The sequence below is a fragment of the Halichoerus grypus genome, chromosome 7 (assembly GCF_964656455.1).
Source record: "Halichoerus grypus chromosome 7, mHalGry1.hap1.1, whole genome shotgun sequence".
NCBI classification, from domain to species: Eukaryota; Metazoa; Chordata; class Mammalia; order Carnivora; family Phocidae; genus Halichoerus; species Halichoerus grypus.
This window is the reverse complement of record NC_135718.1, coordinates 156,022,567-156,090,334: the sequence shown is the minus strand read 5'-3', so window position 1 is coordinate 156,090,334 and position 67,768 is coordinate 156,022,567. Positions and strand designations below refer to the sequence as shown.

General features: G+C 50.2%; 6 protein-coding genes across 11 annotated transcripts; all 6 read right to left on the bottom strand.

Annotated features, from left to right (window-relative positions):
• Nucleotides 1-3,077: 3,077 nt before the first annotated feature.
• On the bottom strand, nt 3,078-7,768 carry LOC118519419 (protein S100-A15A). Its single transcript, XM_036066858.2, has 3 exons — nt 6,819-7,768; nt 5,430-5,636; nt 3,078-3,392 (listed from the first exon to the last, which is right to left on the bottom strand). Exons 2-3 carry the CDS (start codon nt 5,577-5,579, stop codon nt 3,216-3,218), a joined length of 327 nt encoding a protein of 108 aa, XP_035922751.1. The 5' UTR covers nt 5,580-5,636; nt 6,819-7,768; the 3' UTR covers nt 3,078-3,215.
• A 27,941-nt stretch (nt 7,769-35,709) lies between these two features.
• On the bottom strand, nt 35,710-36,894 carry S100A6 (S100 calcium binding protein A6). 2 transcript variants are annotated; one of them, XM_036066870.2, is made up of 3 exons: nt 36,781-36,894; nt 36,286-36,444; nt 35,710-35,946 (listed from the first exon to the last, which is right to left on the bottom strand). In XM_036066870.2, the coding sequence occupies exons 2-3, from the start codon at nt 36,421-36,423 to the stop codon at nt 35,812-35,814; spliced, it is 273 nt and encodes a 90-aa protein (XP_035922763.1). In that variant the 5' UTR covers nt 36,424-36,444; nt 36,781-36,894; the 3' UTR covers nt 35,710-35,811. The 2 variants fall into 2 exon arrangements, with proteins under 2 accessions (XP_035922763.1, XP_035922764.1); XM_036066871.2 differs by lacking the exon at nt 36,781-36,894 and adding an exon at nt 36,584-36,715.
• Nucleotides 36,895-37,885: 991 nt separating this feature from the next.
• On the bottom strand, nt 37,886-43,280 carry S100A5 (S100 calcium binding protein A5). Of its 2 annotated transcripts, XM_078078656.1 has the most exons (4): nt 42,645-43,280; nt 41,668-41,700; nt 39,860-40,009; nt 37,886-38,168 (listed from the first exon to the last, which is right to left on the bottom strand). In XM_078078656.1, exons 2-4 carry the CDS (start codon nt 41,683-41,685, stop codon nt 38,025-38,027), a joined length of 312 nt encoding a protein of 103 aa, XP_077934782.1. In that variant the 5' UTR covers nt 41,686-41,700; nt 42,645-43,280; the 3' UTR covers nt 37,886-38,024. The 2 variants fall into 2 exon arrangements, with proteins under 2 accessions (XP_077934782.1, XP_035922754.2); XM_036066861.2 differs by lacking the exons at nt 41,668-41,700; nt 42,645-43,280 and adding an exon at nt 41,217-41,309.
• Nucleotides 43,281-43,456: 176 nt separating this feature from the next.
• S100A4 (S100 calcium binding protein A4) lies at nt 43,457-45,613 on the bottom strand. 2 transcript variants are annotated; one of them, XM_036066867.2, is made up of 3 exons: nt 45,558-45,613; nt 44,512-44,667; nt 43,457-43,740 (listed from the first exon to the last, which is right to left on the bottom strand). In XM_036066867.2, the coding sequence occupies exons 2-3, from the start codon at nt 44,650-44,652 to the stop codon at nt 43,576-43,578; spliced, it is 306 nt and encodes a 101-aa protein (XP_035922760.1). In that variant the 5' UTR covers nt 44,653-44,667; nt 45,558-45,613; the 3' UTR covers nt 43,457-43,575. The 2 variants fall into 2 exon arrangements, with proteins under 2 accessions (XP_035922760.1, XP_035922761.1); XM_036066868.2 differs by lacking the exon at nt 45,558-45,613 and adding an exon at nt 44,775-44,904.
• Nucleotides 45,614-47,044: 1,431 nt separating this feature from the next.
• Nucleotides 47,045-53,838, bottom strand: S100A3 (S100 calcium binding protein A3). Of its 2 annotated transcripts, none has more exons than XM_078076894.1 (3): nt 53,606-53,838; nt 47,845-47,990; nt 47,045-47,432 (listed from the first exon to the last, which is right to left on the bottom strand). In XM_078076894.1, exons 2-3 carry the CDS (start codon nt 47,983-47,985, stop codon nt 47,268-47,270), a joined length of 306 nt encoding a protein of 101 aa, XP_077933020.1. In that variant the 5' UTR covers nt 47,986-47,990; nt 53,606-53,838; the 3' UTR covers nt 47,045-47,267. The 2 variants fall into 2 exon arrangements, with proteins under 2 accessions (XP_077933020.1, XP_035922797.1); XM_036066904.2 differs by lacking the exon at nt 53,606-53,838 and adding an exon at nt 48,722-48,971.
• A 4,681-nt stretch (nt 53,839-58,519) lies between these two features.
• On the bottom strand, nt 58,520-63,035 carry S100A2 (S100 calcium binding protein A2). Of its 2 annotated transcripts, none has more exons than XM_078078655.1 (3): nt 62,940-63,035; nt 59,588-59,735; nt 58,520-58,760 (listed from the first exon to the last, which is right to left on the bottom strand). In XM_078078655.1, exons 2-3 carry the CDS (start codon nt 59,726-59,728, stop codon nt 58,608-58,610), a joined length of 294 nt encoding a protein of 97 aa, XP_077934781.1. In that variant the 5' UTR covers nt 59,729-59,735; nt 62,940-63,035; the 3' UTR covers nt 58,520-58,607. The 2 variants fall into 2 exon arrangements, with proteins under 2 accessions (XP_077934781.1, XP_035922765.1); XM_036066872.2 differs by lacking the exon at nt 62,940-63,035 and adding an exon at nt 60,725-60,881.
• Between the last annotated feature and the right edge of the window lie 4,733 nt (nt 63,036-67,768).

Sequence of the window (67,768 nt, the reverse complement as noted above, 5' to 3'; positions counted from 1 at the left end):
TGTGAAATAGACCAGTCACAAAAAGACAAATATTATTTGATTCTATGTACATGAGGTCCCTAAGGTAGTCAAATTCGTAGGGACTGGAAGTAGAATGGTGGGTGTCAAGGTCTGGGGGAGGGATAATGGAGAGTTACTGTTTATTGGGTATAGGGTTTCAGTTACAAGGTGAAAAGAGTTCTGGAGATTAGTTGCACAACAATGTGAATGTACTTAACACAACTGAACACTTAGTAAATTTTATGTTATATGTATTTTGCCACAATTAAAAATTTAAAACTTTTTAAGTGCTTCCACCCAAAAAAATAAATAGAATCTACCTTGTATGTTATTGTAAGGATTAATAATAGATGAAAAATATTTACGATTTGTGAACTTTTCTTAATATGCATTATACTTTAATAAAAAGTTTACACAAGGACTATGTGAAGTACTAGGGCAGTGCAGAGTGAGTGAGCGAGTGAGCGTGCACCCTGACAACTGCCCTGCCTGTGCCTGACCTTCCAGCCGGACTGAGCCCTCGAGCACCCAGACTGGACCTTCCATCTCTGCCTCCCCAGGACCCGGCACAGTGCCTGGTAGACACAGTAACAGCACCAACAATCAATAATAAGAACAAGTAATAACAAAATAACATTGATTGGGCTTCCACCATGTGCCAGGAACTGGTGCAAGTGCTGTACCTACGTCAATCTTACTTAATACTCACTATAGCCTATGAGGTAGGTACAATTATCATCCCCATTTTACAGATGAGGAACTGAGGCCCACAGAGAGACACAACAAAGTGGCTTTTCTGAGACTTTTCTGGGGTCTGGGATGGGGCTCATGCTGACCTGTCTCAATGGGGGTGAGGATGAGGTCGATGCAGATGATGTCATCCCAGACCCCTGACCCTTCAAGAGATGCCTCCCTTGGGACGCCTGAGTCACTCAGTCGGTTAAGCGTCTGCCTTTGGCTCAGGTCATGATCCCGGGGTCCTGGGATGGAGTCCCACATCAGGCTCCTTGCTCAGCGGGGAGCCTGCTTCTCCCTCTGCCTGCAGCTCCCCCTGATTGTTCTCTCTCTCTCTGACAAATAAATAAAATCTTTAAAAAAGAGAGAGAGAGAGAGAAAGAGATGCCTCCCTTGAAGTCAGTACCCTGAGAACAGTCCCAGTGGAGGCAGCTTTCTTTATCCAGAAATTAAGAAAACCAGGCCCCAGGTCCAGTGGGAAAGATCCAAGGTAGACATAAGCCATGAGCTCCTCCCAGCGTCATGTACTTATCAGTGGAACTTGCTGACCAGGGAGACCCTGAAAGTTGCCCCAGAGACGCTCCCCATGGACCAACAGCCTGGGGGCTTCAGGGAGAGCAGGAGCCAGGCTGAGTGACCTAGCAGAAGAAGGTGTCAAGAATTGGGTAAACACATCAGGGGAAAAGGCAGAGCCTGTAATCAGACCAACGGACATGGCACAACCCAGGGGAAGAGGAACCTGTTCCTACTTACAGGAAAGAGTTTAGTCCTGGGTATGTGTCCCAATAGCCCAACCAAGCCTGTGCCCAAGGCTGAGGAAATGAAGACACAGCGGCAGAGTCGGTGTAGAAACCCCTGGCCCCACCCCGGGAAAGGGCAGGAGATCTAGGCTGAACCGTCTCCTTAGCACTCAAAGGTCTGTAGAACCCAGCAGTCAGGTGAGAAAAGCAGGAAGAATCTTCCCCTGGGCCTGGCGGAAGTAAGTAGCCTGGCTCACCTGGCCATCCACGCCTCTGGTCGTGACTAAGAGGCCCACAGAAGGCAGCCCAGACTCGGGAATCGGATTCCTATATACAGGGCGCAATCCACAGGTGCAGCAGGACATGCACCTCCGAAGGGCAGTGCAGACCCCAGGGAGCACGCAGGAAGGTCCAGAGGGAGACAGCTGGGGCCCAGCTGAGTCCTGAGCGTCAGCACTGGTAGATTGGCAAATGCGCAAGGGGTGCCAGTGGGAGGCCAGGCCCAGGGAGCACTGGGGGCAACACCGAGCTACAGAGCTTGACTGGTCAGAAACAAAGGCCCTGGTTCAGCCCACAGGGCACCGCCCCTCCTGTGGCACACAGATCTAGCTGGGGGAGAGAACAAAACCAAGTCCCGTGAATGACCCCCCCACCAGTCATCGGCATAGGGACAATGATGACTGCCCATAGTTCTTGGAAAACTCCTCATTGCTATCACAATACGCTCAGGACATGGATTCCCAGACCATTCTCTGAGAAGGAACCCACCAAGATAGACCCTACCAGGGTCTGAAGGCAGAGAAGACTGCCCCAGAGAGATTCTGCATCAGATTCCTGGGCTCCCAGGGAGAGAGAGAGAAATAAACACAGAGATGGGCAGGGGCAGGTCCCTGATGGGAGGGGTCAGAGACCACAGGAGGACTTCGATGGTGAGTCACAATAGCTCCAAGCGGAGTAATGCCCACATCAGCCTTTATTAGTAAAACCCAGACCCAACCCTTCTCTCCTCCAGGAAGCCTTCCCTGATTGACAGTAGCCTAGGTTCCACTCATCCCTCTTCACCATACAGGCTGGAGTGTTGCCCTTTGCCCTAAGTCCCTGTCTCTGACTCAGCATGTGCGAAATCCACCTCACGATCTTTGCTCTCAGACTGGCCCTGATGCCAGCCACCCCATGCCAATTACCCACATCATCCTCCCGGTCCTGCCCTGACACCTTCTCAGGCCCAAGCCACTTCTCCTTTGTACACTTTGTACGCTGATTCCTTGGCTCTCCCCCAGAGCAAGGAGACCCTCAAAGTGGGTCCTTGTCCAGTGTGCATTTGCCCTCCTGCCTCTTGTCCCCTGTCCCATCATGTATGTGCAGAGCATGAGTGCTCAGAGCATCACCGGTGAGGGCTGTCTTCCGTGTCAGAGAGCCAGTTCCCCGAGAGAAGAGACTCCCCCCTCAGACTGGGGCTCCTGGAGGCCGGGGGCTGTGTCTCCCCCCTCAGACAGGGGCTGGAATGGATGATCCCCAAGGGAGCAGCAAACCTCCTCTGTGGACCCACAGCAGATACCCAGAAGCACGAACAAGGAATTCCCAGCACATTTGTGGGATTGCTTTATTCTCTTCCCTCTCAGCTGTGCCTTGCACACACATGTGCACAGGTGCGTGCACATGCTGGCACAGGCCGACAGGCGGGGCAGAGCCCTGCGCCCGGGCGGGCACCTGCAGCCGGGGGCTGCCCGCGCGTCCCCATCAGTGCAGGCTGTGCCGGCTGCAGCAGCAGGTGCACAGCCGCCGGTGATAGAGCTGGTGGTAGTCCCTCAGCAGCCGGCCCAGGACGAGCAGGAACTCGTCGAAGCAGATCTGGTTGTCCTGGTTCTTGTCTGCAGCCCTGAACAGCTCCGACAGGTAGTAGGGCTCCTTCCGACCCTGAGGAGGGGCAGGGGGTCAATCGCCTGCCCAGGCCCCAGCCCCACAGCCCCTCAGCCGATGGCCGTGCCTCCACCACCTTGCAGGACACAGCCGCTCCCTCAGGCAGAGGCCAGGACACCGTACGGGGCAGAATCGGCTCCGAGGGGGAGATGGGGCAGGCGCCTCTGCCAGCCAGACCTGGGGCTGTGTGGGCAGCCTGTGCAGCCTGGGCACCACTGGCCCGCTGCTCGGCCAGTCGCTGAGCAGTGCGGAGTGGCCTGGTGCCTCCTGACGCATCTGTCCACCATTGGTGGCTGCTTAAGCCTGTCTTCCCAGCTGCCCTGGGAGCTGCCCAGCAGCGACAGCCCGGCCCAGCGGCTTCGGGATGGAAGGCTGTGCCCCCGCCTTCACACGGGGAGCTCCCCAGGGCACAGCCCACCTGCCCCTAATGTCTGCATCTCCAGTACTATTGCAGGGCCACCAAGGCATGGGATCAGGTGTCTGCATGCCGTGGCATCTGCCCAGGAATTGTTTATGACACCGAGCCTGTGTCACCTGCAGAAAGTGCAGAATGAGGGAAAAGACAAAGTCGTGGGCCTGGGCTGTCCAGTACGTCCCAGATCAGGTGGCCTGGAGGGCTGAAGATCGAGGATGCTATAGGGGAGGAACAAAAGCACTTGAGGAGGAAGGGACAGCCAGAAGGCAGGCAAGGGTCAGCATGCAGCCCAGGGAGGAGAAGGCGCAGGTGGGGTCATGGCAGGAGCCCCAGACAGGGCCTCAGAGCTGGTTTCGGCAGAATTTGGCTGGTGGGTGTGGGGACCCAGAGCAGAGTCCTCGGAAAGCCTCCAGGGAAGGAAGTTGCTGCATCCGTCAGCAGCTGGGGGCCTGGAGGGTGGCCCCCGTCCCCGTGGGCAGGTTTGCACCATCTGTTTCCCCACACCGCCCACCACCATCTAATTCACCTAATCTTATCTCCTCCGCAAAAACTGGTTGATCTGAGACCCTGGGGCTTCCTGCGTGGGCAGGCTCTCTCTGGCTCACCTCAGCTCAGCCCCCCTGACCCAGGCTGCTATCTGTCTGTCCCTGAGGGCCCTGTTCCCCAGGCAGGGCTATAAGCCCCAAGTGGCATGGTCTGGCCGTCCTTGCCCAGCCCCACGGTATAGGTAGTTGGCCCCGGAAAGAAAGTCACCCCAGTCCCCTCTGTGACCCTCACAACGACACTCCACTAAACTGAGGGCAAGACTCTCCTCTGATGTTTCCCAAAGATAAGTAAGGGAACATACAAAGTGAAGGAGGCGGTGCTCCTTCTGGAAGGCGGTGGCCTCCAGTCAGGGCACGGGCCTGAAGTCTTCTGGAGATGACAGTGCAGAGACCCCTCAGGCATGGCACTGAGGGCAGAGGGCAGCACCCCAGACATTCCTGCCAGCCTCGCAGTCCCCAAGGCGCCTGGGAATTATAGGGCCTGATAATGGAGAAGATGCGAGGCCTGAGAGGTTTTCTGAGCTCCCAGGCCAGTCCAAGAGCCTCTGTTAGCCCTTCAGACAGCAGCTAGAAGGGGACACTACATCTCCTACCACCACCACCACCCCCCACCCCCGGCTTCTGCCCAAACTGTCCTCACCCAGGCACAGTGACACCGAGGTTTGTACTAGTCCCTGGGAGAAGGGGCCTGGGGCTGAAAGGGCAGGTTTGGGGCAGGATCGCTGACTGAATGGGGCTGCGGGCAGAGGGAAGACTTAGGACCTATTCTCTCAGGAAACAGGATGAGCAGAGGAATAAACAGGTTGGAGTCAAGACTAAGTCTCCAGATTAGCTACGTTTGGGCTGCAGTGGGGCCCAGCAGGGAGTTTCAGGAGAAGGAAGAAGGAGAAATAAAGCTGGGCCAGATCCACCCTCCCTCTGCCACACACCCTGCCCTCCCAACTCCCTCACCCTCCTCACCTAAGTAGGAATTCTCTTGGGAGATAGCTCCCCATACCTACACCCTCACCACTTGCTTCCAACCCCACAACCCACCCTATACTTCATCCCCACCTGACCCCAGACCCCACACACCAGGCTCTCCATGAAGCAGGGTACGTTATCCATAAGCAGAGCCTTCAACTCCTCCAGGGACAGGGTCTCCACATCCCCCTCCCGGGCGGCGTACTGATGGTAGCAGTAGATGATTTGGAAGAGGGATTCCTCCACTGGCGTGTGTGTCATGGCGGCTGGGCTCTGGCCAGGACAGGAAGCAACTCTGGAGATGTATCACTGGAGTACCTGGGGACAGTGGTGAAGCTGAGGGGAGAGCAGCACCTTGGCTAGGCCTGCGCACAGCAGATGGGTGCTTCCTCCGAGAATCTTCTGCCGTCTCGTTCTGCCCACCTTCCTGCACCTTGTCTCAGGTCCCCTCCCTGCATTCCCTCTGACCCCTTGCAAACATGGCTCAGAGTCCCCACCCTGCAAGAAGCTTTACTGTGAGCCCTCAGGACAAGGCTCTGTCCCTTCCCTGAGACCATGGGCTTCCTGAGGACAGGAGCTGTGCTCTCTGCCCCTAGACCCTACTCCCAACTTAAGAGTCACCAGAAACCAAGAATGAGAAGAATCCAGACTCCTTGGTGCAAGACGGCGCTTTCCAGTGGAAATATGTTTAAACCCTTGAGAAGTCAAGATCCCTACTACTAGACTACTTCATACCACAAATGAAATATTAAAATAATTGCACCACCCAGAAACCCCAACCCTGCTCAAGTGTTGTTATTTTCCTTCCTCAGCTGAATGTACAGACAACACCAGGCTGCCCAGCTTTGTTCTGACCACTGCCTTGCTGCATGACCCTCGAAAGCAGTCTACTTGCCATTCCCAGAGTCCTTTCAGCCCTGAGCTGCGCTGGCCGGCACTGGGGTAAGCAGTGGTACCTCCAGGCTCTTGTGGTAACCCCAGAGCACCAAGCCTGGTGCTGTGCACACAGAAGAAGTACTGATGCGCCCACCTCCTCCTGCCCACACCCTGCGGAGATGAGATCCCTGTCTTCGGGAGGCAGGGTTACCCTGTCAGCTCAGCAGTCCCCTCCAGATTCTGTGTGGGTAAGGATCATAGCAACTGCTGGTTCTGACCCTTAGGGAGCCAGCCAAGCACTGGCTTCATAGTGACCTTATGAGGTAGGCGTCATTACTCCCATTTTCCTGAGGAAGAAATGAAATCCAGAAAGGTTAAGTAAATTTCCTAAAATCACACAACTGATCCACCTGGAGCTAGATTCAAACAATTGGGGGACCACAGGTACCATATTGGGACATCCATGCACTGCACACATTCTCCAAAACAGGTAAGCTGCCCATCTTTGCTTTCTCGGACCTGCACAGACTCAGCACTGTCCACCCACCTCCACCCACCCACCCACCTCAGCCCATCTCAGCCCCTCCCCTGGGAGAGGCCGCACCACTCAGAAGAAGTGCTGACCTGTGCTGTTGGGACAAGGTTGCTCCGAATCCACAGTGCTGGCCTGTGGTTTGTCCTAGAGACTCCCCAGCGCGCAGGCAGGAGGCCTTGGTGCAAGCAGGGGCCCAACCACCAGGTCCTACATCCTGCCCATCCTTGGTGCTTCTAATTATGGCGGCCAGTGTCGTGACTCTTCACAGGTTCTCCAGCCGCACGACCGAGGCTTAATTGCATTCCTGAGATGATGTCACATGACACTTGCTTCCTACAATTAACTCAACCGGTTTCAGGGACCCACCTTCCCTCAGAGCCTGATCTGAAGCATCTCAGAACCACAGGAGGTCACACTGTCCGTCTCCCTACCTCAGAGTTCATCCTCCCAGCTCCAGGGCCTGGGTGGGGTCAGACACACAAAGTGAATACATCATCCTCCAATGTCCTCCCTCAATGACTGAGTCCCCGGACTCTATAGTCACGAAGCACATTTATTCATCCAACAAATATTTCTGGAGTCCCCACACTGTGCCAGGACCTCGTTAGGGAATGTGAGTACAACATGGGGCCAGCTCACAGGGTGGGGATGAGTGGAGGGGACGGCGTCACGCACTGGCATGATCCACTGTGAACACTCCTAGCTTGGTGGCATGAACAAGGTACACTGGTGCCCAGGAAGGAACATTTTCTCCCTGCAGAAGAGTTGAAGATTTCCTTAGGGGGATGATATTTGAGTTGGGACTTGAAGAAAAGGTTTAATTGCAGGGAGAAGCATGGAGAAGGCTGGAGAGGCAGGACGGAGACAGAGCATGAAGGAGCCTGTGTGCCAAGCCAGGTTTGCACTTTATCCTGTGAGCACAAAGAAGCTGATAGAGGATTTTTAATGGACTGGGTGAAGGCTGGGAGGTGAGAAAGAAGTGGTAGGAACAGCTTTGTTGTAAGAAAATAACCGACATTAATATGGAAGAGACCCTACCCTAAGGGCGCCCCTTCTCTCAGCCCATCTCAGCCCCTCCCCTGGGAGGGGCCACACCAGCTAGTGAGTACATCTCCCAGACGGGGACGCCAAAGGACAGGCAATTGAATCCATGAAGGCCTGAGAGCGGTTAGGGAAAGACCTTAAGCCAAAATCTTTTTCAGTTTGCAGGGTGAGCTTTCATCTACCCAACATAATGATTTCTCCAGCAAATAAGTGGCTCACCAATACACATTTATGTTTCCAAAATAAAAACAGGGCTCAAATTTCTAAAATGTAAAACAATTTGGCAATGCCAACCTACAGAGTTGGCAGAGTCACAGAGATTTTTTTTTAAAGATTTTATTTATTTATTTGACAGAGAGATAGAGAGAGAGCACGAGTAGGCAGAGTGGCAGGCAGAGGCAGAGGGAGAAGCGGGGATCAATCCCAGGACCCTGGGATCATGACCTTAGCCGAAGGCAGACGCTTAACGACTGAGCCAGCCAGGTGCCCCAGTCACAGAGATTTTTACTGAATACCTTTAATTTAGCCATCACTGTCCTGGGAATTTATCCCAAGAAAGAAATTAAACAGATATTAAAAAGCAATAGGTAGTAAAATGTTCACCACTGCATTTTCTGTAGCCAAAAAACAAAAATAAAAATAAAAACCTTGAAACTACTTAATTAACAAATTTGGACCATCACTGGATAATGATCTGTCACTCAAAAGGAACTCCATTTTTAACCCATAGCTTGTTTGGGGGGAGGAGGTCATATTGTACCCCTCTTCACCCTGACTTTTGCTCAACCTGGACAAAACGACTCCTACACCATCCCAATGCACAGTGATGACCTCCTTCCACAGCTCTGCTATAACCACTCTTTTCACTTAACGCTAGACTGTGGGCATCTTCCCACCCACTTAATCAAGGCTAGCCTGATTTTTAATGAATGCCTAGTGATTATTTGTTTGCATGTATCAAAATATGTTTGACTAATCCATTATTGGTAGACATTTAAATTACTTTAGATTTATACATTTCAACCAACTCTTCCCTTAATATTGATATTTCTTAAGAATTTTGCCATGTGGGGCACCTGGGTGGCTCAGTGGTTGAGCGTCTGCCTTCGGCTCAGGTCATGATCCCAGCTCCTGGGATCCAGCCCCACATCGGGCTCCCTGCTCCATGGGAGGCCTGCTTCTCCCTCTCCCACTCCCCCTGCTTGTGTTCCTGCTCTCACTGTGTCTCTCTCTGTCAAATAAATAAATAAAATCTTTAAAAAAAAAAAAAAAAGATTTTTGCCATGTGTGTTAGGTGCTGGAGAGAAGGGGGACAGAAGCAGATTTACACCTCCTTCCCTGGCCAGAGCTGCCCCTGGTATGCACTGAATCCCAACCCCAGACCAGAGCTGCCACCCACCTCCCAAATGCAAGCCCTGAAACCCCAGATCCAGAGCTGCCCCCCACACAACCACGTCTAGACATAGGTATCACCACTGCACCAAGTACGGCCGTATGCAGAGCCCTGAGAGGTCCTCTTAGCCATGACTTCCTTCTGGGGGGGGGAACAGGAGAACCCCAACAGCTTTCCCCACCCTAATATAAAAGTCAGTAGATACCTTTACAGTGTTACTTTAATCTGTGTATGTCCATATATCTATCTTTACCTGTGAGATTTATACTTTCCCGTGCTTTCACATTGCTGTTTAGTGAGTTTTCATTTCAATTTTAAGAACTGTCTTAAGCATTTCTTGTAATTCTAGTGATGAGCTCCCTGTTTTGTCTGGAAAACAAAAGAGAAAAACCCAGGACCTATGGCTTCATGGGTGAGTTCTAACAACATTCAAAGAAGAATTAATTAATGCCAATGCTTCTTAAACTCTTCTTAAAAAATGGAAGAAGGAACACTTCCAAACTCATTTAATGAGGCTAACATCACCAGATACCAAAACTAGGCAAAGGCACTACAAGAAATAACTACAGGCCAATATCCCTGATGAACATACATGCAAAAATACTTAATAAAATCCTAGCAAAATGAATTCAGCCGCACATTAAAAGGATGTGACTAATTGGGATTTATCTCAGGGATTCAAGGATAGTTCAACATATGCAAATTGAAGTTATAACATGTTAACATAATGAAAGAAAAAATACATAATTATCTGAATAGATGCAGAAAAGGCAGTTGACAAAGTTCAACACCCCTTCACAATTAAAACTCAACAAAATAGGTACAGAAGGACGTTAACACCATATATGAAAAATTTATAGGTAACTTCATAATCAATGGGGGAAATAAACTGAAAGCTTTCCTTCCAGGATCTAGCACATGGCAAAGAAGCCTGCTCTTGCCACTTCTTTTAAACTTGATACTGAAAGTCCTAGTAGAGAAATTAAATAAGAAAAAGAAACAAAATGCATCCATATAGGAGAAGAAGAAATAAAATTATCTCTATTTGCAGATGACATGATCATACATAGAAAACTCTAAAGGCTAAACAACAATAAACCTGTTATAGATAATAAATAAATTCAATAAGTTTGCAGGATACAAAATAAGCATACAAAATCTATGTATTTTACACAAACAACAAACTATCCAAAAGAGAAATTTTAAAAAACCAATCTCATTCACAATAGCAAGAAAAAGAACAAAATGCATAGGAAATAACTTACTCAAAGAGTTGAAAGACCTTCACACTGAAAATTATGAAAATATTGATGAAGAGAATTTAAAAAGACACAGATAAATGGAAAAACATCCAATGTCCATAGATTGAAAGAATTAATATTGCTAAAGTGTCCATACTACCCAAAGTGATCTACAGATTCAATGCAGTCCCTATCAAAATCCCAATGGCATTTCTTATGGAAATAGAAAACGATCCTAAAATTCATATGGAACCACAAAAGACCCTGAATAGCCAAAGCAATCTTGGGCAAAAAGAACAAAGTTAGGGGTATCACACTTGCTGATTTCACAATTCATTACAAAACTACGGTAATCAAAACAGTATGGTATTGGCATAAAAACAGACATGACCAATGGAACAGAATAGAGAACCCAGAAACAAGTTCACACGTAGGTCAACTGATCTTTGACAAGAGTACTGAAATGAGGAAGAGGTAGTTTCTTCAGTAAATTGTGTTGGGAAAACTGGATGCAGAAGAATGAAGCTGGACCCTGATCTCACATCATACACAAAAATCAACTCAAAATGGAGTAAAGACTTGAATATAAGAACTGAAACCATAAAACTACTAGAGAAGAACATAGGAAAAAAGCTTCTTGACATTGGTCTGGGCAATAATGTTTTTTGGATGTGGAGACCAAAATCACAGCCAACAAAAGCAAAAATAGACAAATGGGATTACATTAAATTAGAAGCTCTGCACAAAAAAGGAAACAATCCACAAAGTGAAAAGGCAACCAACAGAATGTGAGAAAATATTTGCAAACCATGTATTTGATATCCAAAATATATAAGGAAGTCATACAACTCAATAACAAAAAATATTTTTTAAATCTAATTTTATTTATTTTTTTTAATCTAACAAAAAATATTTTTAATGGGCAAAAAATTTGAGCAGACATTTCTCAAAAGAAGACATACAATGGGACCCCTGGGTGGCTCAGTCGGTTAAGCATCTCCCTTCAGCTTGGGTCATGATCCCAGGGTTGGGATGTCAGGCTCCCTGCTCAGCCGGCAGTCTGCTTCTCCCTCTGCCTCCGCCCCTCCCCCCACTCATGTGCATGCTCTCTCTCTCTCTCTCTCTCTCAAATAAATAAATGAATAAAATCTTTAAAGAAGAATAGGGGTGCCTGGGTGTCTCAGTCGTTAAGCGTCTGCCTTCGGCTTAGGTCATGATCCCAGGGTCCTGTGATCGAGCCCTGCATCGGGCTCCCTGCTCGGTGGGAAGCCTGTTTCTCCCTCTCCCACTCCCCCTGCTTGTGTTCCCTCTCACGCTGTCTCTCCCTCTGTCAAATAAATAGATAAAATCTTTAAAAATAATAATAATAATGAAGAAGAAGAGGAAGGAGAAGGAGACATACAAATAGCCAACAAGTATATGAAAATGTGTTCAACTTCACTTACCACCAGGGAAATATAAATCAAAACCACAAGGATATATCATCTCATACCTGTTAGAGTGGCTATATTCAGAAAGACAATAAGTAACAAATGTTGGCAAGGATATGGAGAAAAGTGAATACTTGTATACTGTTGGTGGGAATGTAAATTGGTAAAGCATTATGGAAAATAGTATGGAAGTTCCTCAAAAAATTAAAAATAGAACTACCTGATGATCCCGCAATCCCACTTCTGGATATACACCCAAAAGAAATAAAATCAGGATCTCAAAAAATAATCACCCCTATGTTCATTTCAACATTATTTAATCATAGCCAAGAGATGGAAACAACCTAAACGCCCATTGAAGAATGAATGGATAAAGAAAATGTGGCATGTATATACAATGGAATATTACTACCCAAAAAAGAAGGAAATCCTGCCATTTTCAACATGGGTGAACCTAGAGGACGTTATGCTAAGTGAAATAAGGCAGACACAGAAAGAAAAATACTGTATGATCTCACTATATGTGGAATCTAAAGAAGTTAAAAATAGTAGAAAAGCGGTTACCAGGGGCTGGAGGGAGGGGAAAATAGGGAAATGTTGGTCAAGGGATACAAAGTTTCAGCTATGCAAAATGAATAAATTCTGAAGATCTAATGTAAAATAATGTGATTATAGTTAATACTTTATTGTATACTTGAAATTTGTTAAGGGAGTAGATCATAAGTGTTCTCACCACCTAAAAAATGTAATTATATAGGGTGACTAATATGTTAGTTAGCTTGATTGTGGTCATTATTTCACAATGTATTATGTATATCAAATCATCAAACTGTACACCTTAAATATATACAGTTATTAACTGTCAAATATTTCTCAACTTAAAAGAAGAACAACACCCTATCTTCTAGAAGATTATAGTCTGGAGGTGGAAGCAGACACCTAGACAAAACTCTAGGTCGTGTGCTTAGAGAAGAACCCAGGCTTAGTGCCAAACAGACATCCCCACAGTCGCCAGGGCTCAGTCCTAGCCTTCACCGCTGTCCAGTTGTGAAGACCAGTCCTTGAAAGCAACACCTGGCAGTGGCCACAAGCCACTATGGCAAAGGGCTCGCTCTCTAGTTAGCTTGAGAAAGACTCACTCAAAATTGGCCCTGAAGCCCAAGACCTCAAGAGAATATTAGGTTGGGATGGTAGGGTATGGATTTCAGACAAAAAGTAAAGAAATATGGCCACTTTGACACCGAAGATAATGAATCAGGTTATAATGGTTAAATACTGAGGCTCCATTTGGGATTTTTACCAGTTCTCCTCAGTGTTTATCTACTTTTTATTTTATAGACCCATTTTATCTTTACAGTTAGAACCAACCGATATTGTAGTCAATGACCTCACTGGTATCTGGAACTACCAAGTGATGATCTATGCTTGAGAGGGGTTACTAGATGCTTCAGAATCCTTAGGGAGGATGTTTGAGATGAAAGGGAAAGAGTGACATTATTGCATTTTCTGAGTAACCTAATTTCCTTGCCATGTAGAAAATTAGAAGAGTATTGGGGTATGGAGAGTGCCTGGGCTGCTTCTGTAGGATCGGGAGGCTTCTGGAAACTGAAAAGATTACTAAATATATAGAAATAACTAAAGGAGCACTTCCTCTGTGTGGAGCATGGACTTCACACCTGCCCGTTCATCTCACCTGTGTAAGGATTGCCGATAAAGAGCTCAAGGGACGACGTAAGGAACATGCTCAAGGCAACATAGCTTGGTGCAGAGGCACGATTCATACCTAGTCTGGCTCCACGACACCTGTTTCTTTTCTCTTTTTTTAACAGCTTTATTGAGATATCATTGATATATAAAAATTATATATATTTAAGGTGTACAACTTGAAGGTTTGATACATGTGTACATTGTGAAATGATCACCACAGTCAAGCCAATTAACATATCCATCACTTCACATCATTACCATTGTGTGTGTGTTTGTGTTGGGAGGATTTAAGATTTATCCTTTTAGCAGATGACAGGTATACAATACAGTTTTGTTAACTATCATCACCATGTTGTACATTAACCGTGTTATCTTGCCTCTGAATAACAGAGGATCCGGCTGGGGTAGGAGTCCTGCGGTTTGAAAAAATTGCTGATACAAGGGCATACTCAGGTGGGAGTCAGCCTGATATGTTCAAGAGATGGAAGGAAGACAGCCAGAATAATGTAAATTAAGGGCACAGAGCGAGAGAGGTAGGAGGTGAGGTTACTTCTGTGAGGGAAGCAGAGGCCAGACCAAGAAAGACTGCAAATTTGGAGTTTACTCTAAATGGGATGGGAAGCTAATAAAAGATACACCATGTTCATGGACCAGAAGACTCTGGTATTGCAAAGCTGTCATTTTTCCCAAAAGCTACCCATGGATTCAGTACACTCCCTATCAAAATCGTAGTCAAGATTTTTGCAGAAATTGACAAGCTAATTCTAAAAAGTATATGGAACTCAAGAGGCTAAGAATAGCATAGACAATTATGAAGAAGAGTTAGAGGAGTCACAGTAGTAGATGTTAGGGTTTATTACAAGCTACCACAGGGGCTGAGGGGAGGCCGCAGAGAAAGAGCAACACACCCCAGAGCCAGAACCTGCCAATCATTACGCAGCTGGGCATCCCACCACCCACTAAACGAGGTGCTCAAATCTCTGGTCTGCAGTGGATGGCCCAAGTTCTAGTCAGAACAGAACTAGAGTCCTGGGAGACCTCACCTCTGCATTCAGGGGCTAATATCAAGGGTGCAGTGGTGTCCAAGGCTCCCTAATGAACGGGACATAATGTCAGGGACCTGCTCTGCCCAGACCTCCATATGAAAAGGTCACTGGACTGCACTGGTTTTAACAGAAAGCAAACAGGCAGCAGCACCCTCCTCTCACTCCAATCCCTGGATACAAAATTTCAAGATGGAAGAGAGAGAGAGAGAAGAATGACTGGTTGGAGAACAGAGGCTCTGGCAGCAGATGATATTTGGATTCTCTCAGTAGATGAGCTGAAAGCAAAGGGGCTTTGGCACAGGATGTTATTATCAGCCTGAGCAAAAGCACTTGAAGGACAGGATAGCTGGCCTTCGGTTTGGGAACTTAAATCAAAACACAGAATAAAAAAGGCAACCTATGGAATAGAAGATATTTGCAAATGACATATCTGATAAAGGGTTATTATCCAAAATATATAAAGAATTTACACTACTCAACACCCAAAAAACAATCCAATTTAAAAATAGGCAGAAGAAATAAACAGACATTTCTCTAAAGAAGACATGCAGATGGCCAACAGACACATGAAAACATGCTCAGCATCACTCATCGTCAGGGAAATGCAAATCAAAACTACAATGAGCGATCACCTCACACCTGTCAGAATGGCTAAAATCAAAAACACAAGAAATAACAAGTGTTGGCAAGGATGTGGAGAGAAAGGAACCCTCATGCACTGTTGGTGGGGTGCAGCCACTCTGTAAAACAGTATGGAGTTTCCTCAAAAAGTTAAAAATAGAACTACCCTACAATCTAGTAATCACACTATTGGGTATTTACCCAAAGAATACGAAGACACTAATTCAAAAGGATACGTGCACCTCAATGTTTATAGCAGCATTATCTACAATAGCCAAATAATGGAAGCAGCCCAAATGTCCATCAACTGATAAAAAGATAAAGAAGGTGTGGTATATATACACAATGGAATATTACTCAGCCATCAAAAAGAAGGAGATCTTGCCATTTGCAATGACATGGATGGAGCTAGAGGATATTATGCTAAATGAAATAAGTATGTCAGAGAAAGACAAATACCATATGATTTCACTCATATGTGGAATTTAAGAAACAAAACAAATGGGCAAAGGGGGAAAAAAGAGAGAGAGGGGCAAACCAAGAAACAGACTCTTAACTACAGAGAACACAGTCATGGTTACCAGAGGGGAGGAGGGTGGGGAGATGGGGGGAAATAGGTGAAGGGGACTAAGGGGAACACTTGGCATGATGAGCACATGGTGATGTATGGAAGTGCTGAATCACTATATTGTACACTTGAAACTAATACAACACTGTATGTTAACTATACTGGAACTAAAATTAAATTAAATTAAATTAAAATCTCAAAAAACAGAATAAAGAAAACACACCAAAAAACAGAACCAATCGGATTTTACTCTATCCCATGCCACACCACACCCATCGACCAGAGTGAATGATTCAGAGGTCTCTGTTCCTTGGAGCTGGGAGATAACAGAAACTATATCATTGGTTTCTGTTCCCAGTGCTTGATCTTAAAACCCTTATAATTTCCTGGGTGATGAGAGCACTAGGAACATCTTTTGTTCTAATATTTGGTCTTTGACCCAGTCCCTGACACGGTGCTCTTGAAACCCTTGTAATTTCCTGGGTGACAGGAGTGCCTTTTGTTCTAATGAGACAAATCTGGGCGGGCATTTGGATGGCTCCCAGCTGGGGGCTGGTCACCAGTAAGACCAAGTGTTGATTAGAAGCTTGAAACTTTCACTCTCCATCCCCATCCTCCAGACAGGGGAGAGGGGCTGGAAATGGAGTTAATGATCCATCAAGCCTATGTGAAGAAGCCCCCGTAAAATCAAAAAAATATGGGGTGCAGGAGCTTCCAGCTTGGTGGACAGTTAGAGGTATTGGGAGAGGGGTGTGCCTGGACAGAGCATGGAAACACCACGCCCCTTCCCACATACTTCACCCTACACATCTCTTCCATCTGGATATTCATCTGTATCTTTATCATTCCCTTTAATAAAGGGCAAATGTAAGGGTTTCCCTGAGTTTTGTCAGCTGCTCTAGCGAATTAATCAAATCCAAAGGTGTAAGAGTTCAGGGGAAACTCCAATTTGTAGCCAAGTCAGACAGAAATTGTGAGTAACCCAGGGGCCTACTGCTTGTGATTGGCATCCAAAGTGGAGGTGGGAGCAGTCTGGTGGGACTGAACCTTTAACCTGTGGGATCTGATTCTGTCTCCAAGTCAGTAGTGTCAGAATTGAGTTAAATTATAAGACACCCAGCTGGTGTCATGGAGAACTGCTTGGTGTGGAGTAAAACCCCACACACTTGGTGACCAGAAGTGTCAGAAGTGCAGTGTTCTGTGTGAGTGTGGTAGTCATGAGAGAGTAAAGAAGGTGAGCAGAAAAGGAACCCACAGTAGGGAAGAACTGGGGTTTCCAACTCAGGAGGCAGGATTGTGGATTTTACCAATTTAGCTCACCTGAGAAGGAATGTCAGAAGAATCAAAAACTATAGTTTTAGGGGTGCATTTCACTTGGCATTATGATTTCTATTGTGTTATTTCTACTCTTAGGGGTGCATGAAGAGAAGCTACCAGAAGCAGCAGCTGAACCCAAAGAGGTGAGTCTAAAGGGGAAAATTTGGGGGCACCTGGGTGGCTCCGTCAGTTAGGCGTCTGCCTTCGGCTCAGGTCATGATCTCCAGGTCCTGGGATGGAGCCCCACGTCGGGCTCCTTGCTCAGCAGGGAGTTTGCTTCTCCTTCTCCCTCTGCCCCTCCCCCTGCTTGTGCTCTCTCTGTCTCTCTCTCTCTCAAATGAATAAAATCTTTTTTAAAAGATAAAAATAAAAATAAATAAAGGGGAAAATTTTTGTTGCAGACAGAAAAGACACGTTAAGCCAACAGACCTTTCCCTGACCCACAAATCACCATGGATTACTGACTAATAATGATTGTTAACATCTCTACCCATCCTTCCGTTTTACAGAGCAGGCTCACATACATCACCTCACTTAATGCTCATAACGACCCTGGGAAATAAGAACTATTGTCCCTATTTTACATCTAAGGTAACTGGAGCTTAAGGGGTAGGTGAGGGGTGCCTGGGTGGCTCAGTTGGTTGGGTGACTGCCTTCGGCTCAGGTCATGGTCCCGGAGTCCTGGGATCCAGCCCTGCATTGGGCTCCCGGCTCAGCGGGGAGCCTGCTTCTCCCTCTGGCCCTCTCCCCTTTCATGCTGTTTCTCTCTCGCTCGCTCTCTAATAAATAAATAAATAAAATCTTTAAAATAAAAAGGGGGGGTAGGTGATGTGAGCGTATTTGTAACAAGGTACAAACCTTTATCTGTGGTTTCACTTTCCCTAGTTTTAGTTACCCACTGTCAACCACATTCACATAACTTTTATTACAGCATATTGTCATAATTGCTCTATTTCATTGTTAGTTATTCTTGTTAATGTCTTACTAATTTCTAAATTAGTATAAATTCATGACTAATTTATAGATTAAGCTTTACCATATTATAGTGTATATAGGGTATTATAGTGCATCTGTGGTTTCAGGCATCCACTGTGGGTCTTGCGCCATATCCCCCATGAATAAGTGGGGGCTACTCAGTAATAAGTAAATGCCATTGCTTTGCCAGAAACTGGTCATCTGACCCCTATCCTGGATGCAGTCTAACACCTGTTGGAGTTGAGGAGTAGGCCCTGCTGGATGCTGGGGGAGGTGGGAAATGCTTAGCAGCCTGACTGTGTTGGTGAGCTGGGGTCCTCAAGCAAACAGGGTCATGGGTCCTGCCCACTCCTGCCCTCCTGCTGGCCATGCCCCGTTAGACTCCTCCTTACACCGGTCGATGGGAAGGGGCTGGGGTGCGGGGGAGAATCCTCCTTCACCATCTTCTCCAAGCCAGATTTGTCCATGACATCTGAATCTCGGGGGTTTATGAAGTAGGCTGAATGGCCCTCAACATCTTCTCACTTCACTGTTTCTCTTCTTTGTTTTCCAATAAAGCTGCAGAAAGGAAGATGATCACCCAGCTTTACCTTCCCATCTGTGAGACTGGGGAACTGGCCCAGGCTGGGATGGTGTGAGGGCAGAGCCACGGAGAGAGGGGCAGTGGGCAGGGCTGAATGGCCCTGAGTGGATTGGGGATTCCTTGGGTCCAGGTAAAGTTCAGGGAAGGGAATAAAGTTTTAAGGAGAGGGTGGGGAAATTCTGGAGATTCCAAGGGCTGGGAGGAGATGTGTGGGCAGAAGTGGGTGGGCTGTGCAGGGTAGTGTGAAGTCATAGAGTTTGATGAACCTTGATTTAAGGTGCAGGGAAAGACAGCAGTCAGACCTTATGTCTGTTAGTACTGAGAGCAGGGTTAACACTCCCCATCAGAAACACTGCCAAAAGGAAAGGCACAGAGCCCTGTGTCCCTGAGTATGACAGAAAGAAGAGAGCAGAGCCCCGTCAGTGTGGAGCTGCCACGGGCCAACAGTCACCTCCCAAGGGGAAGCCTTCACCCACCACATTCTGTGTGACCTCCCAGGTCTCTGGGCTCAGGCCTGCCGTGGGCTCCCAGAAAGGCACCAAAGAGCTCAGTCAATCCTGCATGTTTATAATATTCCCTGGCCCCCAGCCTCGGGCCCCCCATTATTTTGGACACCTTCTGAGGCCCAGCCAGAGGAGCCCTCCAGAGCCCGTTGAAGTTGAGGCTAGTTGCTGTCAGGGTCATGGGATGCAAGGGAAGCCAGAGGATAATGAAGCATTTGCTCTTGGGATTTGTAGGCTGGACTGTCCTTTTCCAGACCTAGACAGGGTAAGACCCAGAATAGTGATGAATAGGGGTCCCAGGGCTGGGACAAAGGGAATATTACTAACATGCAGGGATTGGCTGTGAGCCCCCAAGGTGTCTCTCTGAGCATCTTGAAGAGATCAGAGCCCAGAAAGCCAGGGGATGCCACAAACCAAGGATTAACTAGGATTAAGGACTGAAAAGATAGAGAAGGCTCTGGAAATCCTACACTTGGATCTGTCCTCAGTTGCCTATAAAGACATTCTCCCCAGTAGTTCTGTGAATCTCTCTGGATGTCACAGAGCCATCAAAAGTTGGGACAGAAATGACATGAGAGATTATCTAGTCCAGCCCCTCAGAAGATGCTGAGGCCTGGAGGAAGAAAAGAAATGACTCCTTCCTGACTCCTGGCCCGGGGTGCTCCCCTGGGAAGAGCAGAGGGCAAAGCTGGGGCACCACGCCTTTAATCTGGAAGAAGCAAAGCAGCCAATGGGGAACCACCAGACCCTGAGGAAGAGGCAGGGAGGAGGGGACACATAAGAGGTGCGCATGGGGTGAAGAACAGTCCTTTTTATGGTTCTCACATCTAGGCCTGTCCCATCGACTGCCCATGTGACACTGCTCTGGGTGGGGACTCACACCCAGGGCTCTGCCCGACCCAGGCCCCACTGGGAGCTCTGTGGGGCTGGACTAGCAGATGGTGACAGAGGGAAGGTACAAGGCTGCTGTGCCCCAGGAAATAGAGCATTTGGGGATTTGCAGGTGGAACCAGAGTCTCTGATTACATATCCAGTGAGTCATTTGACTAACTTTCATTAATTGTCAATAGTGTAAGAGTCGTCTAAAACTAATGATGTAATGTATGGGGATTAACATAACAATAAAAAAATTAAAAAAAAAAAAAATAGTGTAAGAGTCGCTGCCTATATGCCAGGTGGTATGCTAAAAGCTTTGAATGCATTATCTCATTTAATCCTCAGGAAAAAACCTGTGTGGTAGGTATCATTATCCCAGTTCACAGATGGGGAGCCAAGGGCTTGGATAAATTTCCCAAGAGTACCCTCCTGATAAATGGCAAAGCCAGGATTCTAACCCAAGTCCGGCTGACTTTGAAGGCTGGCTCCCAGCACTCTGCAGGACACTCAAGTCTGTCCATCACGAAGCTGAGCGAGCGGGGTCACCCCCAGGCCTGCCCCCACAGGGGCCCACCATCAAGGCAGATGCTATGCACACAGCTGTGTGGCCAAGAGGGTGACAGCAAAGCAACCAGGGCTGTGACAAGGGCATGGCCCAGGGACCTCAGTCCTTGCTGCTCTGTAGACTCCACGGCCCAAGCAGCGGGGTGGGGCTCCCGTGGTCTCTGAAGCCGTGGCCCTCACACTCCTGTCAGTCACAGGCTGCGCCACAGGAGGCAGCTATGAAGGAAGCACTTGTGCGTTCTGAGGAAAACCACTTTGACCGGAAGCATTTTGCCAGATCCTCCCTAGAGGCCCAGAAAGGCAACTGGTGTATCTACCTCACTCTGTAACTAAAGAAACAGAGTCCAAGAGTCAGGTTGGCTTGGCCAAAGTCACAGAGCTAGGGAGCAGCCGACTCAGGGTCCGGCCCAGGAGTCCCAACTCTCAATGAGCATCCTTATTGCTTGGGCACACAGCCCCACAGGGTTCTGGATCATGACAGGAGAACGAGTCTCCCGGTCGCCAATGGGAACTGCAGAATCACTGGGTTCATTCTACCTGCTCTGTGCTACAAATCATCCCCATGAGTAAGGGGAGCCCGGATTATTCAGTGAGCACCCACCCAAGCACCCTGGAGCTCCTCAGAATTGCTTCTCATGCATCCCTGGGGACCTTTCTATTCCCCCTAAACTGCTCTTCCCGGCTCTCAGGGTCTAACATGAGCACTGGGGGAATCTGTGATATCAAGACTTCCTGGCTCTACTCTTCTTCCAACTGCCCCCCAACACACACGTGCACGCACACACACACACACTCTGTCTCACGTACATGTACACATGCACACAAACACACCCTGAATGCATCTGCACTTTGTTCTTCAGAAATATCTCTGCATCCTATGCACGGCCTCCTATCTACCCTCCTCCAGTCAGACCCTCCTTCTATGGGGTTTCCAAATGACTTTATTCCAAGGTATTTTCTGGAAATGAAATTGTATGCAGGAGCCAGAGATATTGTTAACCTTAAAAATAAAAGTAAAAATAAAAAATATTTCACCAGCAAAGGATGGGCTTATCTGGGATTAGCTGAGGTGGCCATCATGGAAAAGCAAGCTACAGCAAAACCCAAGGCAGGTCTGCAGAATTAAGAAGAGAGCTGCCCTTTTATACAAGAAATGGGGGAGTTGGGAGGGACCCTTGTAAAAAGTACACGTAAAATAGTGGCTTCTCATTGGCAGGGCTGTGGCAGCCTCTCGGTGGCTGGGCTGTGGCAGCCTCTCACTGGCTGGGCTGTGGCAGCCTCTCACTGGCTGGGCTGTGGCAGCTTCTCACTGGCTGGGCTGTGGCAGCCTCTCACTGGCTGGGCTGTGGCAGCTTCTCACTGGCTGGGCTGTGGCAGCCTCTCACTGGCTGGGCTGTGGCAGCTTCTCACTGGCTGGGCTGTGACAGTCTCTTTCCCTGCTCCCACAGGCCCTGAGCACTCCTTCTAGAAAAAGCAAAGAAGCAGGTACAGACTTACCAGAGTTGAGAAGGCATCCCTGAGGAGAAGGATGAGTGAGATGTGTGCACCCGGGCAAAGACTGATCCCTTTATGGGGCTCAGCCTGGCTCTTCCCAGGGGCTGGGAGCCGTGAGGCCATATTTGCTATCTGCATCCTGGAGCATTGCCCCACTCAGATGGGTGGGACATACCTAGGAGGGTGTGTTCAGCATTTTGCAGAATCCCAGGCCTCCAGGTCTTGCGCCTCCCAAGGGACCTCCCCTGAGCCTCTCCTGTCCCCAAATTGATCTGGGGCTGGGAGGCCAGTGGGACATGTCACAGCAGGACAGAAAATAGGTTAGAGAAAACTGGGTTTCTGGACCTAAGGAAGGTGGAATTTCAGACTCTGGAGGCAGCATGGTTTGTATTTGCTCGTCACCCATCCTTCTACAGATTTGCTCTGACAACTAACACTAACGACCACCACTACTTACTGAGTTCTTAAATGTGTCAGGCATTACGGTGCCCACTGTACCTACTGTCCTCCTTAACCCTTACCACCCTATAAGGTAGGTCTGTCAAATTCACAAAATACACAGAAAAGAGGGCAAGGAAAGAATCCCGAAAGCATCAAGGGAAAAAAAGTCCTTAACCTAAAAGAGAAGACAGATCAGGTTCACAGCAGATCTGTCCACAGAAACTTGACAGGCAAGAAGAAAGTGGCAGGATATATCAATGTGCTGAATGGGAAAAATATGCAGCCAAGAATACTTGATCCAGCAAGCTGTCATTCAAAATAGAAGAAGAGATAAAGAGTTCCCCAGACAAACAAAAACTACAGGAGTTCATGACCACTAAACCAGCCCTGCAAGAAATATTAAAGGGGACTCTTTGACTGGGGGGATAAAGACCAAAAGCAACAAAGATAAGAAAGGAACAAAGAAAATCACCAGAAACACCAACTTTACAGGTAATACAATAGCACTAAATTCCTATCTAGCAATAATCACTCTGAATGTAAATGGACTAAATGCTCCAATCAAAAGACATAAGGTATCAGAATGGATTAAAAAAAAAAAAAAAAAAACAAGACCCATCTATATGCTGCCTACAAGAGACTCATTTTAGACCTACAGACACCTGCAGATTGAAAGTGAGGGGATGGAGAACCATCTATCATGCTAAAGGACAACCAAAAGAAAGCCAGAGTAGCCATACTTCTAGACAAACTAGACTTAAACCGAAGACTGTAACAAGAGATGAAGAAGGGCATTATATCAAAATTAAGAGATCTATCTATCAAGAATATCTAACAATTGTAAATATTTATGCCCCCAATTTGGGAGCACCCAAATATATAAATCAATTAATAGCAAACACAAAGAAACTCATTGATAACAATACAATAATAGTAAGGGACTTTAATACCCCACTTACAACAATGGACAGATCATCTAAGCAGAAATTCAACAAGGAAACGATGGCTTTGAATGACATACTGGACCAGATAGACTTAACAGATATATTCAGAACATTTTCTCCTAAAACAGCAGAATACATATTATTTTTAAGTGCACATGGAACATGCTCCAGAATAGATCATATATTGGATCACAAATCAGCCCCCAACAAGTACAAAAAGATTGAGATCATACGATGCATATTTTCAGACCAGAATGCTATGAAACTTGAAGTCAAACACAAGAAGAATTTTGGAAAGATCACAAATGCATGGAAATTAAAGAACATCCTACTAAAGAATGAATGAGTTAACCAGGAAATTAAGGAAGAAATTTTTAAAAATACATGGAAGCAAATGAAAATGAAAACATGACAGTCCAAAACCTTTGGGATGCATCAAAGGCAGTCTTAAGAGGAAAGTATAGAGCAATACAGGCCTACCTCAAGAAACAAGAAAAGTCTCAAATACACAGCCTAAACTTACACCTAAAGGAACTAGAAAAAGAACAGCAAACAATGCCTAAAGCCAGCAAGAAGGGAAATAATAAAGATTAGAGCAAAAATAAACAATATAGAAACAAACAAACAAGCAAAAACAAACAGGAAAAAAAAAAACAGTAGAACAGATCAATGAAACTAAGAGCTGGTTCTTTGAAAGAATTAATAAAATTGATAAACCCCTAGCCAGATTGGGATACCTGAGTGGCTCAGTTGGTTAATCATCTGCCTTCAGCTCAGGTCATGATTCCAGGGTCTTGGGATTGAGTCCCACATTGGGCTCCCTGGGAGCCTGTTTCTCCCTCTGCCTGCCTCTCCGCCTGCTTGCATTCTCTCTCTCTGACAAATAAAAATAAAATCTTAAAAAAAAAAAAAAAACCTAGTCAGACTTATCAAAAAGAAAAGAGAAAGGACCCAAATAAATAAAATCATGAATGAAAGAGATCACAACCAACACCACAGAAATACAAACAATTATAAGAAAATATTATGAAAAATTATATGCCAGGGTGCCTGGGTGGCTCAGTCAATTAAGCATCTGCCTTCAGCTCAGGTCATGATCCCAGGGTCCTGGAATCAAACCCCAAATCAATCAGGGTCCCTGATCAGTGGGGAGCCTACTTCTCCCTCTCCCTCTGCCTGCCGCTCCACTTGCTTGTTCTCTCTCTCTCTGATAAATAAAATCTTAAAAAAAATTATGTGCCAACCAACTGGGCAATCTTGAAGAAATGGACAAATTCCTAGAAGCCTACAAACTACCAAAACTGATATAGGAAGAAATAGAAAATTTGAACAAACCGATAACCAGCAAAGAAATTGAATCATTAATCAAAAAAATGTCCCAACAAACAAAAGTCCAGGGCCAGATGGCTTCCCAGGGGAATTCTACCAGATATTTAAAGAAGAGTTAATACCTATTCTCAAACTGTTCCAAAAACTTGAAATGGAAGAAAAACTTCCAAACTCATTCTACAAGGCCAGCATTACCTTGTTTCCAAAACCAGACAAAGACCCCACTAAAAAGGAGAATTACAAGCCAATATCCCTGATGAACATGGATGCAAAAGTTTTCAACAACATACTAGCAATTTAATTCCAACAGTGCATTAAAAAGACATTCACCACGATTTATTCCTGGGCTACAGGGGGTGGTTCAACATTCACAAATCAATCAACGTGATATACTACATTAATAAAAGAAAGAACTGGGGCACCTGGGTGGCTCAGTCAGTTAAGCATCTGCCTTCAGCTCAGGTCATGAGCCCAGGGTCCTGGGATGGAGCCCCACATCAGGCTCCCTGCTCAGAGGGGAGTCTGCTTCTCCCTCTGCCCCTCCCCACTGCTTGTGTTCTCTCTCTCTCTCTCAAATAAATAAATAAAATCTTTAAAAAAGAAAAAAGAAAAGAAAGGATAAGAACCATATGATCCTCTCAACAGATGTAGAAAAAGCATTGGACAAAATACAAGATCCATTCTTGATAAAACCCTCAAGAAAGTAGGTATAGAGGGAACATATCTCAACATCATAAAAGCCATATACAAAAGACCCACAGCTAACATCATCCTCAATGGGGAAAAACTGAGAGCGTTTCCTCTATGGTCAGGAACAAGACAGGGATGTCCACTCTCACCATTACTATTTAACATAGTACTGGAAGTCTTAGCCTCAGCAATCAACAATAAAAAGAAATAAAAGGCACCCAAATGAACAAGGAAGAAGTCAAACTTTCATCGTTTGCAGATGACATGATACTCTATGTAGAAAACCCAGAAGACTCCACTAAAAAATTGCTACAACTAATACATGAATTCAGAAAAATCGCAGGATATAAAATCAATGTGCATAAATCTATTGCTTTTCTATACACCAATAATGAAGCAACAGAAAAAAGAAATCAAGGAATTGATCCCATTTACAATTGCACCAAAAACAATATGATACCGAGGAATAAACCTAACCAAAGAGGTAAAAGAAATATACTGAAAACTACAGAACACTTATGAAAGAAATTGAAGAGGATACAAAGAAATGGGGAAAAAATTCCATGTTCATGGAAACAAAGAACAAAAACTGTTAATATGTCTATACTGCCCAAAGCAATTACACATTTAATGCAATCCCTATCAAAATACCACCAGCATTTTTCACAGAGCTAGAACAAACAATCCTAAAATTTGTATGGAACCACAGAAACCCTGAAAAACCAAAGCAATCCTGAAAAAGAAAAGCAAAGCTGGAGGCTTCATGACCCCAGACTTCAAGCTATATTACAAAGCTGTAGTCATAGAGGCGCCTGGGTGGCTCAGTCGGTTAAGCATCTGCTTTCGGGTCAGGTCATGATCCTGGGGTCCTGGGATCGAGCACCACGTCGGGCTCCCTGCTCAGCCAGGAGTCTGCTTCTGCCTCCCCTCCCCTGCCCCCTCCTGCTCTCTCACTCACTCTCTCTCTCTCTCTCTTTCTCTCTCCAGTAAATAAATAAATTATTTAAAAACAGTAACAAAAAGCTGTAGTCATCAAGACAGTATGGTATTGGCACAAAAACAGACACATAGATCAATGGAAAGAGTAGAAAACCCAGAAATGGACTCACAACTATATGGTCAACTAATCTTCAACAAAGCAGGAAAGAATATCCAATGGAAAAAAGACAGTCCTTTCAACAAGTGGTGTTGAGAAAACTGGACAGCAACATGCAGAAGAAAATAACTGGACCACTTTGTTATACCATACATAAAAATAAATTCAAAATGGATGAAAGACCTAAATGTGAGACATGAAACCATCAGAATCCTAGAGGAGAACACAGACAGCACAGGCAGCAACCTCTTTGACCTTGACTGTAGCAACTTCTTACTAGACATGTTGCCAGAGGCAAGGGAATCAAAAGCAAAAATGAACTATTGGGGGCGCCTGGGTGGCTCAGTTGGTTAAGCAACTGCCTTCGGCTCAGGTCATGATCCTGGAGTCCCTGGATCGAGTCCCACATCGGGCTCCCTGCTCGGCAGGGAGTCTGCTTCTCCCTCTGGCCCTCCCCCCTCTCATGTGCTCTCTCTCATTCTCTCTCTCTCAAATAAATAAATAAAAATCTTTAAAAAAAAAAAATGAACTATTGGGACTTCATCAAGATAAAATCTTCTGCACAGGGAAGAAAACAATCAACAAAACTAAAAGGCAGCCAACAGAATGGGAGAAGATATTTGCAAATGACATAGTTGATAAAGGGTTAGTATCCAAAATCTATAAAGAAACTTATCAAACTCAACACCCAAAAAACAAATAATCCAGTTAAGAAATGGGCAGAAGATATGAATAGATATTTTTCCAAAGAAGACATCCAGATGACTAACAGACATGAAAAGATGCTCAACATCACTCATCATCAGAGAAACACAAATCAAAATCACAATGAGATACCACCTCACACCTGTCAGAATGACTAAAATTAACAACAGGGAACAACAGATATTGGCAAGGATTTGGAGAAAGGGGAATCCTCTTACACTGTTGGTGGGAATGCAAGCTGGTACAGCCACTCTGGAAAGCAGTATGGAGGTTCTTCACAAAAAAAAAAAATAGAATTACCATATGATCCAGCAATTGACTACTAGGCATTTACCCAAAGGATACAAAAATACTGATTTAAAGGGGTACATGCACCCCAATGTTTATAGCAGCATTATCAACAACAGCCAAACTGTGGAAAGAGCCCAAATGTCCATCGATTGATGAATGGATAAAGAAGATGTGGTATATATATACAATGGAATATTACTCAACCATCAAAAAGATGAAATCTTAACATTTGCAAAGACATGGAGTAGGAGGACCCTGGGTTCACCTCTTGCAGCACGGTCACCGAGAGAACGCCCACGTCAGCACAAATAACCCAGAAAGTGACCGGAAGACTGGCAGAACAGACTCTCCACAGCCAGATATAGACAAGAGGCCACAACAAAGCAGATCCACCCACTCTGATATGCTCTTGGCAAGATCCCATCAGAGCAGTGCCACAAGCCTGGCAGTGCACAAGCAGCCCAGACAAGGGCCAACACCACTCCAAAGTAAGTCCTGCTCCAGGGAGAGGGGAAGATAACCACACACCAGGGGCGCCTGGGTGGCTCAGTCGGTTGAGTGTCTGCTTTTGGCTCAGGTCATGATTCCGGCGTCCTGGGATCGAGCCCCGCATCGGGCTCCATTCTCAGCAGGGAGCCTGCTTCTCCCTCTCCCTCTGCCTCCCTGTCTGCCTACTTGTGATCTCTCTCTCTGTGTCAAATAAATGAATAAAATCTTAAAAAAAAAAAAAAGATAACCACACACCAGTCTGACTGTAACCCCAGCAGTGGGCTGGGGGCAGGCAGCTAGTCTGACAGCAGGCCCCACTCACCAGCAAAAGCTTCTCAGGGGACAACACAGGGAAAGTGCCTGCAGTTTGGTGCTACTGCATCTCTGGCAAATGCCTGGTCTGACTCAACTTAAGCCCAAGGCAGCCCCAGACTGGCCCACTAACACCATGGGCACCAGACTCTGCCCACAACAGGCAGAGAGCCATCACAGGCTGGACTGAAAGCAAACACAGCTCCACCACAACAATAAGGCACCCCTGTAGCAACACACATAGGAGACATGACTGAAGCACCATTTTCTGGTGAAAAGGAGACATTGCACTGTGGGGCACTACAGGACCTCTTCTTCATAAAGCCACTACTTTCAAGTGCAGGAGACATAGCTGACTTTCCTAACACAGAGAAACAGACACAGCAATAGATAGAATGAGGAGGCAGAGGAATATGTCCCAAATGAAAGAACCAGAACAAAATCAGAGCAGGAGACCTAAGCAAAACAGAGATAAGTAATATGTCTGATAGAGAATTTAAAGTAATGCTCATAAAGATATTCACTAGAATTGAGAAAGGAGTGCAGGACCTCCATGAGACCCTCCACCAAGAGATAGGAGACCTAAAAAAAAAACCATTTAGAGCTATTGGACTCACTAAATGAAAATAAAAATAGACCACCTGGAATAAATAGCAAACAAGAGGAAGTAGAAGAACGGATCAGCCACCTGGAGGACAGAGTCATGGAAAGTAATCAAGTTGAGCAGATGAGAGGGAAAAAAAATACGCAAAATGAGAATAGACCCAGGAAAAAAAATATGCAAAATGAGAATAGACTCAGTGACACTGTCAAGAATAACAGTTGCACGATAGGGATCCCAGAAGAGAGAGAAAAGCAGGCAGAAGATTTGTCTGAATAAATAATAGCTAAAAACTTCCTGAATTTGGGGAAGGAAAGAGAAATCCAGATCAAGGAGGCAGAGAGCCCCCAACAAAACCAACCCAAAGAGGTCTGCACCAAGATACAAAGTAAATAAGATGGCCAAAAGCAGTGATAAAGAGAGAATTTTAAAAGCAGCAAAAGAAAGGAAAGCAGTGATGTACAAGGGAAACCCCACAAGGCTATCAGTGGATTTTTCAGCAGAAACTTTGCAGGCCAGAAGAGAGCGTCATGATAAATTCAAACACTACAAAGGAAAAAATCTACAGCCAAGAATACTCTATCCAGCAAGGCTTTCATTCAGAATAGAAGGAGAGATTGAGTTTCCCAGAAAAACAAAAGTTAAAAGCAAAACCAGCCACATCCCTGTCACACATGATGCCATCGGCCTGTGGGTCCCAAATTCACAGTCCCACTGCCCTCCTGCCCAAGTCAGCATGTACTGCCTGCCACCTGCTCAATTTCAAGTCAACATGCCTTCACCTCAGATTGCCAATGGCTCCAACTGGCACTCTTCCCCTCAAATTCCAGCCCCTGTGCTCAAGTTTGTGCACAAAAGTGCTCATAATTTTAACAGCAGAATGAAGCAACCCAAATAGTGACATTAATTCTGTGGAATATATAATGGATAAAAGGAGTGTGCTAGGCTGAGAACATCTCAAACAAGCACATCAAAGAACAATACATACAGCATGATTCTGGTTACATTCTGGTTACAAAGGAAACAAACTCAGGAATAATAAAACAAGACAAAAGCAGAGAAGGTGACAAACCATAAGAGACTCTTAATCATAGAAAACAAACAGAGGGTTGCTGGAGGGGAGGACAGTGGGGGGGCAGGGTAACTGGGTGATGGGCATTAAAGAGGGCATGTGATGTAATGAGCACTGGGTGTTATATAAGACTGATGAATCACTGAACTCTATCTCTGAAACGAATAATACACTATATGTTAATTAATTGAATTTAAATTAAAAAAAGAAATCCCTCCAAAATAAATAAATTAATTAATTAATTAATTAAAATGGCCTCAGCATTGGGGTGCCTGGTTGGCTCAGTCGGTTAAGCATCCAACTCTTGATTTTGGTTCAGGTCGTGATCTCAGGGTTGTGAGACTTGAGCCCTACATCAGGCCCTGCACTGGGTGTGGAGTCTGCTTAAAATTTTCTCTCTCCCTCTCCCTCTGCTGTTCCCCCCACCCCCATTCCCTCTCTAAAAGTATATATATATTTACTTATTTGTTTATATATAAATATCTCATATTAGATATTTATATGTATATATATCATATATATAATGGCCTCAGCAGAGAGTACCCTAAGGCACCTGGTGGAAATGAATGCATATTTGCTGTAGAAGAACCCATCTTTAACCTAGACACTTGAAAAATATCCACAGATAAAATTTCCAGAAACATGAGCTCACAGTCAAAAAATTACAAAACACACAAGGAAATTAGGCACCATGAACAAGAGCCAGAAGAAACAGAGACAAGAATTTGCCCCCAAAAAGACTCCAATATTGAAACATTAGCCACAGAACATAAAATAACTATGTGTAATATGTTTAACAATAAAATGAGTTGAGGGCACCTGGGTGGCTCAGTTGGTTAAGTGACTGCCTTGGGCTCGGGTCATGATCCTGGAGTCCCCGGATCAAGTCCCACATCAGGCTCCCTGCTCAGCAGGGAGTCTGCTTCTCCCTCTGACCCTTCCCCCTCTCATGCTCTCTCTCTCTCTCATTCTCTCTCTCTCAAATAAATAAATAAAATCTTTAAAGAAAAAAAAATGAGTTGATATATTAGCAAAGAGCAAGAGACTATAAAAATACCAAGTATATTTGAAGAACCAAATAGAGAAATGAAATGAAATAAAATATAAATTGAAATAAAATATAGGGGAGCCTGGGTGGCTCAGTCGTTGGGCGTCTGCCTTTGGCTCAGGTCATGACCCCAGCGTTCTGGAATCGAGTCCCACATCGGGCTCTCAATTTTCCAAAACTGAGGAGAAACACCAATTCACAGCTTTGTAACAACTGAATGAACCCCAACTAATGAATCTCAAGCAGGTTAAATACAAACAAATCCAATTCTAGAGATGTAATAATGAAACTGTAGAAAAACAAAGACAAAGACAAGAGCTTAAAAGTAGTAGAGCAAAAAGAGGAATAAAGGACTAAAAATTAGATGACAGCTGATTTTTTCAAAAACAAAAATAAACAACAGAAGAAAGTGGATAATAACTTAAATGAGCAGGGAGAAAACTCAACCCACCAAAAATATCTTCCAAGAACAAGTGCATAATAAGGAAAAACAAAACCTAAGAGAATTTGCTACCAAAAGATAAGCAAATATTTAAGGATGAATTTCAAACATAAGGAAAATTGAACAAATGAGTGGTAAGATGTGTGGCTGAATATAAATATATATTAACTAGTGATGCTGACTTGTGGAGCCAAAAAGAGAAAACCAATGTACCTGACAAAGATGGTGTATAAACCAGGGAGAGGTGATCAGAATTAGGTATTTTAAGGTTCTTCCTTCAAGAGAAGGAAAAAATACTGAATACTTTACACTAATGAATCCAATATGCATGTGAATATATCCAAGGTAACCACCAAAATAACAGGAATAGGCTTATATACTAATTAGGACAAAAATGAAATGGGTGAAAAATTACTTCAGTCAATTATGATTGGAAATGGAAATATAGAAAATGAGGGAAAATAGAAAGCATAAAATAAAATGGTAGAAATAACAAATACATAGTAATTTCAATACATCTGAATGAATTCAATAATCTAGTTAAGAAAGAAAGATTATCTGATCAGATTTTTAAATCTCCATGTGCTGTTTACAAAAGACAAATCCAAAGCAAAAGGACTCTAGTCAATGATAGAATGAAAAAAGATACACCATGCAAATATTAACCAAACAAAAGCTGATTAATATAAAATGCAACATGCAAAGAGCATTATTAGAAATAAAAAAGTCACATATTAATTTAAAAAATCTCCCAAAGATTAACAATTCTGAACTTGTTTGCATTTAATAATTTAATTTAATAAAACTCAAGGTTTTTGTGCCATGATTCTTAAATCTTAGATGTGTTCCGAAAATCATTTCGTATACTCTCAATATATAATTAAGACATGTAGGAAAAAAAGATGAAGAAATGGCCAAACTATGTCATGATAAGATGCACACTAGGGGTGCCTGGCTGGCTCAGTAGCAAGAGCATGCAACTCTTGATCTCTGGGTTGTGAGTTTGAGCCCCAGGTGGGGTGTAGAGATCACTTAAACAAAGAAAATTTAAAAAAAAAAAAAAAAAAAAGATGCGCACTAGTGAACTGGCAAAGGGATGGGGAGGGCCCAGCTCTGATCACATGCCCAAGTAGAGGCTCTTACCTCACCGTAACTCAGCCTTTTCACTCATTAAATGGGGCTAACAATACATACTACACGCAGATCTTCTGAGGATCACAAAAGACAATGAATGTGAAAGTGTCTTGTAAAAATAAAAGTGCTACACAAATGTAAAGTGGCGTTATTCTTAATAATTTCAGATTTGCTGGGCAGGGAACAGAGAGCTACGTCCTGTGACTCAGTCCTACCCCTCTTCCTGGGCCCACCCCAGCGTACAAAAATGGGCTTCAGACCGTCAGGACCACAGGTTGAAGGATTAATATCAATTATGCATGGTGAGGGGGAAAAAGAGTCTCAGCTAGGGGGATGGGGGTCACACAGCCTCTTCCACCGTCCCACCCGCAGGTGAACTGGCTCCCAGATCAGCCTCAGCAAAGGGACAGAGTATGAATGAAGCAACCCCCCCCACACACACCCGCCTCACATCTGAACCTCTCCCTCTCCTCTAAGCCCAGACCCCTACTCCACAAGTGAGCTCAAAGGGTTCACTTCAACTTTACATCAATTGGAGTCAAACACAATAAAAATGAACGGTCCATGCACCTCTCCACCCCCAATTCCACCCACCAGATTCCATTGGAAATGCTGCTTCCTCCCACCACCACCACCCCCCAAAAAAACCTTTAAAATCATACCTTGGGGGCACCTGGCTGGCTCAGTCAGTAGAGCCTGGGACTCTTGGTCTCGGGATTGTGAGTTTGAGACCCACACTGGGTGTAGAGATTACTTAAAAATAAAATCTTAAAAAAAAAAAAAAAAATCATACTCTCAAAGCAAACAAAAAGACTTGCTATTTATTTGGGATTTGTTTTATTTTTTTAAATCCATGTTCCACTACTGCGGAGAAGCAGAAGCTAAAGGACAAGCCTCTTTATTTAGCAGGTGGACTATGCACGTTTGTGGATTCACTTCAGCCTCCAGAGCTCCCCTGGCCAGAGCAGCTCCTCCCTCGGTGGAGGGGGAGGGGGTCTTCACCTGCTGAGACAGCTCCTCCTTCCTCTTTGCACCGAGGTCTTTTCGCCCCTGAAAGGGGGGAAGAGGTTCAAATTCTAATTGTCTTTGCAAACCGCCTTCCTTTCATCCACTCGCTCACGCAGGTGTGTCTTAGACAAAGTTGAGTTGCTTTATGGAGCCAAAAGATCCCCCTGCTGACATTCCCTGGGCGGGCAAATCCTGTCTCCCCCCTTCATAAGAAGAGCTCCCTGAGAGCCAGAGCTGCGGGTTCCATCAAGACGGGCCCCTCCCCAGGGGTTCAAGAAAACCAATGCCATTCTCCCCCCAGCATTCTGCTCTCTGACCACACGAGGGCGCACGCCCCACGCCCCAAATTGCCCACCACTGTCGGCGGGGAAGGTACTTTGCCAGAGGGAGTTAAATAGAGCCGACCAAGGCTTGGACAAGGCTCTTCGGCCTGGGAGTAGGAAGCCCTGGGTCTCCCCTGCTTCCCGTCAGGGCCAGCTCCTACTCCCTGCGGGGCAGGAGGGGCAACTGGGGAGGAGGGACTAGTTGCCCTTTCTCGACTGTTCACTCTTAGCAGCCCCACGGAGAAGGAAGACAATTCCACAAAGTTGGGCCCCCAGGAAGTGGGGAAGAAAGAGGGGAAGGAGGCTCTGGTCTCCCTCTGAGGTGTCCAGAACCTACAGAGGAGCTTGCCTGGCTCAGACTAGGCCTGGAGGGGAGAGAACAGTGACAAATGCCCCATTGCCCTGAGATACAGTTTATCCGCATGCCCCGCACCCTGAAACCACAAATGCAAACAGTGGATTCAGACAATAATTCAATTAGTCATCCTCCCTGATGGGGGCTGAGAGCCAGGCTTGGTTCCCATGAAATAACTGGGATGATTCATTCTGAGGCTGCAGGGATGGGCCAGCTCAATATTGACTGAAAGGCTTGAGGCTGTGGTTGGCCTAGCCCCAGGGACCCCACCCTGCCCCCATCAAAGAGCACCCCATGATTCTCATGTTCCTGCAGCTGCCAGCTACTCAGACCACCACCCCCAACACAAAATACAGAGACAGGATCCTAAAGTAGGCCCCCCACCTCCAACTGGGCCATGGGCAGCTGCTGTGGACTCAGCACTACAGTGGCCTCAGTGGCCCCAGAACCCTCTCCAGCCGGGCTTTGGGCACTCCGGACATGCCCTCTCTGCCTCCACTCCACAGAAGGAAGAAAGTGGACCGGCCCCACCCCACGGCCCTTCTGTCAGCACACCCAGAGCAAAACAGGTCTTTGTCTTCAGGGACCCTGCCAATGATGTGGGAAACAAAGGCAGAAGGAAATGTAAATAAATTTAAATGTCCTTATAGTCTGCAGCCCATTGACAAAATATTCGAGGCAAGCAGAGTAGACCTTCCTCCAGGAAGCTCCCAACTGTCTTAATGTAAATACTTTGCTAGAGGGAAAAACCTTAGCTTGGCAATAGCAAGGCCTCCAGTATCTTGAGAGTCGGCTTTCACATATGAAAGTCCTTCTGGATCTTCCCTTATCTTTACTTCCCCCAACCCAAAGGTATATAATCAGTTGCTCCTTACAATCCCGGGACAGCAGCTCTTTTCTGCCCACGTGTCCTGTCCCCGAGCTTTAATAAAACCACCTTTTTGCACCAAGGACATCTCAAGAATTCTTGGCCGTCGGCTCCAGCCCTCACCAACCTCACCAACATTCAAAAACTACATCGCATCACCAGGACTACCTCTGCCCCCCATTGGACCCATCCCAGCCTGGCTCAGGCACCATTTCCTTCCCCACCCACATCCTAAAACCCTCTTTCCTGGGGACCACCTGACTGTCCCTTAAGATGCCTTCGTCCAGGGCGAGACCCTTTTCTAATTCATGTAAAGGCACCTTACGAGCTAGCGGTGGCCTGGTCAGGGTGGCCCCAGGTGTGGGTCATTGCTGAGTCACTCCCAGAGGTGACCATGAGCAAACTCTGATGGCTGGCACAGCACCACGAAGAGGAGGGAACAGAAATCACTAGAAGCCAGGACACGGAGGCAGACAACCAAAAAAAGATATTTATTGAACAGTTACCCACCACTGGAGGCAGTTGACTTAGGCAGGCCCGATGGAGGGTGTCTCCACCTTCCTGATTTATTTTCAGCCCTTGAGGGCATCATTGTAGATCAAAGCCAAGGCTCCCAGGAAGGTGACATATTCCTGGAAGTTCACCACCTGGTCCTTGTTCCGGTCCAGGTCGTCCATCAGCTTTGCAATGTCAGCATCCTGCAGCTTCTAGCATGTCAGAGAGGGAAATCCAGACTCAACGTGATGAGAACCTTGGGTTCTCTCCCTTTCCCCCTTCTAGGCAGCCCTCCCTCACACAAGTGGCTGTGCACTCTCTTTGTCAAAGACACTGAGTCCACCTTGGGTTCACTTGGCTTACTTCTCCTCCGCTCCTGCTCCTCACTAGGGAGAGTACCAGGCTGAGAGTATTAGGAATTGACCAATGGTCCCAGAAAGCTATGTGGACTTGGGCCCCAGAGTGTGGATAATGGTGAGCCAGATGCACCTGGCGACTCTCCCTCTCCTCACCCTGCTTCTAAAGGGCAGAGGACGAGGGGCCTTACTCACCGCACCAATGGTGAGCTCTTTCTGGATCAGCTCCTTCAGCTCCTTCTTGCTCAGAGTGTTCTTGTCACCTTCCCTGCCCGAGTATTTATGGAAGATGGCCACGAGGAGGCCAATGGCCTGATCCAGGGGGCACGCCATGGCTGGGCACTGGGCTCAGAGCTGGGGGCGGAAAGGCTGGTCAGTGCCCAACGGCCTCCCCACCCACCCACATCCACATTCCCCAAGTGCTCTGTCCCCACCCGCATCGGTGTCACCATCAGGAGTCAGCCCAGGGCTTGAGGGGGAAGGAGAGGCAGACCTGAAGGCCCAGAGGAGAGAGGTGGTCAAGGAGCAAATAGGACCACAGCTGAGAGCTAGCCTCCAGGGGTTCCAGAAGTCGGGGAGTATGAGGCGGGCCGCGCTGACACACCCGGGGCACACCCCTCCCGCAGCCCGGGGGCCGATTCACCCCAGGGCGGGCGGCCACGGGGACCCGGCGGCCCCGCAAGGACTCACCGCTTAGCCGGGAGAGCGTCCAGGGACCGGCAGGGCGGTGGCCAGCGCGCCTTTTAGCGGCCGCCGAGCGGAGGCCGGGCGAGCCAGAGCCCACCCCTCCCGCCGCCAGGCCCCCAACCCCGCCCCGCCCCGCCCACCCCAGCCAACTCCCCCCCCCCCCCACCCCCAGGCCAGCCCCATCCCGACCTCCGCCCCGCCCTCAGGCCCGCCCCGTCCAGGCCCGCTGGGCGCCCGCGCCCGCACGACACACCCTGGGGGCCCCCAGCCCTCCGCGCCTCCTGCGTCGAGCTGTTCCGGGTTCCCGGATGGAACCGGGATCCCAGGGGAGACCGTTGCAAGTCAGGGACATCGAGCTCCGGCAGCTCCTTGGTCCGGGGGGCTCCCCAGAGCGTGTTCAGGGTCAACCCCCGATGAAGGAGAGGGATCAGCCAGTGGTCTATAGGATATGATTTAAAGGACATCTGGAACACCCACCCCTCAGGAAAAACAAATTCCCACCACCACCCTCACAACCATTCCTCCCCACCCACACCCCCACACCCCAGCCTGGAATTCCGCCTTCAGCCTCTTGCCGGGCGATGTGCACACTGGCGCTTGCCTGAGTTATGTACCCTCCAGTGAAAAGGTTTTCCAGATCCTCTCCTGAGACAGGATTTTCACAGGGGGAAGTGGAGACAGCAGAAGCACTGAACCCCACAGATGATCGTGGTGGGGTGGGTAGGGTTAGCTGCCGAGGGGGAAATGGCAGAGAGGGAAAGGGGGCTGGCATGGGGTGTTGTCCCGGTGGCCTCCTGTGGCCTCAGACTGGCTTGTCCACCACTGCCCTCAGGAGCCTCCCCCAGCTCCCTCACTGCGTATGCTCTATCAGAGCACTTCCTCTTAGCTTTCTCTGGGAGGCAAGTGAAAGCCTGGCCCAACTTCCCCATTTTCCGGAGAGGCAAAACTAAGCCCAGCAAGCTCAGTGACATCCACACTGAAGAAGGGCAGGAAGTGGGGTGGAAGCCCAGGACCCTAACTCCCAGAGGCTCTCAACCCACTCAAGGAGAAGTTCTGCCTTGCCCCACCCACCCCCAGGCAAGGTGGACAAGACATCTTCAAAACCAGCCAGGAATGGAAAATCTTTATTTCCTCTGCTGGAAGGGAAGGCTGAAGCAGGGTCCATCCAGAAGGGAGAGGAGGACAAGGGGCCAGAGAGGAGCTGTGAGAGAAGTTGCAGAGACCAGGGGGAAGGGGCTGAGCCCTGGTCATTCACTGTCCTCCAGGAAGAAGTCGTTGTAGGCCATGCACAGCGTGGTCAGGAACACCGAGTACTCCTTGAAGTCGATCTCCTGGTCACTGTTCTTGTCCGGGCTCTTCATCAGGTCATCAGTGCTGCTCTCCTTCATCTTCTTCAAGGGCCCAGGGAGAGGGACAGGTCAGCCACCCCCCCAGCCCTGCCTCACCACTGCACGGTGCCACCCACCCCCTGGGAAGGCAGTCTCAGGGTGATCCTCATCTGGGTCAGCAACATTCTGAACATCTCAACCCCCAGCATCTCCCCCAGCCCACACCCAGCCTGGGGCCTGGCCCCATGCAGTGACCTGACTCCTGAATCTAAGCAAATGTCCGTAGGAAAGCTGGTCCAATCTCCCCTTTCCTCAGCACTTTCCACCATCCAAAGAAATAATCATCTAGATTTTATACAGTGTCCAACAGAAACGCCTTGGTGACTATGTGGCACTGAGCATGATTCAGACTTCTTCTGTCTCTGCAGCGGATAGTTGAGAACTGACCCAGACAACACGCCATGAGAGCAGTGTGCCGGGGCCCAGAAGCCGCCACAGCCTCCCTTTGGGGAGAGCCTGCAGCACACCTGTGTGACGATGAGGACCCGGCTCAGCCATACTCTGTCTGTCCCCTGCTCTCCCAGCCCAGCTCCACCAAGAGGATGGAAACAGGGTCCTCTGGTGAGACAGGAAGAAAACACAGACCTGTTCTGCCCTCCCCTCTTCACTGCCCTCAGCTCCCACTTCTTCACAGGAGACAGACGTCAGGACAAAGGGAGGTGGAAACAGCTTCTCTGTGACACGGTCCTTGCCCCCTGTCTGGGCTCCTGTTAAAGTCAAGCCTTCCCCAGGGCCTCTGTTCCCCTGTAATTAACCCCTAGGGGACCCGCCACCCCTCCCTTTGCCCTCGTTAACTCCAGGATGCAGAGAGCCTGGCAGGAAAGCTGGAGGGCAGGCTTGGTGAAACCCACACCTGCTCCAGTCCGAAGCCCAAAGGGGAGGTTCTCTCCGGGGAGGCCCACCAAGGTTCACAATGTGACTGGAGAGGCCCCCAAGCCTGGATTTTCAAGGAAAAAGGAAGGACTCTGCCTCTTACTAGCTGGGTGTCTTTAGACAAGTTAGATAATGTTTCTGAGCCTCTATTTTTTTGAACTGTAAAAATAACATAACTTCCTCATAGGCCTTCCCCTTGGTCAGCCGCCTCCCACCATCTCCATCTGGCAAGAAACAATCTGTCTCCTTCCAACCTTGTGTTCACAAACTAGAAGAATGATCCTTTTTGTTCCCATGTCAGTGCCAGCTGGAGCCCTGGATGTACCAGGCACACAGGTGAAGGCCCTGCCCTTGAGCTGTGCACAGCTCAAGCTGGGCACCCTGGTGCCTTGTCCCCCACGATTCCTCACACAGGCTCTTCCACGGCTGTGTGGGCCTGGCCTCAACAAAGAAGGCTCCCTGACCTCTAAACCTTCACACAGGCTATAATTCACCCTCTGGATGCTGCCCTTCCTCCTTCCCAGTGAAACCCAACTCGTCCCTCATCACAGAGGTCTTGCATCTGGTGGCCCAAGATGTCCACCTTCTTCATTAGGTCTCTGTCAGTTCCCTTTGGCCATCCTGCTCCTGGCTGAGACTAGAGCACTCGGAGGGCAGATGTGTGTCCCCTATTCTGGGTCTCTACAGATGCAGAACTGGTGCTTCCTACCTCACAGAAGGGGAGCCCCTGCCAGTGGTATGGTGCTTCCTCTGTTTTCCTCCTCCCCCATGGTGTGCACAGGGAGAATTCAGGCTTTGGGGTGGGGGTGACAGTCACCTACCTCTCCAAGACACAGCTCCTTCTTGATCAGCTCCTTTAGTTCCTTCCTGCTCAGGGTCAGTTTGCTGCCTTCTCTCCCCGAATATTTATGGAAAGTGGTGACCATAGTGGTCAGGGCCTTCTCAAGAGGTGTTTCCATCAGTGTGTGGCTCTGGAGGGCGAAGGGAGAGGAAAGGATCACCATCCTGGGGAAGCCAGACCTTCTGCTTCCCCTATCACTAGCCCAGCCTCGAGGCTCTCTCTCAAGGACCAGAAACTAGAACCCAGATGACACAGAATCTACCAACAAGTGGACCCAAATGTACCAGAACAAGTTGTAGTAAGACCCGAGGCAAACGTGGAACAGCCAGAGCCATGAGACCAGCCAGCCCCCAAAGGAGCCTACACACTCTCCTGCTTAGGAGATGCTGGAAAAGGGCTCTAGGGGCAGATGACAAGATGACCTCCCCAAAGATGAACTGGTGACAGATGATGGAGCCGAGAAAGGGCCCCTGGCCCATCTAGCTTGGACACTCATCTCCCAGAGGCAGCCCTCACCCCAATCTCCCTCCTTTGCCCCAGTGCCTGAATCACCTGATAGTGGGGAGTGTCCCATTATAGAAGTAGAGGACAGGGCAAACAGAGAGTCCAGGGTTTGGAGGGGCCTGGGGCTGGAACTGGGAGATAAGGTCTCAGCAGGAAACAGAGCAGAGGTTGCTGGACTTGTCCAGCTGGTCTCAGTCTCTGGCCCAGAGAACTGCACGCAACTGGCACCAAGAGGGGTGGGCCTATCAAAATCTCCAGGACCCCTCTGATAGCTATATCCAGAGGTTGGGTTTGAATGTGGCCCCCCATGTCCATCAGCACAGCCACACCCACCCAAGGGAAGAGGGAGCTCCCATGACTCAGACTTGAAAACCACTTCCCCTTAGGAAGGAGGCAACACCCAAGAAACTTGGGGGCTCCAGGTTAATCTGTGTGGAGTCCAGAGCAAGAAGGAAGAAGCAGCTGGCTCTCACCTTCAGCCCAAAGCCCCCCTAGTGATTCTTGAACTGGATCTGTCATTCACCTCTCACCACCCCAAAACCTCAGCATCACCTGCCCCCCTCCCCTGCTCCAGGAGACTCAGCCAGGACCACAGGGGAGGGAAGGTTCTCTGGGCGTCTGCGACAGCATCCTGGCTGGTTCTGATCACAACTCCATGCCTAGAGCCACTTGTCAAGAAATTCTGATAACCACAGCTCCACACTCGGCCCTCCTTCCTGAGCGCATGCCCACTCATCATGCCAGGCCTTCCACAAGGCTTGTCATGGTCTGGCCTCATTGCCCTCCTTGCCCCAGCGTATAGATGAGCAGGGAGGTGAGAAGGAAGGACTCACCAGGGAAGGAAGCAGCAGACAACCCACACAGCAGAAACAGGCTCCCTCCCACCACTCCCTGCCTTTGTTCCCTTGCTCTGGTCCCCAGGAAACCAGGGGAGGGAAAGAGCCAATGAGAAGGAGAGGGACCTGAGAAGGCCCAGATCAGAGCCTCATGGGACGGGGCTGGGGAGAAACCCCTCTGCCAATCTTGCCTTCCTTGTTTCCAAACAGAGGGGAAGGGGTCACATTGAGTTCATTGCGGCACACACATCTTCAGTTCCAGAAGCTTTATTTTCCCAACCAAAAACTGGCACTCAATCTGATGGGACAAGAGGGTAGAAGAGAAACCAGCTGCCCCGGGGAAAAAAGACCCAGGAAATGTGGACCAAACACAGGGTATCTTCTCTCACCCTAGGCCACTCTCCACACTGGGGCCCTCCCATCCACACCAAGAGCAGAGCAAACACACCTTGAGATGGGAATCCATGAGGGATGATGTTTCCTGCCAAGGGCATGAAAGTCAAGGTCAAGGTCATTAGCAAGTACGGAGCCTAAGGTTTTTAAAGGGCTTTTCTTTTTTATTTATTTATTTTTTTATTTATTTATTTGACAGAGAGAGACACAGAGAGAGAGGGAACACAGCGGAGGGAGTGGGAGAGGGAGAAGTAGGCTTCCCGCTGAGCAGGGAGCCCGATGTGGAACTCGATCCCAGGACCCCGGGATCATGACCCAAGCCGAAGGCAGACGCTTAACGACTGAGCCACCCAGGCACCCCTAAAGGGCTTTTAAAAGTGATTTCTTCTAAGCCTCACTCATCTTCATGGGAAAAAATTGTCAGAGACTTGGAATGGTAGCTTGGGAATCAGGGACCGGGAAGGGGCCCAGGAAGGGTAGGGCCGGGTGATGGTGTAGAGGTTGTGGATTGGGGAAGCAGGTTCGGGGGGCAGGAAGGAATGGGGCAGGGGGCAGGGAGAGTTGCCTGAATCCCAGGAGAGACATTGTTCTACCACCAAGTAGTTCAAGTATGAGAACAGAGCTGGTTAGGGGCTTGCACCTAGGGGTGCTGCAGCCCCACCTGGCCTGCTTGGGCACTCCCCCCTGCGCCCACTCTGCCCCACCCCCAGTGGCTAGGTTAGAGAAGCAGCAGGGACTGGTCGCTGAGCAACAGGAGTTTCGGAGATGATGCAGGAGCAGTCAGTCCCTAGGGGAGGGCACTCCCTTGGAAGATGGGTGGCCAGGGGCCAGACAGGAGGGGAGGAGGCAGGCTTTTTCCTGGACCAAAATCCTACCCAGGCCTCTGCAGTCACACTCTGAGGGAACATCTGAGTCACCTGCCCCACTGCTCTGACACTTGAGAGAAAAACAGGATATAATGAGAAGGAAGGGGGAAAGCTTGAAAGGTCAAGGGACCAAAACCCCCTGCTGCCAGACACCACATTTACTCACCTCCTTCCTAAAGGCCCCCACACCACCAGGGCCTGGCCTGGAAGTCTAACTTCAATCACCCACCAGCCTTTAACCTGACGGGATGCAACATCCTGCCTGATATTTTCTGGGGAAAGAAAAATCTCAATTTCATTTATCAGATCATGTGTCTGGAATTTCATCTCCAAAATTATGGCTACCTCCCACCATCTCCCTCATTTCCACCCCAGCTACTGTCCTCCACTCATCCCTTTGAGGTCCTTTTGTCCTTCTCTGAAGGACCATGACCCTAACTGATAACAGCCCTCATTCCAGGGTCTCTGGGGCAGGGACAACAAAGGTTGAGAGGGTGATATTCTCAGGCTGCTGCAACGGTGTGGCCTCCTTCCACGCGGCCTCCCTGACCTAACCATGGACAGGATGGACTCACCCATCCCTGGGTTGGAAACCAGGGCACTGGAAGGGGCCCACAGGGCAGGGCCCTCCTGATTCAGCTCCCTGCTCCAGGGCGCCCAAACTCCATTCCAGGCCCCAGCCAGGAGCAGATGTGAACTTCAATCCCTCCAGAGGCAAGGCTGAGGTGGGAGGGGCAATTCTGCTGGCAAAGACCCCACAGCTGGGGCTTTCCAAGCCTTTGGGGGTTCTTTTCCCTGCCCTCGGCCCCATCAGTCAACTCCATCATGCACACACAAGGACAGTCTTCCATTCACCCCTTCCCCCCCACCTTCACTAGTCTGCTCTCCACAAAACCGCTGCCCACTGCCTGTGCTCCCCACCCGCACATGTCCCTCAGCCCCCACCCCAGACCCAGAGTCTCTCAGACCATCAGCCTCAAAGCTTCCAAGGATCTTTATTGAACTTGGTCCACATCGTGCACACATCTGGTCGAGCCGGGGTGAGGTCCCGTGCCCTCTACCAACAGGTAAGTTACCCCCCACCCACACGGGGGCCTTCACTTCTTCCAGGGCTGCTTATCGGGGAATGCTTCGAAGAACTCATTGCACATCATGGCGACGCAGGACAGGAAGACACAGTACTCCTGGAAGTCCACCTCTTTGTCCTTGTTGCTGTCCAAGTTGCTCATCAGCTTCTGGAAGGCAGCTTCATCCGTCCTTTTCTGCAGGGAAGAGGCAACAGGTAGAACCACAAAGTCTGGGGATGGAGCCAAGACTAGACCAGGTTTCCATCTTCAGATGGGAGCTCAAGAAGGCACAGCCACTCCCTGGGGCCCGCCCTGGGGGCCCTGCTTTGGAACCCCAGCTCTCAGGGGCTAGGCTGGGGCCACAGAAGATCACCCCAAGGGGTGAGGAACTCTGAGTACCTGCGCACAGCTGGAGAAGGGGACCACAATGTCTTCCCCCAAGGTAGTTCCAAGAATCCAACTAGACAATGGTCATGAAGGTAACATACAAACTGCATAAAGTTTGATATAAATGGGAGCTGTGAATGCTCAGGAGCATAGGCATGTGTCTCCATAACTGTGTCTTCACATGCACAGAGACTCAAAAATTATTCATTGCTGGACTGATGGTAAACATCCCGGTTTGTGGATCTCAGCTTTGCACTTTCACTACCTTAGGAAGTTCCTTAGCCTCTCTCAACTTTTGTTGCCCTTCAGTTGAGTTGTACAAAGCACCTGGCGAAGTCTGGCGGACGTCCTACCTGTTCGTTCCCAGCCCTCTTCCTGCTGGGCTCCAGGAAATGAGCGGCGGGTGCTACTGTGTTTCCAACTAGAGCAAGCTCTCTGCCCGGACGTCCCCATCTCGGTGACAGATGCCAGCTGTAACTACGACTCTGCCAAAACACTGGTGCCCCCCCCCCAGGCCTTGCCCCTCCTCTGTGGAGAAGGGGGCACACAGGGGCATACTCCCAGGCAGTAGCCACTCACCCCCAAGAAGCTGGGCAGCTCCCGGGTCAGCAGCTCCTTTAGTTCTGACCTGTTGAGCTTGAACTTGTCACCCTCCTTGCCCGAGTACTTGTGGAAGGTGGACACCATCACATCCAGAGCCTTCTCCAGGGGGCATGCCATGGTGGCAGTCAGGATCTGAGGACAGGGTCCCAGAGACACCCTTATCTTCCCCAGCCCCACCCTCAGAATGCCCCACCCCACTCCCATCCCTCAGGGACCACTTGGTGAGACTCTGCTCTCACCAGAGGGGGACCCCAGAAAGGTGGGGCTCAGCTCCTGGTGGAAAGTGTGTGCTTCGGGCCACCAACACTGGCCAGGACCGCTGCACAGGCTCTGGATTTCAGGCAGCCTTGCTCAGGCTGGGCCTCACCAACTATTCCCCACCCCCCAGTACTCCCACGACCACAGCAGCCCCGCCCTGCCCCATTCTCCCCCTCCCAGGGCTGCTGGAGGCCTGCCCAGGGGCCTGCAGCGGAAAAAACCAGCGGCCTAGCCCTAGAGTAGGGAGGGGCAGGGTGAGGTGGCAGGGGCAGGGATGCAAGGGAGGGGTGGGGAGGCAAGCTCCCTTTGGCTGGGCTGCTGGGTGCAGAGCAGAGGCCCATAGGACACAACCAGACAAAAGGCCAGTTGCCTTCAGTTTTCTTCCCACACCCGAGTGTGCACACACAGGCTTGTGCAACCCAGCAAACACAAGCCAATGTGCAGACCCACAGGTCACACACACTACGGCGACAACATGTACAAAGCCCAGCATCTCATTACCACCCAGCTAGGTCAAATCCAGCCACCTGCACGCTTCTTGTTTTGTTGGGTTTTTTCTCTTGCATGTGCATGCAGGTGCGCAAACACACACACACACACACACACACACACACACATCCCACCACAGGGCCTCCTCATCAGAATCTCACGCTGGACCCAGTTAGCACATCTGGCCCCCACCAGCCACTCCTTCCTCTGCCCTGAGCCTGACCCCAGCTTCAACCTGACACCCCTTGTGTGCTAGTCAGGAGACCACGACTCACCAGGCCAAGAGGGAGGAGGAGATGAGGAGAGAGGATGCGAAGAGAGAAAGAGTGGGGAAAACCCAGCGGTCTGTCCTATTTATACCCTGGCCAGGCCCTGCCCATAGCAGGAGTTGGGGAAGAGTGAGAGACAGTCCTCCTGTGGGCCCCTCCACCAGCCCAGCTGGAAACCCAGCTTCCTGCCCTGGGTAGGCACACTGGACAATGGGAGAGCCCACACAGGCAGGGGTCTCAGTGGGGTGGGCACTCCCCAGTGGGCACAGCTCAACCTGAATTTTAAGGAGCTAGAGGAAGTCTGTGCCTTGGGTATGGGGGACAGGGAAGAAGTGGTCCCACTGGGCAGCTAGAAAGGGGGATACAGGGGAGGTGAGTGATGGGTGAGAAACTGCCCTGGAAATGCCCGTGCTGGCTTAGTTGGTAGATCATGCTACTCTTGATCTCTGAATCTCTTGAGTACAAGCCCCACGTTGGGCATGGAGCCTACTTAAAAAATAAAATAAAATAAAATCTTGAAAAAAAGAAATTGCCCTGGAAATGTGGCTGCCCAAGCACTAAGGAGGGGACCCCAGGCTCAGTGTTGTGGTACGGCTCTTGCTGCCCTTTTCCCCTCCCCAAAGGGCGCTCTGCCATGCTGAGTGAGGTCCAGGGCAGGAGCTGGGGGTCTGGAGGAGGAGCAAACCAACAGCCGAAGCTGATGCCAGGACCACCCCAGGCATGTCAGTGGACGAAGGTCCTGGGTGCAGTAGTGATGGAGTAGGGAGTAGGAGTCAAGTGTGGGGCTCAGGGATGGACAGCAGGTACCCATAGGACTGGGGAGAGGGAGGGTATCAGGAGGGGCTATCTAGAGTTGGGAAAGAATTAAAATGAAGAGTGCAGGTTGGGGTGGAAAGTTAGAGAAGAAATGGCACAAAATGGGGAAGGCAGGGATCAGGGTCACCCTCTCAGAGTGGGGTATGAACTCAGGTTGACCGAGGATCAGGAGTGGGGGGCTAAGGCCCTCAGCTGGTTATGGCTTCAGGGATGGGTTCTGGCTCAAGGTGCCCCCTTCCCCCTCTGATGCAGGGTACCCCTCCCTGGCCAGGAGCAATACCCTAGTCAGACCTCAGACACCCTAATCCTATTAGTTCTGCTCTCTGGGCTCCCACAGCCAGGCCAACAAGCCCGCCCCACCCCTACACCCCACCCTCCTCCTCAGAACAGCCTTGCTGAGGACTGAGCACCATCCCCAGGGAATCTCAGGCTGCCCTGGCGTCCTCCTTGACAGCCCGGGGGAGCTTCTCCTTCAAAGGCCCCAGAGAGAGAAAGAGACACCCCCAGAGCCCCTGGACATTGTCCTCCTATTGACCCCGCCCCTCCCACTGGAGATGGAGACCATGTGTTTCCGCTGGGTTGACACCGCCCTCGGTCTCCTGCTGTCCAGCACGAAAGACCAGAGAGGAGTGAGGACTCCGCCCCAAGACCCGGACTGTCAAAAGAAGCAAGCCAAACCAAGTGACACCAGTTCTTTATTAGGAGTTAAAAGGGCCTTGTGTGTGCAGGGCAGCCTCCCCCGCCTCCCGTCACAGCCTCGGGGGGCAGGCAGCAACTGACTGCTCTGCGTTTTTCTAGCTGTGATCCTGGGGAGGTCCCCTCACGTCCCCAGCCTCATGGGTAGGCCCGGCCAACGTATCAGGTCCTGCCCCAGCAGACCCCTGCCCATGGGAGCAGAGCCTACTGGGAGCAGGGGGGGTCAGGGGGACAGTCCTTGAAGTAGTCGTGACAGTAGGTGCAGAGACAGGCAAGGGAGCGCACGTACTCCACGAAGTCCACCTCACAGTCCTTGTTGGTGTCCAGAACACTCATGAACTTATTGTAGTCACACTCTCGCAGCTTGGTCTGTGCAGGGGGAGGGGGAGGGGGCAGGTTGGGGAGGGAGCATGCCACTTCCCGCCCTCCCCTCCTGGGCGGTCCCACGCCTCCCACACCCCTCTGGGGGCCAGCCTCAGCCTCCTGTTCTGGTCATTCGCCCATGTCCATGCCCCCCACACCGTCCTTCTCAGATCCCACTGTCTGCCACTGAGTGTCTCTCCCTCTGTCCGCCGAGTAGCGCTGCAAAGCAGCAGGTGTAGCGACTCTCCTTCCCGTCTCACAGATGAGGACACCGGGACTCCTGCCACGTCCGTCCCCTTTCTGGTGTCCCCTCCTCACAGCCTCGCCGGTACCCCACTTGCTCAGAGCTTGCCCCCGGGTCTGTCTCTGCAGAGTCCAGGCAGTGCTCCCCCGCAGACTAGCCACCCCAGGTGCTCACCGGGGTCCAGGTGGGCAGCTCGTTCTGCAGCAGCTCCTTGAGCTCTGCCTGACAGAGCTTGTGCTTGTCCCCGCAGCGCCCTGAATATTCCTGGAAGGTGCACACGATGGCAGCCACCGCCTGCTCCAGAGGCCTGGCCATCCTCACTGTCAGAGAACAAGGGTGTGACACTCATGCCAGAGGCCCAGGGCACCTCTGCCCAGGGCGTTTCCCAGGGACTGCTCCCAGACCTTAGTCTCCACCAGGCTTCGGGCGGGCCCCACAAGCTCCCCTCTGAGCAGCCCTCCCTGACCACTCCGGCCCCTTCTAATTTATTTCCCTACTACCCCATTGTTATTTTCCTGGATGGAGGTCTTCTTTCCCTAACATCATTGCAAATTCCTCAAGGAGAGTGCCCCACCCCCCAACTACACCCCCACACTGGGGATCCTTGAGGACTCCCTGACTGTCTACCTTCTCTTGTCCCTGACACCCAGGAAGGGCTCAGTCCCACTCTGCACCCCATGAGACACAGCCTCCTGACCTTTAGGACCCAAACTCCTTCCGTAGGAAATAGCACAAGGAGACCCTTGCCCTGTGTGCCCCATCTTCAGGCCCTTGGAGAAGCTAGGCATTCTCAGGGAGGGGTCAGGTCTGAGAGGAACCCCCACCACCTCACCACCACCACCGTCACCCATCCCTCCTCCCGTGAACTCTGCTTGGGATCCCCTGTGCATCAAACCAGCCACGCAACCTCAGATGAGCATGGACACTGGGTGTCAGGGGCCTTAGCTGTAAACTGGGGTTCATTCCGCCTCTCAGGCCTACTCAGGGACCTGAACCGGCAGTCCACAGAGAGAGTCAGCTCAGGTATTTACCGGTCTGTGATTTGCCCTACCTGAAGCTGTCTCCCTGCTTCCTGGGGTCGTGAGATAGAAGGCTCTGCATAGGACCACCCTGTTCTGCCGGAGGGGCAGGCTTTCCTGGAAGTGCCCGCCTCCCCCCAATCCCACCGCCTTCTGGGAGGCTGCCTCCAGCCTGGGGAAACCCTGAGGCAGTCGGGAAGGCAGTACTATTCCCCTGTGAGCCTAGGGCCTTGTTCCCCCAGGGGACAGGAGGGTGCAGCAACGCTGCCAGGCCATGGCTCTGTCCCTGATGCCCCTCTGCTGGGTCCTGTGGAGCAGAAGGCTGGCAGGGCTGGGGGCGGGGCGATGGGGCAAAGCACTGCCTGTGGTCTCTCCGTGACAGCCCAGCGTTGGGGCAAGGTGTCTGTGTTCCCAGCAGAGGAAAGGGCCACACACGCAGGGAATAAGGAAACTCCGAGGTGCTCAGCGGCCCTTCTGGGTTCCTGCCAGCCTGGCTGGCACCACCACGGTTGCTCTTTCAGAAGCTGGGTGCCTGGAGACCGGAGGGAATCCTCTCTTCCCCATGAAGCCCCGACCCCTGCCAGATCTCAGCGCTCCACACCCCTAACCCAAGCTTCCAGACAGCCCTTCGCTGTACAAAGGACCCCCAAGCCCACCATATCTGACATCCCTCACCAGGCCAGTCCCTGCTGTGCTTGTCCCTCTGTGCCCATGCCCAGACCCTGAGCTGCCCTGCCTCCCAATCCAGGGCAGCACCCAAGCAGCTGGTACTCACCGCTGGTGTTGGTTTCAGCTGTAAGAGGCTAGAGACAGGACATCCCTATTTGTAGCTTCCCAGTGAAGGAAGGGAGCAATTATGGGGGCCCAAGTAGGTCAAGCTGAGGATGCCCCCAGGGGCTCCCCTGCCTCCTTCCCTGGCGGCCCTTATTATAGGCCCCACCAGCCCACCCACCCATGCATACATCAAAGGCCCATTCGGGGCCACAGACACAACCCCCTTATTGTCCGCCCCCAGAGCTGGGAACTGGGCACAGCAACCCCCCCAACCCTTTCCAGCACAGTTGGAGGAGACAGACTGATCCATCACATCCACCCCCCCCTTCACTCTAGAAGCACACATAGCTTCACCCTTAGAGAATCCCTGTGCCAGAGGGGATCTTGGGGAGCATCTGCTTAGCCCCCCATCTGCAGGTGAGAACACTGAGGCCTGAGATATCCTCCCTGCCTGACCAGGTCAATGGTTCTTGGTCACTTTGGGCTATGGACTGCTCTCTCCCCTGAGGAGACCATCTGCAGGGTGTCTGGAAGAATAGGAGGAAGGAAGGCAAACTCTCCGAGGGGCCCTTCCACAGTCAGGCTGACTTCTCTGCGGCCCGCGCCCCACTGCCCTAAGGGCCGTAAGTGGGCCATAGAACCTGCGGGCTTCCCTGTGCATACAGCCCCTAGGTCTGTGTCCTGTCCTCTGTTCCCTGAGGTCTGATGGGATGGGGCCTGGGTTTCCTCTGGCCTTTAGCTGGAGTATGTAGCCCTTTGGGGTCCCAGCATTATGGGGGCTGTCCCCCTTGTCTCCCCTCCTCAATAAGGCCTGGGCGTCAGCTTCTGTCTTCCTCACCCCACAGACTATGAAAGCCAAAGGTCGTTTGGGCTCAGCTTGGCCAATGGTCTGGGGGCATGAGGGGCCCTGGTGCCCTGCTCACCCCCTGGAGTTGGCTTTCTCTTAGATTTTGGTCTCCTCATTCCCTACTGCCCTGTGAGCTCCTCATTGCTTTGAAACATGTTTTTTAATTCTGTCCAACATTTTTTGTTGTTTTTAGTGGGAACAGGCAGAGACCACCATATTACCAGAAGTGGAAATCCCTCCATATCACTATGACTCTATTCCCTCTCTCATGCCCCCCAGCCTGAGAGACCCTTCCCCATTTCATAGCAGGAGAACCCAAGACCCAGAAGAGTGTGTAGAAAGTGGAAGAGGAGGTCAGCACCCAGGCCTCTGAGGAAGCTTGGTGCTGATGGAGGCAAACAGAGAGCTCATGATACCTTGATCCCAGCCCTTCCCCAGAACCCAAACCTTGCCTCTGCATCCTCTCCATGAGGGCTCAGCCCCTGTGGGTGAGGGGGGCGAGCAGGGGGCTTGTAGGGAAAGGAGAGCTGTGATTAGCCCTGTTTTATAGGCAAAAGGTTACAAGGAGGAGGGGACAGAAGTGGGGGCCAGCAGTTACTTCGCTTCTAGGCCAAGCACCTGTTCCGGCCTGTGATTTCGCGGCTCTGCTACCAGCCACCTCCCTGCCACAGGTCACCCCACCCTCTGGGCCTCACTTCCCTCATCTGTCAATGATCAGGGATAATAATGGTGACCACTTCATAGGATTCCTGTGGGGCTTATACGAGTTAATGTGTATAAAGCTCACAGATAAATAGTGCCTGGCACATAGTAAGGGCACAAATGTTAGCTGAGAGGTGGGTAACTTGTCCGACGTCACACAGCTAATAAGTGGCCAGCCTAAAAGCCATTCATTATTCATGCAGATATTTAAAGGCACCTGTCCGAGGCATTATGGGCATAGTCATAAGCAAGACACATCAAGCCTGGCTCTGTGGAGATGACGACCTAGTGGGGGACACAGGCGGTAACAAATAAAGGGACGCTCGGCTGGTGGTGTCAGCGCTGGCAGGAGCCAGAGCCAGGGCCAAGGGACAGAGGCTGGTGGCGGGCTGGCATTGTATGTGGTGGTCTGCTGAGTGGCAGCCTGCTTCTCAGAGGTCCTTCACATTCCTCAGCCTGCTGCACTTTCCGGAAGGATGCTGCCCCTTTGTCGGCCTGCTGCGGGCGAGGGGCAGGAGCTCACCCAGGAGAGACAGGCACTTTGGGGTTGGAGGACCGTCGCAGAAAGGGCCCTTCACCAGACCTCCCCTGCAAGCTCCACCACCCTCTTGCCACCTGGCCTCGAGCTTATCCTTTGCCTGGTTTGGGCCTAATTTCCTTGCCTCCAAAATGGGTTTGGAAAATTCCTACCCTAGGACCTCCATGTGAAAGTGCTTTATGTCACTCACTGTTACAGCCTTCCAGCCCACTGAGACCCCTCAATGGAGGCGTCAGGGAGAGGGGAGGCAGAAGAAGGGAACAAGGCCCTCCTCACCAGTTCATTTTGTGCAGCCTTCTTCGGCCTCCACACAGGGCGCGGGTAAAGCTGCAAACCCTCCTCCCCTGCTTTCCTGAGTTCTGGCAGCGACGGGAATCTGCCTGCCTGTTGGAAGGCCTTCCCAAGCAGCTGCCCTGAACCCCGCTTTCTGCAGTGGTTCCAAATGGACCTCACACTAACCATCCCTCTGAGGCCAGTCGGGGGCTGCCGTCGTCCTTTCCCACCCTCTGCTGTCCGCTACCTCCTCTTGCTTCTCTACCCTTGGGCTCTCACTGGAGCTCCCCTGCTGCCGGAGCTAAATGCTGAGGTGTGCACTTCATCTGGAAGGTGAGGGTCTCTCCCTGGCCTGTGGGTGTGAGGGTGGGAGTAGATGCATTCTGCCTTGACAGGATTCCCTACAGTACTGACCCTCCCCCTTCGCCTTCCCCCTCTCCCTCTCCTTCCTGCCCCTCCTCTCTCCACTGCCCCCACCATCACCACCAGGGCCTTTGAAAGGCTCCTGGGAAGCTGTGTTGCCCTTTCAAGGTCAATGTCTGGTTCTGCACCTCAGGGAGAAATAAAATGAAGTGTCCTAGAGTACCTGGACATTCCCGTACTTGTTCCAAAAGGACCTGGGCCCAGGGATCAGAGTGAGCACCCCCAATCCCATAGCCCCATGGGGCCAATGAACTGCTGTCAGATTGATCCACCTTCTTTCTCATCATCTAAGCCCCATAAGGGGAGGTGAGAAGGGGGGATTTAATTACTGGGGCTGGAGCCGGGAGGTCTTTGCTGGGGAGAGGGTCTGAACTGAGACCAAGGAGAGCCTGTGGAGCTTAGAATACTACCTCTTTTGATGGCCGAGCCAGTTATGCCCATTTCCCAGATGGGATCGGTGAGTCAGTGGAGAGCTCATGTGACCTGAAGACAGGAGCACAGGGAGCCCTAGTTCAGTCTTTCCCCTGTCTCAGAAGCCACCTTTGACGTCAATATCTCTTTTCTTGGAGGGTTAATAGGCTGCCAAGGGTAGACCCTAAAGAGCAAAGGCCAAGGGGACAGCAAGCCCTGATGGGAGGCGCGGCTGTCCTAAGGAGGGTCTCCCAGCTGCAGCTCCAGGAGAAGGGAGGAAGCAACCTGTCCGACGTTCCTTTGAATGATGCCATTTTCTGGACTCTTCTGCTCTCTGCTTCAGCAGAGATTTTGTGGGAGGGCTGTTAAGACCAGCTAGGTAAGTCTGGTGTTTGTTAAGTCTGTCAAATGCACAGAAGGAAAAGAAATTAGCCCCATTCAGGGGCACCTGGGTGACTCAGTCGGTTGGGCGTCTGCCTTCAGCTCAGGTCATGATCCCAGGGTCCTGGGATCAAGTCCCACATCGGGCTCCTGGCTCAGCAAGGAGCCTACTTCTCCCTCTCCCTCTGCTGCTCCCCCTGCTTGTGCTCTCTCTCTCTCTCTCTCTTTCTCTCTGTCAAATAAATAAAAACATATTTTTTCAAAAAATTAGCCCCATTCAGTGCCCAGCCAGCTGAGGCCAGTCTCCACCAGCCAAAACAGTCCAAGAATGGGGAACTGAGCCCCAGCAGAAGCCAGGATCCATTGTGAGTATCCAGACCACCAGCAAGTGAGCCAGGTTTCCCCTTGATTCATCAAGAGACCAAGAACATCTGGACTGTGCTCACCCGGGTCCGCTTCCCTTCCCACAAAGCCTAAGGCTGTGGAGGTGGCCAGGGGAAAGGAGGGAGGCCCACACTGCTCCTCCGTATCCCATGTTCCATAGAGGTGAGGTGTTTTCTTACAGACCTGGGTCAAGTCCCAACACTGCTCCTTATTCAACGTCTCCAGCCCATTTCCTCTTCCGTGAAGTGCAGTTACCACCGGCACACCCGTCATCGAATCGTTCTGGTGACGCAAGGGGACAGTGCTCTGCAGGCCCAGCAGAGAGCCCGGCCAGAGGGAGATGTCCAGGAACGTCAATGCTGCTCCCTCCCCGTTTCCTCTCTGGGACGAGGGTCTAAGGACAGACCCTCTCCAGGGAATCCAGAGGCCAAGTGACACTGCATGGAGTTGCTGAGAGAGCCGCTTTGGGCTGTGAGTCACCATCAGCACCACTCCCTGACCTACTTCTCCTAGCTCTGTCTCCTACAGGACATGAGGGAGGTGGGCTTCTCTCATTGCTAGGCCTGCCCAGCCTGCCTCACCAGCCCCAGATGTGCAGTTAAGCAGAACAGTGAGAACAAGCAGGTTGTCCAGGCACCCTCGCACTCGGGTCCCATCCATCTCTGGGCAGGTCTAGTCTGAGGTACTCTGAAAGCGGTCGCCAAGCATCAGAGTTTCCCAGGGAAGTAAGAAAACAATTCAGGAAAATATTATATTGTCTATTGCTTGTCTACTATCCATCCCCTCTTTCCTTATTATGAAAACCCATTTTGGGGGTGCCTGGGTAATGCAGTGGGTTGAGTGGCCAGCTCTTGGTCTCAGCTCAGGTCATGATTTCAGGGTCCTGAGATCGAGCCTTGCATTGGGCTCTATGATCAGCGCAGAGGCAGCTTGTCCCTCTCCCTCCACCTCGGCCCCACCCTCTGCTCCTGCACACGCGCGCTTGTGTGCGCACTCTCTCTCTCAAATAAATAAATAAATAGAATCTTAAAAAAAAAAATTTTTTTTTCTTTCAAAGTGTCAATATGCCCAGGTAAAAATACTTGGTTGCAGCTAGGTCCAGTCTTATTACATCCTTAAGACCAAAGAGCTGCAAGTGGAAATCCCTGGAGAGAGCACTTTTTGCATAATTAAAAGGCAAAGTCTGAAGGAAAGCTTTTTGCACCTTCCAGACTGGAACATGGACAATGAAACCTGGAGATACAGCAGCCATCTTGTGATCACGAGGCAGCATGCATGAGGGGAAAAGCATATATACTATAGGTTATGGAGCAAAAAAAATTGAAAAGGCACTTGGTGTCATATAGCATCTCTGCACCCCTGAACGAACCCTGAACGGCCCACCCCAGACTTCTTGTTATGCAAGACAATTAAGCACCATGGAAATAACCATGCAACTCATAGCTGAATACATTCCAAACTGGTAGAGAATTTTACATCTGAAAGTGGAGTCCTCAAGTAAAAGAATCTAAAAAATACAATTGGCTAAGTGGAGGAGGAAAGACAGAGAGATACAAGAGCCGAATACGTCCAGGCTGGAAAGCCAAAGACCCTTGTTACAAAATGACAAAATATTTGGTTGAACTGTTCATTGATGTATCTTGGGATGCAGACCAAATAGAATCCTAAATGTAGTGATAGAGGAAGTGGTAGGAAAAGTTTAGAAAGTTAACATGAGCTGGTTCCTTGCAAGAGGGAGACGCTGCTACTACAAACACCAAGCAGCTGCCATTGGCTGTGGGATCAGGTAACAAGTGAAAGCTAGAGGGACCTCAGGAGGCTAGCAGCAATAATTTGGAGGGCAGTGAGGAAAGTGTTACTGAAGGCTGAAGAAAAGGTGACCCCTAGGGACACCTGGGTGGCACAGTCGGCTAAGCGTCTGCCTTCGGCTCAGGTCATGATCCCAGGGTCCTGGGATCGAGCCCCACAGCGGGCTCCCTGCTCAGCGAGGAGCCTGCTTCTCCCTCTCCTTATGCCTGCCGCTCCCCCTACTTGTGCTCTCTCTCTCTCTCTCTGTGTCAAATAAATAAATAAAATCTTAAAAAAAGAAAGAAAAGACCCTAGTATGTAGTCATGGAATTTCTGGGAACATTACAGTCTATGGTAATAGGAAAATAGAAAGCGTACCTAATGAACTCATGGATCCAGCTGAGGAGATGTTTAGACAGAATACTGAAAGTGCCTTCTTCTTCTGATGCCCATGATAAAACAGGAGAAGAAAGAGATGACCTAAGAAGGAACTGCTCAGGTTTTTTAATATAATATAGAAATATAGAAATACAGATGGCCCAGAACAGTCTTTACGGCCAGCACATGGCTCTCAAAGTAATAAATGGCTTCAGGGCAAAGGTCAAATCCAGGGCCTTGCCAATAGAGAGGGACTCAGGGTAAAAACAAAGTCAAAGGTAGAGACTTGGAAAGATTTAAAGGCAAGTCTCACAGATCTCAGATAAGCAAGTTGGCTTCTAACAATTTTGGAAGTGTGCCTCTCAGACACTTCCAGACAAGAGGGCCTTTCTCCCAGCTTCCTGATTCTCAGTCTAAGGTAGGGAGGGGCCAGTCTCAGAGAGATTTCTAAGTGTGGCATTAGTCTAATTAAGTGAATTATGTTGATACACAGGAAGCCCACAACATTTTTTTTTTTTAAGATTTTATTTAATTTGACAGAGAGACACAGCGAGAGAGGGAACAGAAGCAGGGGGAGTGGGAGAGGTGAGAAGCAGGCTTCCCGCTGAGCAGGGAGCCTGACGTGGGGCTCTATCCCAGGACCCTGGGATCATGACCTGAGCCAAAGGCAGACGCTTAACGACTGAGCCACCCAGGGGCCCCTAGCCCACAACATTTTTAAAGGAATTACATAGGGCGCCTGGGTGGCTCAGTTGGTTGAGCGACTGCCTTCGGCTCAGGTCATGATCCTGGAGTCCCGGGATCGAGTCCCACATCAGGCTCCCTGCTCAGAGGGGGGTCTGCTTCTCCCTCTGACCCTCCCCCATCTCATGTGCTCTCTCTCTCATTCTCTCTCTCAAATAAATAAATAAAATCTTTAAAAAAAATAAAAAAAATAAAGGAATTACATAATCCTGGGCTGAAAGGGACAGAGACAGTTCAAACAAAAGAAGCTTTGGGTTGTCAACTTCCTTTGGGCAGGGGGCAGCTGAGAAAGCTACAAACACAGACATTTCTTATGGAAGATAAAGAGTTAAAGAGAATGAAACCAACAGCCTGAGTATGGACCCAAGAAGAACCACTTACAGGGAGCAGAACTGGGCCCTAATCAAGAGTCTGGTGGCATGTGTCTGACTCAATTTCAGAACTGCTATGGACCAATGACACTTTTGTGCCTTTGATCCACCACCACCCCTTTCTGACTAGGAGTGTTTATTATCTGTCTGTCTCACCTTTGTGCATTGAATGTATTGTTCATAGACCTTCAGGTCAAGGGAATTGTTCTTGAGGAGCTGATTAGGGCCTGACATAGATAACAAGACCCTGGACCTCACGTTGATGCCTTAACAGGGTGAGACATGGTGGGTCTTGGGAAGGAGGTGACTACATTCTGCACATGGTTGCTAGAAGTCAGACTATGGGATACAGTCTCCCAAGATGGCCACGTCAGTTTTGTGCTACTGCTCCTCACATGAACACATGGAGCCTAATTCTCTTCCCCTTGAATCTGGGCCAGCCTGATGACTTGCTTGATCAATAGAATGCAGCAGAAGTGATGTTCTTGGATTGCTGAGATAAATCTTAAGAAGCCTCACAGCCCCCATTGGGACCCCTTGGGATGCTCACTTGGGGGATCCTCCCTATCAGAACCTAGCTGCCATGCTCTGAGAAGCCCAAGCTACATAGAGAGGTCATAGGTAGGCATTCCAGATGACAGTTCCAGCCGAGCTCCCAGCTTACAACTGGCACCAATTGCCAGGCATATCGAGTAAGCTACCTTGGAAGTTGAATTGATTTGAACTTTCAGATGACTCCAGCTCCAACATCCGTCTGCAACCGCATGAAAAGTCCCAAATGAGAACCTCATTGACTGATTGCAGTCTCCATACAGAAACTTGACAGATAATAAATCTGTTTTAATTTACCAACTGTTGGGTGATTTGTAATGCAACAATAGGTAACCAGAACAGCATCTCTAAGTCACTGAACCAAACCTGAATTCCATACCTCAGACTTATTTTATAAGGCATTTAAATGCCAATTTATTTATGCCATTCTTAGTCGGGTTTCCTGTACCTTACAACTGAATACATTCCTAACTGGTAGAGAATTTGGTAACTAAAAGTGGGATCCATTAAAGAGAGAGAGAGAGAGAATCTAACATGTGTAATTAATTGAGGAGAGGAAAGAATAAAATATGAGGACCTCACCTTTGCTGGCTGGAAAGTCAGTGACTTTGTTAGGAGGTGGCAAGGTGTTCGGGCATGTTGTCACCTGATGGACCTTAGGGTGCAGAACGGACGGCAACCTCGCTACAAGTTTAGGGAAAATGGTAGAAAAAAATCAGGATGCCGATATGAACTAGTGCCTGATAGCTTCCAACAGGAGAAGAATGAACTCGAACTAGAGCCCATCTGAAAGCAGATATCAAAAGAAATACAGCTTTGCTAAAACAGGGCCGCTGCCTATGGCCCACAACCTGATAAGAAGTCTTTACTGAGCAGGTCTGCTGGGTTGGTTAGACCACCTTATGCCTCTGGAGCAGATCCTAGTACAGCTAATTGTTCACAGCACTGAATGTCAAGGTCTGTCCTTCGTTCTGAGTGTATCCTTCCTTCTTTGTTAGTCTTATCTCTTTTTATGAAATGACAGTGATGGTGGATGGTATTTGCCTTTTTTAATATCTTTATTGGGAAAAAAAAAGTTAGCAAACTATCTCAAATTTTTACTGGTACTTGAAATCCCAAAGTCTGGGACTCAAGGCACAGCTCTGGCCTTGGGGAGATTTCCAGAAGAGTCAGAGCCTAGAGGGGGTAGGATCTAAGGAGGCTCTCATTTTCCAGCACCCCAACTGAGCCAGCCAGGGTATGGGGCATCACTGAGCTATTAAAATATGATCAACAGATAAGTTTATTGAGTACAAAGGATAGCTAGAGTCCTCGTGGGTCCAAGAGGCCCATAGCAAAGCAAGAGCTCTGCTTCAGGGCCGGTCTGGGGAGTCCTGGAAGAACTCATTGCACATGATAGTGACAAGGGCCAGAAAAACAGCATACTCCTGGAAGTCCACCTGCTGGTCACTGTTCTCATCCAGATTGCCCATCAGCTTCTTCAGGCCCTCCTCATCCACCTTCTCCTGAAAGTGAGAAAGAATGGTTCAGCAGGCTGCTCTCCACCCACCCCCACACCAATCACACACCTACTGGTCAGAGCCTAGCCCTCTCTCCGCACTGGGCAGTGGGTAAGTGGTGAGCAGGGACCTCCTGGGAGCTACAGAGAGGCTCTGGGAATGAGGACAGGTAGACGTTCACTGGGGAGGGTCTCCAGCTGTCCCTGCTGGGAGTGAGGAGCACCCAGGTACTCCCTGAGCCCAACAAGGTGGGCATCACTACCCTCACTGTGCTGATGAACAAATTAAAAATTTCTGAATTCAGAAAAGGCAAACTTTTTAATACCAGCCAAAATGAAACCAAATTAGAAAAGCTTAACAAAAAAAATTTTTTAAAGGAATAAAGGACATGCCCCATAAGTTCAAAGCCTGAGAACTGACTTTGAATTCTTCAGGAGTCAATATGAGGCAGGTGAGGGGCAAATTGAAAGTTGACTGCATTTTTCTGCCAACTGTCCCAGGGTGCATGTGTTAGCTGGGCTCTTCTCTCCCTACATACCTTCTTAGTTTGGCATATAACATGGAAACTAAGAGCGAGAGAGCTGTGTGCTCTTGGGCAGTCACTTCCCCTCTCTGGGCTTTGGTTTGCTCAACTCAGTGAGGGGATTGGACAGCTGGATGCTGAGGGCCCTGACAGCCATCCATCCTCTGGAGAGCCGCAGGGACGGCAGTGACAGGGCACTCACACGTGGGTGGGCCTCGGCCCCCTCTGTGAGGCTGCGTCCTGTGTTTGCATCAGCAGGCAGCCCCCACACATACATCAGGACCCTCCCACCCCAGCCAGCCCCACTCACCCCAACAAAGCTGGGCAGCTCCTTGTGCAGAAGGGCCTTCATCTCCCCCTTACTCAGCTTGAACTTGTCACCCTCTTGGCCAGAGTACTTGTGGAAGGTGGTGACCATCACAGCCAGTGCCTGCTCCAGGGGACTGGACATCCTGGATCTGGGGCCACAGGGGTGGCAGGTGATGGAGACACTTCATCCCAGCCCGCAGGACACTCTGCCCTTGTGCCCCAAAGTGCCTCTCCAAACCCCTCTCTGCATCTCCCGAGACTGTTCCTCCCTGAGGAGTCATCTCCCCCATAGACGAGGGACCCCCAAGGCCAGAGGAAGTATCCTTGGGCAAGTATGTTTCCTCCACTGGACTAAGGACTCTCAGAGGATAGGGATGAATCTTCCCTCCCAGTAGAGACCTCTGAGCCGGGAGGGGGAGAGGGGTACTGTCTCTATCAGACAGGTGAAGGCCACTGAGCAACCCTCCCCACCAGGAAGGATCCTACTGAGATTGGTACTAAAGGAATTACATGTCCGGGCCCTGGGAACAGCAGGACAGAACTCAGAGGCCATCTTTTCCACAGCTCTGCCTCTGAGAATGCTCTGAGCAGCCCCGGGATGCTTAGGGGGGAGTCCTGGGGTAAGGCCCCAGTACCTGGTGTCAGGGGCAAGTAAAGTCCTGGGCCCATCCGCTAGCTCTGCCTTCTCAAGGGGGAGGAGATGGGAAGCAGCAAAGGGCAGGGCATTATGCAGCTATGCAGGGCAGGGACCCAGGCAGGCCCACGCACTTGAGATCCCTGGCTCTTATCCCTTAGTCCTGCTAGAACCCAGGACTTTGCAAAAACAAAAACCAAACTCAAGACTCTTGTTAAAGCACCACCCTCCACACCTCATATTCCTAGGCCCAGGCCCCCAAGAAGGGTCTCTAGATTGAGATGCCTAGACTGTGAGACCCAAGAGAAGGCCTCAGAGCAACCCCTAAACTAAGACCTCACAGAGGAGCCTGGAAAAAACTCTCAGTCGGACACTTCACATAAGGTCCCCCAAAGGGAGAGACCCAGAATGAGGAAACTATGGAGACAAAGATTAAGAAAGAAGAATAAGGCAGAGACCCCTGGGGTCCCCCCAACCAGCCCTCAGCAAGACAGAGGCACTCACCAGACCAGATGACAGAGGCTCTGGAAGGAAAGCAAAGGGCCAGGCTCCCACACTGGGGTTTATATGCCTGCCCCACTGGCCCCCAGCCTGGCATTTTAAGGAAATCAAACCTGCCCCAACCTGATCCCGCTGAAGCCTGGCCTCCTGCCACCCCCACCCACTCCCTGCCAGCCCCCCACCCCAGACTCTGCCGCCCCCCCTCTCCCCCCCACCGACTCTGTCAGCCGCACCACCAGCTGGACGAGAAGGCCCCACCTAGGCCACGGAGGGGAGTGGGAGGTGCCATGGGGAAGCAGGGTAAGGGGCCGTCACCCCTGTTTGCACAACTAGAGTCTCGTGCCAGGCCTTGCTCGTATGACACATGCTTGCGGGCCGCAGCTCATTTGTGAGTCAGAGGATACAGGCACCCAGGGACTTCCCAGGCCTGTGTGTGTGTGTGCGTGTGTGTGTGTGTGCGTGCGTGTGTGTGTGTGTGTGTGCACGCGCGCACGCGCTTGCAAGCTGACTTTAGGGACTCCCGGGGGGAAGCTTCGTAGCTGGCAACGGAATTCCTCTTGGTAAGGTAATGAGGGATGCGTGTGCCTAAAAACAGCTTGAAAAGCCCCCGTGGGTAGGAAGGCATCTGGAAGGAGGCAGGGAAGCCCTGAGAGACCCTCGCAGTGGGGGTGAGCAAGTCAGTGGGAACTGTAAGGAAGCCCCTGGAGGTTCGAAACGGAGAAGGGAAGGCTTGGGGGGTGGGCAAGTGAGGAGGGGCTGGACAGCTTCCCAGGCGGAGGCCTGGGCTGGGGCAGGCCACAGCCATGGCCCTCCTCACCCCATCCCTCCAGGCTCCTCCCCATACCCAGAGAAAGGCCAACACTGCAGCCATTCAGGACCCAGCCCAGGGGCGGGGTTTTCAGAGAAGAGCGGGCTTCATGCTGCCCCCTCCCAGGCGCCCCTGCCTACTGCTCTTTCTACCTCCACCAGTCTGGGCACCGCCCTTCCGGCCGCAAGCTCCCCTCCCCCTTCCAGATGTCCAGCAGCTTCTTTCCCCTCCCCCAACACCCCAGTCCTAGGTGACTCACCCACTGTTCCAGGCCCAGATGCCCAGGCAGTGACTCAGCGGCACCCGCCTCCTCCCTGGAGGCCAGGGCAGCACTTGGAAACCCCAACCCAGCCTGGGAGGAGAGGATGCTGGCACGGAGACCCTTCATGGGCCCCGCTCTGGGAGCTTTGAGTTAGACACCGCAGAGGAGCTGGGACTGAGAACTGACAGGGTCAGATGGAAGCCAGGCTGCCCTCTCCTGGGGTCACCGTGGGACTCAGGGCAGCCTGAACAGTGCAGATGGCGTCAGGCCTTGGAGCTCCCGGTGTCCCCTCCTGTCCGAGGCACATGGACCCCTCATGCTACTGCTCCTCCCTATCAAACCCCATTTCATGTAGAGCTTGAAATAAAAGTCCTTCACCCTGAGGGTAAAGCCCAATGGGTGCAACGCACTGCTTTTCGAAGCACTTCCTCCGTTTTGCCTCAGGACGTGAGAGAAGGCCTCTCAGGCTCAGGTATCGCAGCGGTGCCCATGGCTCCTCCACGAAGCCTGGCAGCGAGGTGCTTGGACTCTGGCCCCAACCTGCTTTCCAAGCCCCTCTACACACACCCTAACTGCCTGGCTCACCGCGTCTTGAGCACATCATGCATGCACCCGGCGCGCTGGGACCCCCGGCTAGTCCTGACCCCTGCTCCCCACATCTCTTCCTGTTGAAATCCCAGCTATCCTTCAAAGGCTGGGTAAATGCCACCTACTTCATGGAGTCTTCCCCGGGCCCAGCCAGATTCCATCTCTACCTGCTCTGTCCCATACAAGGACTCCTTTTGTCCTTGTGCGCTAGAGCATCTGCCCTGGGCTGAATCATTCGAGTGCTTGTCTTCTCTTGCCCTCACCCCCACACGGTGAGCTCACTGGGCAGGGTCTTACTCGTTTCTGCATGAACAAAGGGTCTCACACACACCCCGTGCCAATGCAGTGGGGGCACTGGGGATGGTAGTTAGGAGCCAAGGGGCCTTCTCGTCTCCCAAATCACACCACGGACTCTGTTACCAAATCCTAACTTCCCCAGGTCCCAGGAGTGGCACTTAGACCGGGGGCTGGAAAACAGCTCCCGGAAGCGGCAACCCCTGAGGGAACACCCGCTCTAGCCCTGGGGCCCAGGGAGGGAGGGAGCTGAGGGAGTGCCTCACCAGCAGGGATGGAGGAAAGGTCAGAGAGCCACAGGAACAGAAGGACTGTGAAGGGAATGAGAGAGCAGAGAGAGAGCCACTGACTACCAGGGGCAGCTCCGGGAGACCTGTCCCTCACCGGGGACTGAGGCCCCGATGGTGCCCTCAAGTGGCCATATCCCTGAGACGGGTGAAAATCACATTAATTTGCCACTCACTCGCAGTGTGAGTTGAGCAACACCCTCCCAGTCAGCAGAGCAGGAGGGCTGGACAGAATGACTCCAGCGTCCAATCCCAGTCCACATTCTCCACTTGGCCGTGAAGGCAGAGAAGCTGGGGCACAGCTGGGCCATGGGCACATCCCTCGCAATGACTCTGCCCAGGCCCAGCCTGAGAAGCTGGGTCACGGCTCTCTGTCCCCCGGGGCTGCTGGGGCCAGAGGCATGCAGCCTAGGTGGCTGTTTCCCCGCCTGGTTCCTGCCCCCTGGTGGTTGAGGCCTGTGGTTGCCAGCCAGCCACACCTCCACCCCCCACCTCCTCCCTACCGCCTTTCCCGGTCCCCAGCCCCGGCCCCGCCCGGCCCCTGACTCACGAAGGCGGAGGCAGTGCTGACTCACCTCCGGGGGCCTGCCCACACCCACACCCTCACACCTGCCTGACACAGAAGGGGTTTCCTGGACAGCGCCTGCCGAGCAGCACCAGCGGACCTCGGAGACGGAAGCCCATGTCTAGAAGCTGTTAGGAGCCTTAGGGACAGGGGCAGCAGGGAACGAGGCGGCCTGAGTGAGGGACTGAACACTGCCAAGCTCTGCCCACACACCGCTTTCCCCAGGACAATTCGGCAGAAAGAGAAATGGCCCCGGTGTTGGGGCCCCAGGTTGAAGCCCTGGCATTCCCTCTGGCTCACCATGCGACCCTGGCCAGTTGCACTGCACCCTTGACCTACTTTTCACTACAGGAATCCCTTTTATTAGTCCTCTACCCCCCAAAATATGCTTTGAAATATTTTCTTTTGGGGCGCCTGGGTGGCTCAGTCGTTAAGCGTCTGCCTTCGGCTCAGGTCATGATCTCGGGGTCCTGGGATCGAGTCCCGCATCGGGCTCCCTGCTCGGCAGGAAGCCTGCTTCTCCCTCTCCCACTCCCCCTGCTTGTGTTCCCTCTCTCGCTGTGTCTCTGTCAAATAAATAAACAAACAAAAAATCTAAAAAATATTTTTTTTTCTTTTTTTTTTTTTGCTATTTTATTTGAGAGGGAGAGCGAGAGAGAGAACACAAACTGCGGGGGATGGGCAAAGGGAGAGGGAGGAGCAGACTCCCTGCTGAGCAGGGAGCCTGAGACTTGGAGACTTGGGGCTCAGGCTCGTTCCAGAACTCCAGGACCATGACCTGAGCAGAAGGCAGACGCTTAACCGACTGAGCTACGCAGGCGCCCCACTTTGAAATATTTTCTCATAACAAACTGCATTAAATAATTTATCTAACTATCCCCTGATTGCATGATCAGCACAAGAAAACCTGCTGACATCACCGTGCAATGAGCAGATGCATTCCCCGTGCTGGGAGGCTACGTGGCTGACATTACCGCGCACCTACTGTGTGTTAGGTGATCCCTGTATGTTATTCCATTTAATTTACACAACTATCCCAGGAAGTTGGTACAATCTCACCCACTCTACAGAGGAGGAAATCGAGGCTCGGTCGGGCAAGTTTGCCCAGGTTCACACCGTTAACGAGGCATGACAAACATGGGTAGTCACAATGGTAACACTCCTCTATAAACCCCAATCCCTGCGAATCCTTGAGAGCTCTAACCTTCCCACTCAGACCATGACGCTCTGCCATTCTCTCCCCACACCCCCACCTGGCCTCTTGGACTCCTTTCTCAACCTCACCAGGGCCTAGGGGAGCATCTCCTCCACCTGCTCTGCTCTGGCGTCTTCAACCACCAGCCCCTTTCCCCTTGCCTTCCAACTGCATTCTGGCCTGCATTTAAAGCAGACTTAAAAATAACCTTCCTCGGATCTTCACCTCCCTTAGTACCCCTCTCTGCCACAAATAACACCACCATCCACCTAATGACCCAAACCAGAAACTTGGCTGTCCTCCTGCTTCCCCGTCGCTGCCCTCCGCCTGCCTTCTCCATGCCACTCATCTCTGTCAGACTGCCTGAGCTGCCGCCACGTCCCTGTGCCCCTGGGTGGTTATAAACACAGCTGGACTCTTCTCTCACCCCAACCTTGCCCCCACTCCGACCCATTCTCAGCTCTGCCACCAGAGTGATCTTCCTAAATCCAAATCTGAGCATGTCACCCCTCAGGTGAAAGCACCGTGATGTCTCATAACTTTGAGGAGAAGGCTACCAAACGTGACACGCCTTCCCAGGCACCAACCTCACTGATGCACAGGCCACGGCCTCCCGTGCCTCAAAGCCCCCACCTAAGCCATTCATTCTCTTCGAGAGCACTTCCTCAGTTTGTTCCCTGTCGACCTCCTAATCACCCTTTCAACTCAACACTAAGATCATCTCTGTGCCGCACCCTGAATCTACTCCCCAGCCTCCCCACATACTAGAGCATACACACGAACATAGTTAGGTCCTCTTATGGACCTCACTAGCCCCCTGCCCTATAAAAGCAACTTTTATGAGACTATTTCTTTATGTGTCTCCCCCACTAGACTCTGCTGCTGAGAAATAGACACTGAGCATTGGTCATTCCCAGTGTCCCCTGGTGCCTGACACAGTGCAGGTGTTTGGAGAATGGCCAGTGCTGTCCCTCATTGCCACCATCCTCCCGCCTCCCTTCAACACCACATTTCCAGACCAGGCTCTACCCCCACCCCAAACCTTCTAGAAGCTGACTTGCTACCATTGCATCCACCCAACTCTCTCCACGGTCACCAGATGCTTCCTTCCTGCCCATGCCAGTGCTCTGGGGAGGAGGCAATTAAACACCCCACTCCCCAGAAGGGCTTCTAGGGGAGCGGAGCCCTTCCACTCCTCTCTCTGTCAACAAGGAAGAGGTGAGAGTCCACACTATGCTTCTCTCCTTCTCAACCAGCTGGCTGCACCCTCCTCACCTCCCCGGTGAGCCCACCCCGCACGGCAGGGCACAGCTGGGCAGCGGCTCTCTGTGAGAAGGCAGGGAGGGTCAGTTTGGGAAGCAGCAGGAGAAGAATGCACCATTAACTAGGGTCAATCCTCAGGGGATGTGGTCAGGAACAAACCACTCCTTGTGCCCCCAACCTCCAGCCAGCCCCACCAGCATCCATGTCCTCGTGAAGAAAGCAGGCCATCCCCTGGCACTGCAGGACTTCAGGTTTGGGGACTTGCCTCCCCCACCCACAACTCCTTACAGAGGCCTGTAGTGCCTGAGGTCTGGTGTCTTACTCAGAACCCTGAGACACTCCCCCCGCCCCGCCACCCGAAGGTTCCTCATGGCCTCGCTCAGCCAGCCAGCCAGCAAGCACCCAGGCCGGGGGAGCAGGTTTCTACCATTTGCCAGAATGGAGGTTCCAACGATGGAAAATGTCATTTGGTAAGACTGGTGCTAACAGGAATCAACATAAAGCAGAAAGAATAGCCATTTTCCCAGAAACACCCAACATGAGGGATGCATTTTGATGTGTTCTAATAAACCCAGGCAACTTCCCAAATCTCAGAAAGGGACTAAGCGCAGCTTCAAAAAAAGAAAGTTGATTCAGGAAGGTGAGCAGTGATTTAAAAAATTACAGGGTGTTGCTCATGAGGAAGCGGTTTAAAGAGAGATGTTTTAAGAGATCGATGTGTAGGGGCGCCTGGGTGGCTCAGTCGTTAAGCGTCTGCCTTCAGCTCAGGTCATGATCCCAGGGTCCTGGGATCGAGCCCCGCATCGGACTCCCTGCTCCGCAGGAAGCCTGCTTCTCCCTCTCCCACTCCCCCTGCTGTGTTCCCTCTCTCACTGTGTCTCTCTCTGTGAAATAAATAAAATCTTTAAAAAAAAAAAAGAGTGTGTAATGTGTAATACTAGGAAATGGTGACAGCAGAGAAGACAGATTCTGGGTTTTAACCTTGACCTGTCCATGTTCTCGTTCTATCAGACAGGATCTTCCAGCTGTAAGAAGCTTCATGCAAGCTCACCGAAGCAAAAAAGGGAATGTGTTGTATTATATAACTGGTAATCTCACTGAGATAATTCAAAGGGCCAATGAACCATAGCCTTGGGGCTAGAAAGGGGAACTCAACACCATCCATCCATCCATCCATCCATCCAAACATCTGTCCATCCTTGCCTCATCACTGTTCACTGTTCATCTCTTTGATGCTGTATTTACTCTTACCGCAGCAGGAACAAGGAACGTGGCCATAGGCCGTCCTAGCTTTGGAAAACCCAGTGCCCATCTATCCCAGGAAGAGCCCTGATTAGCCCTTACTTGGTTCACACACTCAGCCATGAACCAATCCCTGTGTCCAGGGAACAGGGTGCTATGACTGGCCACTGCGGGTCAGGTTCCCAGCCCTGTGGTCAAGGGACTCTTACCAGAAGAAGAAAGTTATCACAGTCACTACACTAGCCATATGACCTTACAGATGGTCCTTAATCTCCCTCTAAACATCAGTTTCCTCTTCTGTATTGTGAGGATGCTACGGCCCCCTCCTCACAGATCAAATGAGATGATGCACATAAAGCACATAGTGAGGACTCAGTGAATGTTCTAGATGCAACAGTAGCAGAAACCATGATGTACAGTAAGAACAGCGTCACTGACGAGATGGGGTTGTTTGACATCTCAGCAACATGAAAGCACAATCAAACCCCGTACATACCCCCAAACACTAGAACAATAATTTATTCCTGGTTTCCTTGTCAATAT

Bases quoted from the DNA above. Each gene is read 5' to 3' on its own strand.
- LOC118519419 (XM_036066858.2), bottom strand. From the start codon at position 5,579: ATGACACACACGCCAGTGGAGGAATCCCTCTTCCAAATCATCTACTGC. The intron at 3,393-5,429 runs GTGTGTGGGGTC...GCCCCTCCTCAG, and splicing joins CCTGCTTCATGGAGAGCCTG to GGTCGGAAGGAGCCCTACTA.
- S100A6 (XM_036066870.2), bottom strand. From the start codon at position 36,423: ATGGCGTGCCCCCTGGATCAGGCCATTGGCCTCCTCGTGGCCATCTTC. The intron at 35,947-36,285 runs GTGAGTAAGGCC...CTGACATGCTAG, and splicing joins AAGAGCTCACCATTGGTGCG to AAGCTGCAGGATGCTGACAT.
- S100A5 (XM_078078656.1), bottom strand. The intron at 38,169-39,859 runs GTAGGTGACTGT...GGGCCCTTGAAG, and splicing joins AGGAGCTGTGTCTTGGAGAG to AAGATGAAGGAGAGCAGCAC.
- S100A4 (XM_036066867.2), bottom strand. From the start codon at position 44,652: ATGGCATGCCCCCTGGAGAAGGCTCTGGATGTGATGGTGTCCACCTTC. The intron at 43,741-44,511 runs GTGAGTGGCTAC...TCTTCCCTGCAG, and splicing joins AGCTGCCCAGCTTCTTGGGG to AAAAGGACGGATGAAGCTGC.
- S100A3 (XM_078076894.1), bottom strand. From the start codon at position 47,985: ATGGCCAGGCCTCTGGAGCAGGCGGTGGCTGCCATCGTGTGCACCTTC. The intron at 47,433-47,844 runs GTGAGCACCTGG...CCCCCTGCACAG, and splicing joins AGCTGCCCACCTGGACCCCG to ACCAAGCTGCGAGAGTGTGA.
- S100A2 (XM_078078655.1), bottom strand. From the start codon at position 59,728: ATGTCCAGTCCCCTGGAGCAGGCACTGGCTGTGATGGTCACCACCTTC. The intron at 58,761-59,587 runs GTGAGTGGGGCT...TCTCACTTTCAG, and splicing joins AGCTGCCCAGCTTTGTTGGG to GAGAAGGTGGATGAGGAGGG.